The sequence below is a fragment of the Schistocerca americana genome, chromosome X, assembly GCF_021461395.2.
Source record: "Schistocerca americana isolate TAMUIC-IGC-003095 chromosome X, iqSchAmer2.1, whole genome shotgun sequence".
NCBI classification, from domain to species: domain Eukaryota; kingdom Metazoa; phylum Arthropoda; class Insecta; order Orthoptera; family Acrididae; genus Schistocerca; species Schistocerca americana.
Window position 1 is genome coordinate 275,636,872 of NC_060130.1, and position 72,089 is coordinate 275,708,960.

Consider the following 72,089-nt stretch of genomic DNA (forward strand, 5'->3'; position numbering starts at 1 on the left):
CGTGAACCTGGGACTCCCCACCGCTTCGTGGGGGATCTTGAAATATGCTGCCTAGAAAGTTCGCAAAGTGCGTTTTTTATTTGGAGTGGCGACGGATGATTTCTTGATATTCTAGTAGATAATGCCAATAATACATGCCCGATATCGACGTCCGCGAGAGCACATAGTGCGATGCGTGTCCTCCAATCCAGCGGATTGCCGACGTTTCCTGCGAGGGGAAGAAGACAGCGTCAGGGAAAAATAAAGCGTCCGTCGCGATCGTGAATTCGACGGTGCGTCGGAGGAGTTCCATGATGCGTTGCATCAGCCGCCAAAAATCCTTTGCCTCACCGCACTGCAGAGAATGTTCGTCGGTGTCCTGCATGCCACATAGCAGGCAGAGTGGGGAATCTACCATGCGAATGTCGTACAATCGTTGGCGGTTGACTGTCTTGCGGTTCATTAATGTATACCAAGACGATCTCGCTGCCGTGGTGTGGAGAGGCGTATGGACAGCTCGCCAAATCTGTCGCCAATCCCGCGTTGGGTATTTAAATTCGACAACATTGCTACCATGATGACGCCTCAAGTATCGATATATCTCATTGGTAGTGAGGATCCTTGTAGAAGGTATCTGTAACTGACCACAACTAAAATCGGCAAAAAATCGCGCGACGTGAGAGAAAGAAGGCGACATTGTGCCTACCGCCATCAGCAGTTCAAAGGACGGGGAAAGAAGCACGTCCAGGATCGCCGACGTGATGGTATGTTGCCGTTGGTTCCATGTTCGTAGCGTCGCTCTCAGGTATAGAGCTAGAGCCTTGTTCCGCACATTCGTGAGATTAAGTCCTCCAAAATGGTGTGGGAGAGTTAAAGCCTCGTATTTGACATTAAACAACATCCCTTGGCTGACACAGTATCCGAAGGCCGCCATTAACCTGTCAGCAATACCATGTGGCATTGGCGGTACCTGTGCCAGGTGCGGCAGTCGCGAGGCTAGATAAACATTAGTGTATTCTATCCTTTGGAGCAGGTCGTGGGTTTTGAGTGAATAGTTGCGTATGTGCAGTCGGACGTGCTGGAGCAGACGTCTGCAGCTCGCCGCCGCTGATTGCCGTAGCGATCGGGTGAACAATACTCCTACGCAAGATGTCCACCGTCGTAAACGGACTGTGCAGAGCGTCCAGCCCTCGACCGATGTGCATAATCTTCGATTTATTCATGTTGACCCTGCTTCCCGCAGCTACTCCGTACGTAGTAAGAAGGGCAACCTCCTTACGTACTTCGTTCTCCGACCGGACGAGTATCATCAAGCATATGCACGTGAAGGAACTCGCACGGAGTCGGACGCCTGTTAAGAGTCCGTCTAAGACGCTACCGGTTTTCGACGAGAAATAATTTTAATCATGTGCTAGCACTCGTTCCATCACGCAGATGCAGAATGTCCTACCGCTGCTTTAACATTGTTTCACGATAACTCTCCCATTCGCCTCATTCTCTAGTGATTATTTCTTGTGGTTTGCATTGATTTTAACAGGGAAACTAAAACAGTTTAAGTCTGACCCGCCAGCCGGCCGCGGTGGGCGTGCGGTTCAAGGCGCTACAGTTCGGAACCGCGGGATTGCTACGGTCGCAGGTTCGAATCCTGCCTCGGGCATGGATGTGTGTGATGTCCTTAGGTTAGTTAGGTTTAAGTAGTTCTAAGTTCTAGGGGGTTGATGACCTAAGATGTTAAGTTCCATAGTGCTCAGAGCCATTTGAACCATTTTCTTCTGACCCTCCACTGCCCGCACTGAAACTAGATTTATTGTGCGGTATCGCTCCGTGTATATCTAGTAAAGCCAACCAGTGCCCTTAAGTAGTGCAAGGAGTCCCTCTACCAGTTTTTTGTTAGTCACAATTTCTTCAGGTCTAGTTGTCCCGAAGATTCTGTACCGTTTACTCTCCAATGCCATGCATTTGAAGATTAGATGTGATGCAGGTACAATACCACTGGAACTCTGTTCATTATTGACAACCAACTGCCGCACAGAAATTGCCAAATCATCAACCGTCAAACCTGTTTGCTTAATCTCTTTCCTAATTTCAGATATCTCCTTCTCTGAACTGACTTTAAATTCCTGAAAATTCAGTTCTAAGCTCTGTAGTAATGTAGTATGATTATAACTTATTGTTAAACGTGAGTGATTACTTTTGGAGAAGGCACTACCTCAGTTCTCTGTGATACATCTGTCTTAATCTTCTCATGTTCCTACCTTACATCTTGAAAATTATTTTGCAACTGCTGATTTTGTTGATTAGTAACCTCCTGAAATTTACTTGTAACCTTCTTCAACTGTGATAAATTTACTTCAACATCAGAACTAATCCTATCAAAATCTGATTGTAATTTTTCCCTTTATTGCGTACTAAGTACATTAAATTTTCTTGCAACATCTTCAGTAATGGGTTCTCACTTTTGCTCTAAGTTATGAATCTGGCTCTGTAAAGTGGTAACATAAGCCTGCTGTCCCCTTGCATTTGCGTCTAACTTTACAGTTAACTCCTTAGCATTAATCTCTATTCTTTCCGTTAATTTTTCATCACGTCCATGCACACTAATCTCCAATTTCTCACTCTATCCAACCTTTAGAATTATTCTTCAAACCCCCTTTTAACTTCTCATTGTGCTCTCTTGCTTTAGCCGTATATTCTTTAAATTCTTTCACTGCCTCAGTGTTCTGATTACAGACATTGACTGGAGAAAACTTTGAATATGTCAAGCAGCCGAAGTTGCTGAAACACCTGCTTAAACAACACAACTATTAATATAATCTAGTGGCTTGTAAGGCATGGGTCTGGCCTGTGGGTCCCTGATTCTGATCGAGATTTCCAAGGAAATTCTGTATTGAAAATAAAGAATGACGTGTTTCGTCTTTTTGCTAGACACTCCCTAGTTATTGAAAAAAAATCGGGTCAATATTGATGACGGAAAATCGTATTTTCTATGCTATGTATCGAAAGATCATGTAAAAGCAAACGTTTTTTATTAATTAATATGTTCAAGTCATTAACATTTCCGCGTTTTCACACTGTAGCTTGGGTGTCCGTCATCCTACGCATCTATGAAAGCGAGGTCGGCGGTCGAGCGGTCGAGGTGTTAGACTACTGGTCCATGTTCGATTCTTGGTCGTGACTTTTGTTCTCTAGATGCTTTTTTCAATGTATCTGATAATGTTCTCATAATAGGAATACTTTTCTTTGTCTTTTATTAAGTACAACATCGGGTGGTGTGATAATAATCTAATAAGTACATATAATGTATTTGCACTTATTTTCATTGTGATATAGAATACTGAAATAAACCAAAAGTATATCATTACGTAATCCTAACTGATCGTTTATTCATGAGTATTCTTGCAATCAGTGAGGTGAAACTTACTATAGAATCAGGCAAAACATAAATATATCTCTCACCATTGCGCAACACACGAATGAAATCTCGCCACATTCAAATGTTTTCTGGCACACTATTCGTGGAAAACATATCTGATTCACGTTGTTAAACACAGATCTATCAGATATCAATGTGGATACGTACCAAGCCTGTAAAACCATATGTTGAAAGGCAGGTGCGGGTAACTGGTTATGGGCCAATGTATGTATTTTAATAGGATTCTCTCTATCTTGTAATTATCTGCTCTGCTGTGATGTTGCATGATTATGAAGTCATGCGATGAAATTCCTTACCTGTCGTAAAAGGTAAACGTTATGCGGTTAACAAAGAGAGGTTCATTTAGATGGTATCACTTTTACGGTGATTCTTATCATCCAAATATGATTGATACAGTTGGGAGGTCAACTTTCCGATTTTGAGCACGTAATATGAACGTTTCCAAATTCCTTCTGGAGAGCTTCAACTTCTTGAGAGACCGGTGGACCGAATTTTCCATTGTGTTTTTGCAAACGCAAGGTCACTGTCAGCATCAGTTTTCCGAACGCAGTGATGGAATATTGTGCAGGGTACGAGTGTGTAACTTCATTCAAGCTACCGACAGCAGCAAAAATTTTCTACTCGCCTCCATATTTCAACGTACGTCTCATATTGACACGATATTCACATCCTGTTTTGTCGGTTTTTAGAACAGAATCTCGGCCGCAGATTGCAATTAAGGCATTGGTCTGCTGTTGAAAGTATTCGGCAGCTTCAAGTGCCTTTTCAATCGATGTCACTTATTTCTTGGAAACGTATTTGATGACATGACGGTGGCGTATTTTATGTATCGCACTGGATCTCTTTGCCCACGAGGATGATGCAGTGAGCTGAAAATCACTCTCTTCTGATCCATACTGCATACTTGCTGCTGTCACTCATTGCTGAAAAACTGTTGTTGTTACGTGCTCTGAATGTTCTCTGTTATGAAACATGATCCATCCCATCACTGACCTCTTCAGCTACAACACTAGCATCACTGGTTCAAATACTATCTAACGCACTAACGATCGTATTAACTGAATCACTATTTGCCACTCTAACGTTTCCCTGAGTAGCAAGTCTGTACAATTTACCAGATTCAGAAGGTGTCGTTGTTTTGGAACAGTTTGCAGAGACTGGTCCGAAGTTACTGCTTGAGGAACGTCACAACTGAAAGTATTGAAAGGCGACAATTTGATCTTGGGTGGTAGACAAGGGGGACGAGCTTCGAAAAGAGAGGGAGTTTATTAGGTGATCTGCCCATGGGGACAGCGTTGCTATCCCATCAACCTACTGCGGGCTGCTTGTTGGCAGCTAATGATACGTGGTGCGCCGCACACACGAGAGACTACATGTATTTCCCCCAATGCAAGCCAATGCGTAGCCCACAGACTTCAGTGTTCCATCTAGTGCGACGAACATCATTTTCGCCAGCACATCAGTCCGTAGCACCCGGCTCTCACAAGGGAAGATCAGACACAACGGACCTCAGAGATTCGAGAAAATTTTTAGGCGTAACTCGAAAGCAGCTAGTATAAAACGATTTACGTCATCATGCTCCTGCTTAATAAAAAATCGAGGTGAAAAGCAATGACGCGGAGTCCGTTTTGGATAACGTGGAATCCATACAATTCTCAAAAATAATAAAATTTGACACATACATTTCAAGCCAGTAGCCTAAGACACTACAGGTAATCGGTGAATTAGATCATTCTGTCGGTCTCACATGTGCATGGCTGTTACGCCATCGTTAATCGGGCAGTGTTCGAGCGATCAGCGAACAAACCTACAAATGTCGACGAGATTGGTTAGATTCTTGGTTAGAATGTATTTTAGTGGTGCAAATGGTTCTGAGCACTATGGGACTCAACTGCTGAGGTCATTAGTCCCCTAGAACTTAGAACTAGTTAAACCTAACTAACCTAAGGACATCACAAACATCCATGCCCGAGGCAAGATTCGAACCTGCGACCGTAGCGGTCTTGCAGTTCCAGACTGCAGCGCCTTTAACCGCACGGCCACTTCGGCCGGCTGTATTTTAGTCCTCGGCTTTTTCTTTTTTCTTCCTCCAACACATAGTACCCCTTCAGGGAAAACACACAACACACACACACACACACACACACACACACACACACACACACACAGACGCGCGCGCGCGCTCACGCGCAGTCGTAATGCTAAGGCCAGCGTATTATGCCGCTAACTAAGTGAATTTTTCGTGGACAGGTATTATCGGTGTATGTATAAAACATACTCAGACTTCTTGCCGCGTCAGTTCAGGATAAAAGAAGTCTGAGAATGTTTTATACTACAGTGGTGTCACAAAAGGCTTCGTTCTCATTAGCAGTGCACGTTCTTCCTTTGTTTTAAAGGAATTCGTTTTGGTCCACTTGGTACATAGATACAGTAGAAGATATATACTGTATTTATAAAAGTCTGTCAACTGTCTGAATTTTATACATGTAATGTTTTCACAGTTGCGAATATGGACAACCTTCAGCTGTGTAATAGAATGAGAACAATGAAAATTTGTACCAGATCGGAACTCGAACCTGGATTTTCCGCTTATCGCGAGAAGTCGTCTTATCATTAAATTATCCGAGTATTGCAGCTGGATTTGCCACTAACTGTTTTCATGACACATTTTTCAAACAGTATTCACATATACTGCTGGATGTACCAGGAAAATTACATCATTGTACGGCACTTGTTTTAAGAGAAATGACGTCATAAAGACGGAGATGCGTGAAAAACTACTGCATCATGTAAGACGTTAAATTTATAACTTCGTTGCTACTAACTCTATGTGCAACAGTTTTCTCAGACAGTATCCTCTTTTGCCACTGAATGAAAATACAAAAATTTATCATTGTACAACACATAGTTCTGGTGATTTGACGTGATAAACAATGAGATGCGTGAGAGACTGTCCAGGCATGTGTGACATTTAAATGTATTACTTCTTTGCTACTAACTCTACCCAGAACACGTTTCGCAGACAGAAGCACGTATACCACTGTATGTAACTACAAAACTGTATCGTTGTACAGACCACATTTCACGAGATACGACATCATAAAAATTAAGCTGCGTGAAAATGAAACTGCAAGGTGAAATTCGCTAGACATACAGGTGAAATACATGTATAAATACACTTGAAGTGTGTCAAATGTAGCTGCACAGAAAGATTTCAGTCACATGTGGTACACATCTTAGTAACGATCAGGAGAGAAATACTGTAGGGGTAAGAATCACCAGCCTCTTACTGGAGTGAGTGTGATAACTTAGAGAGAGAAGGAATGAGAAGATGGACAGACAGGGGGGTAGAAAGAAGAGAAAGTCTCAAGTAAGTGGAGGAGGATGAGGAGGAGAAGGAGATGTGCAGAAATAGGGGAGGGGGAGATGGACAGAGACAGAGGAGGAAGAGAAAGGCAGAGAGATGGCGAAAGAGGAGACGAACAGACTGAGGGGGGAGGACGAAATGGATAGCAAAAGGGAAGAGGAGAAGATAGACAGAGAGAGGGGATAGGGGGAGAAAAGAAAGGTAAAGTGCAAGGAGGGAATGGACAGTGAGGTGGAGGAGGAGACTGACAAAGAGAGGGGGAGGGGGAGATGAACCGAGGCGGAAGGAGCAGAAATAGGGGAGGGGGAAGGAGAACATTGACAGAGAGGGAGGAGGAGGAAATGGACGGAGAGATGTGCAGGATGAGATGGTCAGAAAGGGGGATGGAGGAGGTGACAGAGTGAGGGGGTGGCGGAGATGGACAGAGAGGGGAAGAGGTGGAGACGATGGACAAGGACAGGGGGGAGTGGTAGAGAGAGGAGGAAGGATGATGAAGACGACGATGATGATGATGATGATGTTTGGTTTGTGGGGCTCTCAACTTTGCGGTTATCAGGGCCTATACAAATTCCCAACCTTTGCTCAGTCCAATTTGCCACTTTCATGAATGATGATGAAATGATGAGGACAACACAAACCCCCTTGTCATCTCGAGGCAGGTGAAAATAGGAGGAAGGAGATGTGGATAAAGAGAAAGGGGATGAGTAGAAAGAGGGAGGAGGAGGAGGAGTCAGTAAATAGAGAGAGGGGAAAGGACGAAATGGACAGAGAGGGAGGGGGGGGGGCAAGAGGACATGGACAGAGAGAGGGGGGTAGAGCAAGTAGACTAGTAGAAGACTGGAATAAATAAATACCCAAGTTATTCAGTTACTAATAAATAAACTGATAAAACATACAAATTGTAAAATAAAGTTAATGTAATTTGTCAGTGCATCAGACTTGTAGAGGACTCTATACTATAGACTGATATGACGTATACTTAAGCCATCTGAGTCATAACTGTGAGCAGCGGCCTCAGTGTGAATTCAGCCTTCGCCATGAATAGACCTACTGGGGATATGTGTGTATATAAGTGGTTATATTGTTTTAACTTACATTTGCTGATACACATATTGATTTATATGGAAAGCTTAAACAACTCTGCACATAGTAAGGTATGCATGTTACTTCATTGTAACTAGTTTCTTATATGTCTTTTAGGACTGAAAATGGCCACACAGCTACCAAAATCTACATTTGGAATAAACGGTATTTGCGAGGGATTGCTGTACTCTTTACCACTTGAAATAAATACAGTCTCTCGGCACATCTGTTTCTACACGGAATCAAACCTGGTCCTGGAAGTAGATGATATGGAACTTCAAGAAGTTGGCCGTGAGCACACTGTACAGAACAACTAAATTAAGCATAAAGTAGTTGGACCAAACAACTTTTCAAAATTAGCTCACCAGCGGCCCAACATTTAGATTTGTCGACCAAGAAGAGTACCTCAAAGACACCTCATTGGCTGCTCAAGCCAGGAGCAGGTACGAGTGACTATGCCTACCGAGGTTAAGAAACCCTTAAAGATGGAGAACGTCCACCACCACGAGCGATATCCTGTCGTCGTACAGGCCGAATTCGACTGGGTGCTGCCACCCGTGGCACGTTGTGAAGGCGATCCCATTGCCTTTCATACAAAATCACATTGCGGGATGTACCGTATGCGGTAGTATATCAGCCTGTATGCTCGTAGAATCTAATTGCAGCAAATTATAATTATACGTAATGGCTTCTGTCTGAGCTCGAAAACTTTTCCTGGGAAGTTGAGGGTATTTATTGAAACAACATTCCCACCATCGGCTTGCATGAGACTGATACATTATATGATCAGGCAATTGACAGTCATATTAGTGGGCTGCCACTTGATAGAAAAGCGTTAACTCCACGTAGAGGGATGTTCCGCAGAGCAACTAGTTACATGTCTACTGCGTACACAGGGTTCCATCTCATTATGTTGCCATGTGAACTGTGGACCGCGCTGGGTTATCGGTTAGTCCGATAATCGCGCCTCGACTCTCGCTATCGAAACTCGTGAACAGCGGACAATAATTTACTCACATTCGAAAAACGCCTCGGTCTGCTCATCCACTCAGTTTTATTCATTTCTGTTTAGTCACTACTTACTACCTAAGTGTATCAGGACCTGATGAAGAATAGTGATCGAAACTCTCATACAGGGAGACGAAAGCTGCATTCAGTACAACATACATTGTGCACGGTCTGCAGTCCACTCAAAATTACCCTGTATCAAACAGGAAACGCATATCAATATTAAGCTCCTCACACTGAAGCCGAGTCTTGACGAACAGTTCTTGATGACGAACGATGATGTGAACAACGTCATTATATTTTCAACACATACTAATTTGAAGGTACTGAGTGAGTGTCGCAAATGTGTGCAGATGATACGTTCAAGAGTGCTTCACGGTACTTCACAATTATTCACCATTCATGATCTGAAAGGTAGTGCCTACGTAACACCTGTATTCGTCCACCTGGTTGATAAACGTTCGTGTTCATACACAACAGCGTTATAGCATGTTGCGCAAAATTCTCATGCCCACGATATCCAACCGAAAGATGTTTTCATCTATTTTGAAATTGCCATTCATGAAGCACTGAACGCCACAAGAACTGAAGAAGAAGAAACCTAGCTACTTATCTGTGACGATTTGATGTTTGTCAATTATGTGTTTGTTGACTGACGGTTTGGTTGTAATTTCGGCGGCGAATATGGGAGACAATCAGTCACCCTCCTCCTGGTGTCTCCCGCGTAGCGCTGGCTGACTATTCCTCTGTCCTCAGTTCACATGTCCCCAGTTTACTCCTGTCCACAGTTCACATAATCAAGAGAGGGCTGTTTACAGTTCATAAGTTGTGGAGCAGCTCACAACGCATGCAACTTGAAGTACCAGCTATCGTAACACTTAAACGCCTTCTTCCACAATTTGAGCAAGTATGATGATCATCTTCTTGTTTTGAGCACTTGGGTAATTTCGGCTTGAAAGGGGATAAGGTTATTGTCATTCCTGATACCGTTGAATAGTACATTTCATTTTCTAAGCGAATGACGCAAAAAAATATAGCTCCGCTTCCTGGATGCGCTAGGCTTCATGCATGCTGAACCGTGAATTTACTTTCAAAATCTTTTCTTAAAGAATTTACTTTATTTACAGGAGATTCATCAAGAACATTGACACATTTAATCACACTAGGTGAGCGTGGAAGTAGTTGCCAGGAAGTAACTGAGGGAAAATTACCTTTAACAAATGTGAATTTATTCCTAAAAGCTTTTTCAAATCAGATTTAAAATTACAAGCAGAAAAGTATCCTCGAAATATCAAGTTACAGTTTTATTTAGAGGAAAGAACAATATTAACAGTCGGAGCCTTCGGACTGAGAAGCTTGCCTGCTCCCTTTCTACACGGCCGTAGTCATGACCGCTCACAACAACTTCTGAAAGAGTACACTGGTGCAAATCTGCAACACACCAGATTACCTTAAACAAAACAATTTTAACAACTTATACAAACATGTAAACTATGCATCCTGAATGAGATTGTCATTCTGCAGCGGAGTGTGGGCTGATATGAAACTTTCTGGCAGATGAAAATTGCTTGGGTAGCTCAGTTGGTGGAGCACTTGCCCGTGAAAGGCAAAGGTCGCGAGTTCGAGTCTCGGTCCGGCACACAGTTTTAATCTGCCAGAAAGTTTCATGTAAACTATGCACCCCGTAAGAGGAATGGAAATGGTACAACCCTCAAATTTTTTGCCACCGAAAGTGCAATTTTTTTTAAAGGACTCTTACGGTGGAAGGGTGGCAAGCTTATAACCTAAAATGACTATTTAAATAAAACCCATAAAATGCAGACTTACATAAAATGTACAACATGCTCTGCGTTACACATCTACCACCTCGCAAGATGATAAGCAAGATAGAAACATATTTCAAGAATTCGGCCTTTAAGCATCACAATAACCACCTTCCCACGGGTGGGCGAACGGAGAAAAATGGTGGGTCGACCCCAAAACAAAGCGGCTGGTGACCTCACCAAGAAAACAAGTAGAATTTAACAAGTAAATGAAACAACATATCTCCAATCACTTAACTTCTAATAAACTGCGATTTCTGGCGAAGACCTGGCGCAGCACCCCCAACGCTCTCCCGAAGCGTCCGCAGCCAGCCGCTTCAACGGACGCAGGAAGGCGCGCCGTTCTCCCGTCGCACGGCGTCGCAGCTCGCCCTGGCCAGCCCGATGTCGTGGTTTCGCTCCTGTTGCTCTCTTGTGAACCGCGAAGCCACTACCCCTTTCTATACGGCGCTGCCCACTGGACTCACGTGGGGACCTCACATGCGCCGACGCTCAAGACGGACAAGTCATCTCGTGTCTCAGTGCGCGACCAACCAACCGACCAATCCAACCGCCAATGACCGTTGCCCGAGCAACTCGAGCAGACTGGCGGCCTAACGCGCAGACAGATGCAGGAACTCAGCCCCGACCGGGCGACCACTAGCTGAGTTCTGTTACTGGCGGAGTGGCAAGACTCTCATTTTCTGGCTTAAAGTTTGATGCAAACGACAGACATACTCGCAATCCGACGACAGACAGACGCTGACTGCCCCACACTGAGCCCGCTGACCAACTGACTAGACTCGCCTCGACTGACCGACTCACATCTACCAACCTTTTTTTTTCTTTTCTTTACTGTATTTCAATTCACCATCGGGGCGGGCTGGCAGCATCATATGCGCTGCTCTTCAGAAGAAAGACATAGAACAAACAATAGAATACAGTGAAAAATATACGAAGAAGGGAATATGGTGAACATAGATATAAAAAAGGGGAACGTCATGGAAGGTCTCTGCCGACCTCATAGCGCCACTTAAATACACGTGAACAGGCAACCTTTCCGCTTCCCCACCAGAGGGATACACCAAAGCTGCGATGGAGTGCTTTCCGTACGAATATTTGGATTAGACGGAGAGACTCCTCGAAACCACACTGCCCAACGTAACTGCCTTCTCCAGTATACTATCAGACACTGCAATAACAGATGCAGAGTATTAACACGAGTTGAATATTTGACGGACTTCTATGTCTCTGGTCCAGGAGAACGTGCTGAATTATGCGTGAGTACCGATGTGCACAAGTTCGCAGAGAGCGAGGTGGCGCAGTGGTAGCACACTGGACTCGCATTCGGGAGGACGGCGGTTCAATCCCGCGTCCGGCCATCCTGATTTAGGTTTTCCGTGAATTCCCTAAATCGCTCCAGGCAAATGCAGGGATGGTTCCTTTGAAAGGGCACGGCTAACTTCCTTCCCCGTCCTTCCCTAATCCGATGAGACCGATGACCTCGCAGTTTGGTCTCTTCCCCCAAGCAATCCAAGTTCGCAGACATTTTCGAGATATTTCAGAGTGTGTGCCTGTGTATATACTCTCTGGAGTCTGCTTTCTTTTACACTACGCTACGACTTCCGTGGAACGCAATGTGAAGAAGAACACGTGTCAGCATCGAACTTTTGACCCATGTTGAGATGCTACTCTTCTATGATCGTAGGATTTGCGCAGGACTTCCCCAGTGCGTGCAGAGTTATGCCAAGCCGAATAACCCTCGAATGAGTGAGGAGGAGTACTGGTCTTCTGATGATTTAAGGTACATCCTTCACTTGCATGTAAACAACCTCTATGTGTAAGCCAAGCAACAAACTCTATCGTTTGGATGATTCCAATGGCTGCCTGAAGAATAAACCGCCAGAGTGATGGGAAAGACCAGTGTGCGGGTTTGATTCTGTCGAGGGATATGTTCTGGAGAAAGAAGTAACAATCCTACCCAATTGCATGACACGCTCAGCCTCTTGATGCTGTGTCCGTATTGCCTATTGACGTGAAATGTTCCCATCACGAAGCAGTTGACAATTCTCAGAACAAACAGCGAAATATTCTACAGTTTTACAGTACAGAAAACTCTTCAGTGTCTCAGGTTGTGGATGGAGCTTTTTAGAATCACTAGCGGCATCTGCTTCAAGCTGCGTTGCTGGTTGAAAGATTGTGTACGTAAAAACCGAAGAAAGGGCTCTTGCAACCTGTGACTTCGAAAAAGATTTTACAAATTAATGTAGAATTCAGTTTACGTAAAAACAATGGAAAATGTTAGAGAATATCGCAAAATTCATTTACTTTAGCGCTGTATTAGTCGTAATGCCACAAAATATTACATCGCAAGACCAAATTTCAAGCGAAACGTCACCTTCTTAAGGACTAGTCGCTGTGGAGATGGCGAAGGTTTCAGTGCGGTTCACGAAACCTGTCTATATCGGGATGGGTGTCCTGGATCTGTCCAAACTCCACATATACCGATTCTCATATGAGTTAGTGAGTCCATATATCACCGATCAGAAGTTACTTTATATGGATACAGACCGTTTCATATACTGGGTGAAAGGAAGCGATTTTATCTGACGATACTAGGCAGCGACTTTCAATTAAAATGTCCTCCACCGTAGGGAATTACATAATGTGTGAACGAGTACAGGTTGTGACGCAGGAACGACGATATAAGGTAGTTTGGGTTTGACCGTGAGTCGTGCTCTGAAATCTCGATTCGCTTAAATTGAATGTATAAATCGATTGGGATCATTGATATACGGGGTAAGAGAAAGACCTCTCCCGATCCTGAATTTATGATAGTGACTTCAGTGACATTACCTCGCCTAGTTTTTTAACCTGGGAACGGGTAGCATTACAAAGTTTCAGACCATTCAGATTGCATAGTACTATTTTAAAGATTAGCCAAGCCAACTTTCATAATAAACGGGTCTTCTGTTCAAAACAGCTGCGAGAAAGAAAACAAAGCTGCCCACTTTCACAGTACACCACAGCGTTTTCCTTTTCGCAATGAGTTGCAACAGAAAGGCTGTACATTTTTCCACAAAATATGTAGCCTATGTCCATGGGTATGTTCATAAGAGAATCGTGTAAAAATCTGAAGTAAAACGACCAAGAAGTTTTCGAGATTTTTGCTAACAACAATTCGCCTTTATATATTCGTCTAGATAATAGTTCTGTAAAAACTAAAGGACGGAATTGTTTACAGGGTATCAAATAGATTAGGTCTACAGTCGTTTGGCTTTAATTAGCGTATTACTCGTATAACCGTTGTGTCATAGCTATAAACTACTTATGGCAATGGTACAAAACACTTATAAGCATTTCCTGAAAAGGGATTACTTGCCCCCCTTCCCCCCGTGCACCCGTGCACCTACCTCCATCCCCCCCCCCTCTCTCTCTATCTATCTCTATCTGTCTATCTCTATTTCGAACATTCATACACTCCGTTTTTCCTAGTCTTAACTGAAGTACTTGAGAGACGAAATCTGCACGTTGGGCGCCCATTGAGCTCTAGGGCTTTTGACTTCACACTTGTTCCATTCGAGAGCAAAATGTGGCAAAATGCATGACTCAAAATACACGAATGCTGTATGAAAGAGTTGACCTTTCAAAGACAATATTGTATCTGTAACAAAGCGATGTTATATGAAATACATGAAATGTATACGTCGTTGCGAATACGAACAGCCATCAGTTGTAGAAGGTAACGACGACACTGAAAATGTATGTCGGTCGGAGATTCGAATCTGGATTTCCCTCTTTAAGCAAGCAGTCGCCTCATGCGCTTTGGCTATCCATTCACGACTCGCCGCCACACCCCAACTTTCATATACGTAAATAGTTCTGGCAATACCGGCCGTGAACTCCTCCTCCTGTGCGGATGCACACGTATTACCCGAACTCTTACGGGACTTGGTAAGAATGTCTTCCACGAGTAATGAGTGTGTTGGGGGGGACACTACGAATGTAGTGTGTGGACATATAAGGTGAGAATGTGGGTCTCGCGGGAGGCGAGCGCGAGATAATCCCTGCAGTCGCACTATCCTCTGTGCCATCGGTGGCTCCGATGGATAGAGCGTCTTCCATGTAAGCAGGAGATCCCGGGTTCGAGTCCCGGTCGGGCCACACATTTTCACCTGTCGTCGTCGATATATATCAACGCTCGTCAGCAGCTGAAGGTATTAATATATAATTCAAATTTCAAACTTTCATATGTCGTCGTTCCTCTGTCAAAACCCTTTCTCGCACGCACATAATGTTATTCGTATGTGCATGTTTGGAGCAACACTGAATCGTTCTTGTTAATAAAACTGGCAGTGCAATATCGTATTTATCCGACGATACCAGGTAGCGACTTTCAGTTAAATCTCCTCGCCTGTACTGGAATTACATAATGTGTTTACGGGTTTAGTTTGTGACTCAGGAACAACGACATATGGAAGTTTGCATCGCCTTGAGTCGTGCACATATAGCCAAATGGCCCATACGAATCGCAGCCTCGATGCATCACTGATGTGTGGCATTATCGCTGGCGTCTCGATGTAAACAGCGGCTGCGTCGCTGTTTATAAGGTCTGTTTTCAGCCGCTTATTTTTTATTGTGGCCTTGCTTGAACCGATTTTGAAGACAGGATGAATGCGATCAACCTCTTGAGGAAAGGTTAAGCAGTGTTTCATGGAGAAAGTACAGATTTCAGGCGATGATGTTGTTGGTGTTCACTCATTGTTTGTTTCTAATGCAGCATTTGTTAATTTGAAAAATCCAGACTTATATTCTTCTATTGTAGACGAATGTGGTAGTGTTATAAAGTTTAATAATTCAGATGCTTCTGTGAGTGACGTTATAGTTTCGCATTGCAGGGTTAGGTAGATGAACTGTTAGGGTGTTTGAGTTGTCCTCTGAAGTTCCAGCGAAAAAGATTACTGAAGTTCTTAGGTCCTATGGAAGATTTCTTTCGAATATTGCAGAGAAACGGTCAGAGGCATACATGTTCCCTCTATTGAATGGTATTCGTCAAATTAAGATTGAACTCCAGAGGAACATAATTTCATATACACGGTGTTACAAAAAGGTACGGCCAAACTTTCAGGAAACATTCCTCACACACAAAGAAAGAAAATCCGTTATGTACACATGTGCCCGGAAACGCTTACTTTCCATGTTAGAGCCCATTTTATTACTTCTCTTCAAATCACATTAATCATGGAATGGAAACACACAGCAACGGAACGTACCAGCGTGACTTCAAACACTTTGTTACAGGAAATGTTCAAAATGTCCTCCGTTAGCGAGGATACATGCATCCACCCTCCGTCGCATGGAATCCCTGATGCGCCGATGCAGCCCTGGAGAATGGCGTATTGTATCACAGCCGTCCACAATACGAGCATGAAGAGTCTCTACATTTGGTACCGGGGTTGCGTAGACAAAAGCTTTCAAATGCCCCCATAAATGAAAGTCAAGAGGGTTGAGGTCAGGAGAGCGTGGAGGCCATGGAATTGGTCCGCCTCTACCAACCCATCGGTCACCGAATCTGTTGTTGAGAAGCGTACAAACACTTCGACTGAAATGTGCAGGAGCTCCATCGTGCATGAACCACATGTTGTGTCGTACTTGTAAAGGCACATGTTCTAGCAGCACAGGTAGTGTATCCCGTATGAAATCATGATAACGTGCTCCATTGAGCGTAAGTGGAAGAAGATGGGGCCCAATCAAGACTTCAGCAACAATGCCTGCCCAAAAGTTCACAGAAAATCTGTGCTGATGACGTGATTGCACAATTGCGTGCGGATTCTCGTCAGCCCACACATGTTGATTGTGAAAATTTACAATTTGATCACGTTGGAATGAAGCCTCATCCGTAAAGAGAACATTTGCACTGAAATGAGGATTGACACATTGTTGGATGAACCACTCGTAGAAGTGTACCCGTGGAGGCCAATCAACTGCTGATAGTGCCTGCACACGCTGTACATGGTACGGAAACAACTGGCTCTCCCGTAGCACTCTCCATACAGTGACGTGGTCAACGTTACCTTGTACAGCAGCAACTTCTCTGACGCTGACATTAGGATTATCGTCAACTGCACGAAGAATTGCTTCATCCATTGCAGGTGTCCTTGTCCTTCTAGGTCTTCCCCATAGGCTGGAATGTTCCGTGCTCCCTAAGACGCCGATCAATTGCTTTGAACGTCTTCCTGTCGGGACACCTTCGTTCTGGAAATCTGTCTCGATACAAACGTACCGCGCCACGGCTATTGCCCCGTGCTAATCCATACATCAAGTGGGCATCTGACAACTCCGCATTTGTAAACATTGCACTGACTGCAAAACCACATTCGTGATGAACACTAACCTGTTGATGCTACGTACTGATATGCTCGATGCTAGTACTGTAAAGCAATGAGTCGCATGTCAACACAAGCACCGAAGTCAACATTACCTTCCTTCAATTGGGCCAACTGGCGGTGAATCGAGGAAGTACAGTATATACTGACGAAACTAAAATGAGCTCTAACATGGAAATTAAGCGTTTCCGGACACATGTCCACATAACATCTTTTGTTTATTTGTGAGTGAGGAATGTTTCCTGAAAGTTTGGCCGTACCTTTTTGTAACATCCTGTATGAGGGTGTGTGGCTATCGAGTTGTTATGTATGACGGACAACCTCAAACGTGCGCTCTATGTAACTGCCCTGAGCCCATACGGAATGAGTGCAGTAAAAGGCGCGTCCCGCTGATGCCGACTTCAGAGGTTACAATTCCTGGCCCGACGGGTAACCTCAAGTTAACTTACGCTGCCGCCGCATCGATCGCACGCCGCACTACCGTCAACAGCAGGGCTGGGAGAGGCTCCTGTGACACTGGCGGTGCCCAGAAACGACAGAGTTCCGAGTCCAGGTGAAACCGATCGAAAATCTGACAAGCGGCCTCCAAATGAGGAAACAAATGAATTATCCGGTATGACGAAGTCTGTCAACTATGCAGCAGACAATACTGAACACCACAGAAACTGAAAGCGCACTGCGCTTTTCGCTTTTGTAACTCGAAGAGCTGATGATTTCAGATAGGTCAGCAATGGATATTGAAGGTACGCCAGACCCACGTACAGAGTTAAATGAAGAACAAACGTAAAGGGGGCCAAAGAAAAAGAGAAGTGGAAAAAGCCAGTTGAGAAGGACACCAAAGTGTACAGAGTGAAGATACAGGCAAACAATCTAAAGTTACAAATGTAACTGTGAAAGAACCAGACATCGAACTTCAGAATGACACCACCAAAAGAAATTCTGATAAAAGGACGGAACACACGTCGACTGAGGATTCCCCCATCAACTCAACAGAAAAATCGTCTGACTTGTTTTCTACGGGATCCTCAAGGAGAAAAACGAACGCCAAAAAGCGGAGACTGGCACACGAAGCCGCAGAGAGTTTGGCCCCTTCTTTAAGAGTCAAACTCAGGTCCATACTGCAGCAAGACAAGAAAATGGAAGACTCTACAACAGAAAATGCCAATGAGTGTCCTGCAGGAAGCAAAAGTCTGATGAATTCTGAAAATGGACAACAATCGTCACATAACGAGATCGGAAACAAAACTGGAGAAACAGGAGACGAACCGCTACTTAGTCAAAGTACGTCAGAGACAAGATTAGACTGGGCAGACGATGGAGAGGAACGAACAGACGAAGATATAGACGACAACTCTATACAACACGAAGATATTTTTTATTAAAAGTGTGGCAAATGCTGTAGAAAGAAGGAAAACGGAAGAAGAAATGAAAGGAAAAATGCAGTGATCTTTATGAAAGCTTCGACTTCAGATGAATAACACATCTTGATGGAACAAACTTATAATGTGAGTACTTTGAATATAAATGAAATACAAAATGCAATTAAAGCAGCTCTCCTTAAAACTTCTTTTTTGTTAGTCAGACACCAATATAGTGTTTTTGAAAGAAGTCAATATTAGGGGTCTGTATGTAGCTGGCTACAATAAAATTTTAAACATAGCTTATGAGCACAACTCTGGGAAAGTTATCCTTGCCAGGGAAGGAATTGAAATGACAGATGTCTGTTTTTTAGAGTCGAGAAGCGCCACAGATGTAAAATTTTTAATACAACTTTTAGGAATATCTAAAGGGAGAGCGAGGTGGTTGAGAAACACAACCGAATTCCATTTTACTCTCGTATACGCAAACCTCTACGAGCAACCAATGTCACAAGATATTTTAATGGATATTAACAGACCAGAGCCAAGCTTATAAATATCAAGATATCAAAGTTAGAGGACTTAAAAATAAATTCACACACACAAAACCGTTATAGAAGACGAAAATATCTCAATATATCATCTCATACGATATGAACAACGAAGGAGAAGAAATTTTATTGAGAACCCCCAGCGGAGGACACGAGAGTTCTGACAGGTGAAAAAGCTATCATGAATGAGCCTTTTCGAATTTGTGATACACTCTACAGTCAAAAGCAGGTTGAGGACAATGTGGTGAGAGATTTTTTATCCATATCTGGAGCCGAAGACACAATAACAGAAGAGGGTAACCTAAATATGACGGCGGAAATAACCGCAGAAGAAGTTTTAGATATATAGAAGTCATCACCTTCTAAAAAGTCACCAGACCCTGATAGGTTGCCATTAGAATTTTATAGAACATATTGGCATACAACAGGAATAATATTTACTGGAATTATAAATGAACTCTTGAAAGGAGAAGCTGTCCCAATATAGGCTTTAAGCAGAGTGTCACTGTGCTTCTTCTAAAAAGAAGGAACACAGAAATAAAGGATATAACTAAAATGAGACCTATCACCCTAATGATCTCAGATCACAAAAAAAAAAAAAAAAAAAAAAACCAGCGAGGGTTGTCAAGGAGAGACTAAGTCCAGCCTTAGAAAAGATCATTGGATCCCATCAAACTTGTCTTTCAGGGTGTAGCATATTCAAGACGGTAAGTGAATACAGGGACATGGTCGTAATCTTCCCAAACGGAATATGGCGGTCTTGCTTTTACAGACTTTGCAAAGCCGTTCAACAGAGTAAACCACGGATACCTTTTCCAAACCTTGAAGTACATGGGATTAACTAATACTAAAGCGAATGTGTTAGCTAACAGTTTAACAGGTATCAAATCAAAGGTATCACTGAATGGACAGTATACTAAGGATATTCTGATTGGAAATAGAGTCTCGCAGGGGAGTGAGTTACCAGTGATGTTGAACGTTGTAGCACTGGAACCTCTTATGAGACCTTTAAATGACGCACTAGATGGCATATCAGTCTCAGATCCTAAGGAAGTTTTTAATGCGTACCCTGACGACGCTTGTTTGATAATAAGAAGCAACGATGACGCAGTGCGTATAATAGAAAATTTACTGCTATACTGCAACGCAATGCGTGCAAAAGTTAATGAGGCGAAGAGCGCATTTTTAAATCTTAACGGTCTCAAAAACGTTCAGATTGCTTGGGCCAAACGCGTAGAGCACCATTCTGCCTTGGGTGTAACTTTTTATGGCTGGCCCCTTCGAACAATAGCATCCAACTGAAAAGAGGTGTTAGACAGAATTTGTGGCACCCTCAAATTACATCATATGAGAGATCTCAACATAAAGAAAAAGTTAAAATCATCTGTTGTGCAGTTCTCTCAAAAGCGACGTGTGTGTGGCAAATTTTACCCAGCTTAAGAAGTAAAAAATAGTTAACTTGACAACTGTTTGTCGCTACATTGTGCAAGGAGAAATTTTTAGAGTTGCTACAGCAATAATAACCATAAAATGGAAGTGGGAGTACCTACAGAAATCCAGACACAAGCTACGACATTGTTTATAAAGAGATCCCGGAAGCTCATACATAAATCCAGACGAAAACTACTACTTTATGTATAAAGAGATCTCTGCAACTAATTGACAGCCATCCAACCAGCGTAAAAGCTAAGTTATTCCAGTTTTTAGACCTGAAAGCTTCCAGGCTTTGTCAACATAAGTACACACATCAAGAAAAATTTTGCATCACCTCGGGTCTGAGCGTTCCGGAACCTGTACAGAAAATTGGAATAGAGATCAACATAAAAATCATTTCCACCCTTTTTATTGCTCATGAAAACCACACATGGCATGTTGTACCACCATGCAGCGAGACCTTCAGAGGTGGTTGTCCAGATTGCTGTACACAGCGGTACCTCTAATACCCAGTAGCACGTCCTCCTGCATTGATGCATGCCTCTATTCGTCGTGGCGTACTATCCACAAGTTCATCAAGGCCCTGTTGGTCCAGATTGTCCCACTCCTAAACGGCGACTCGGCGTAGATCCTTCACAGTTGTTGGTGTGTCACATCGTCCATAATCAGCCCTTTTCATTCTATCCCAGGCATGTTCGATAGGGTTCATTTCTGGAGAACATGCTGGCCACATTAGTAGAGCGATGTTGTTATCCTGAAGGAAGTCATTCACAAGATGTACACGATGGGGGCGCGAATTGTCATCCATGAAGACGAATGCCTAGCCAATATGCTGCCGATATGGTTACACTGTCGTTCGGAGGATAGCATTCACGTATCGTACAGCCGTTTTGGCGCCTTCCATGACCACCAGCTGCCTACGTCTGCCACAAATAATGTCATCCCAAAACAGCAGGGAACCTCCACCTTGCTGCACTCGCTGGACAGTGTGTCTAAGGCGTTCAGCCTGATCGGGTTGCCTCCAAACAGGTCTCTGACGAACGTCTGGTTGCAGGCATATGCGACACTCATCGGTGAAGAGAACGTGATGATAATCCTGAGCGGTCCATTCGGCATGTTGTTGGGCCCATCTGTACCGCGCTGCATAGTGTCGTGGTAGCAGTGATGGACCTCGGATTGGACGTCGGGAGTGAAATTAAGCATCTTGAAGCCTATTGCGCACAGTTTGAGTCGTAACACGGCGTCCTGTGGCTGCACGAAAAGCATTATTCAACATGGTGGCGTTGCTGTCAGGGTTCCTCCGAGCAATAATCCGTATGTAGCGGTTCACTGCACAAGTAGCCCTTTGGCGGCCTGAGCGAGGAATGTCTCGACAGTTCCTGTCTCTCTGTATCTCCTCCATGTCCGAAAAACATCGCTTTGGTTCACTCTAAGACACCTGGACACTCCCCATGTTGAGAGCCCTTCCTGGCAGAAAGTAAAAATGTCTACGCGATCTAATCGCGGTATTGACCGTCTAGGCATGGTTGAATTACAGACAACACTACTAGCTGTGTACCTCCTTCCTGGTGGGATGAGTGGAACTGATTGACTGTCGGATCCCTCCGTCAAATAGGCGCTGCTCATGCATGGTTGTTTACATCTTTGGGCGGGTTTTTTGACATCTCTGAACAGTCAAAGGGGCTGTGTGTGTGATACAATATACACAGTCAACGTTTATCTTCAGGCGTACTGGGAATGGGGGTGATGCAAGACTTTGTGCAATAAATCCCAAAGTGAAACACATTAGATTTTTACTGCATGGAACTCAGCTACATGAGATGTATTTTGCAGGATAAAAACATGAGGAACTGTCGATATATGTTCGGTAGACTAAGGGCAAGGGCTAACTAAAAAAAGATGGAGACAAAGTTTCCAAACAGAAATTAAAAAATAATTTGGTGAAATTTGCGTATGTTGAAAAGAAAAAATAAATAAATCAGAAAGAAAAAAACGAAAAGAAAGAAATGGTAATACGACCGCTCGCTGTAAGCGGAAAATCCGGGCTCGAGTCCTGGTCGAGCACAAATTTCCACTGTCGTCATACCCTTCTGCCTTTGATGGTTGTCCATGTTCGCACTTTCGAATACATGTAAAATATTTCATGACGATTTGAAGCGACTGGGGGTACAAACATCTTAATGAAGATTTGGTGTTTCTAAATCAAATAGTGTGAGACGTATGAGCGTGTGAACTTTCTCGTCGTAGTAACAACTTCGCGTGGCCTGTTTCGAGCTCTGTACAGAACATTTTGGCAAGCACCTGTTATGAAGAAGACCACTGAAACGACCGAATGTTAAACTTGCGAATAGTTGTGGATCTGTGACTGGTAGAACGTGAAAATTAGTCGGTCGGACTTACTAAAATTCTGGCTGCTTTTGGAGTGAATATTTGTTATAGAGAGAGAGAACTTTGAATGATAACGTTTTACAATATTAAATTCTGGCTTGATAGCCATTTCATATGTTTCAATATGAATAAAAAGCATCGTTTATCTAATTTTAAACGCTTTTCACACTAAAGATCCAGAACGCCCGATTTTTTAATCATGAACTTTCAGGAACTCACTTTCAACTAGAGTTACACGGCCTCTGCGTGGTAGGTATTTGGTGGTGATTTCATCAACGCTGCTTTACTCTGCCTATCACGTATCTGATACCACAGAGTGAAGGGACATCGGCAAGAATCCCATCGAGGTAGGTGGACTGAACGATAGCCTTGACAAAAACGCAGACGACCGACCCCGTCCCGCCGAAGGGCGTATTCGCCGCAGTGCCTGTTACTTTGCACACGCATGGATGTCCAGAGGAACTTTGCATTGTAATTCAGAATAAAAAAGGCACTGCAATATCGGATTCAATTAAAATATCCTCCCCCAGTATCGGAATTACATGATGTGTGTACGAATGCAGGTTGTGACGCAAGATCGACGACATATGGAAGTTCGGGTTCGGCTATGAGTCGTGTCAAGAAACGCTCATTGTCTTAAACTGAATAGATAAATCGGTTTTAATCATTGGTATACCGGTTATGAGACAGACCACTCCCGATCATGGATCTATGAGGATCTACATCTACATCTACGTGATTACTCTGCTATTCACAATAAAGTGCCTGGTAGAGGGTTCAATGAACCATCTTCAAGCTGTCTCTACAATTCCACTCTCGAACGGCGCGCGGGAAAAACGAGCACTTAAATTTTTCTGTGCGAGCCCTAATTTATATTATTTTACCGTGATGATCATTTCTCCCTATTTAGGTGGGTGCCAACAGAATGTTTTCGCAACCGGAGGAGAAAACTGGTGATTGAAATTTCATAAGAAGATCCCGTTGCAACGAAAAACGCCTTTGTTTTAATGATTGCCACTCCAATTCACGTATCATGTCTGTCACACAATCTCCCCTATTTCGCGATAGTACAAAACGAGCTGCCCTTCTTTGTACTTTTTTGATGTCATCCGTCAGTCCCACCTGATGCGGATCCCACACCGCACAGCAATACTCCAGAATAGGGCTAACAAGCGTGGTGCAAGCAGTCTCTTTAGTAGACCTGTTGCACCTTCTAAGTGCTTTGTCAATGAATCGCAGTCTTTGGTTTGCTCTACCTTCCATATAATCTATGTGATCGTTCCAATTTAGGTTATTTGTAATTGTAAGCCCTAAGTTTTTAGTTGAATTTACAGCCTTCAGATCTATGTGACTTATCGTGTAATCGAAATTTAGCTGATTTCTTTTAGTACTTATGTGAATAACTTTACACTTTTCTTTAGTCAGGGTCAATTGCACCATACAGATATCTAAATCATTTTGCAAGTCGTGTCGATCATCTGATGGCTTTACAAGACGGTAAATGAGAGCATCATCTGCAAACAATCTAAGACGTCTACTCAGATTGTCTCCTATGTCGGTAATATAGATCAGGAACAATAGAGGGCCTATAACACTTCCTTGGGGAACGCCGGATATTACTTCTGTTTTACTCGATGACTTTCCGTCTGTTACTACGAACTGTGACCTTTCTGACAGGAAATCAAGAATCCAGTCGCGCAACTGAGGCGATACTCCGTAGGCACGCAGTTTGGTTAGAAGAGGCTTGTGAGGAACGGTGGCGAAAGCCTTCTGGAAATCTAAAAATATGGAATTAATTTGACATTCCCCGTCGATACCACTTATTACTTCATGAGCATAAAGAGCTAGTTGTGTTTCACAAGAACGATATTTTCTGAAACCGTACTGACTATGTGTCAATGAATCGTTTTCTTCGAGGTACTTCATAATGTTCGAATGCAGTATATGTTCCAAAACCCTACTGCAAATCGACGTTAGTGATATAGGCCTGTAATTCAGCGGATTACTCCTACACTTCCCTTTATTAGTATTGGTGTGACTTGAGCAATTTTCCAGTCTTTAGGTACGGATCTTTCTGTGAGCGAGTGGCTGTATATAATTGCTAAATATGGAGCTATTTTATCAGCATACTCTGAGAGGAACCTGACTGGTATACAATCTGGACCGGAGGCCTTGCCTTTATTAAGTGATTTAAGCTGCTTCGTTACTCCGAGGATATCTACGTCTATGTTTCTCATCATGGCAGTTGTTCTTGATTTGAATTCAGGAAGAGCTACTTCGTCTTCTTTGGCGAAGGAGTTTCGGAAAACCGTGTTTAATAAATGTGCTTTAGTGGCACTGTCATCAGTGACTTCACCGTGGTTATCGCGCAGTGAAGGTATTGATTGCGGCCTGCCACTGGTGTGCTTTATGTATGTCCAGAATCTCTTCGGGTTTTCTGCCAGATTTCGAGACAGAATTTTGTTGTGGAAATTATTAAAAGCATCTCGCATTGAAGTACGCGTCATATTTCGAACTTCTGTAAAACTTTGCCAATCTTGGGGATTTTGCGTTCTTTTAAATTTGTCATAGTTTTTTCGTTGCTTCTCCAACAACGATCTGATCCGTTTTGTGTACCATGTGGGATCAGTACCATAACTTATTAGCTTATGTGGTGTATATAGCTCAATTGTTGTCGATACTATCTCTCTGAAAACATTCCACAACTTTTCTACATTTACATGATCAGATCGGAAGGAGTGAAGGCTGTCTCTTAAAATGGCGTTAAGAGCATTTTTATCAGCTTTTTTTAAATAGATATACGTTGTGTTTCTTTTTGATGGTTGTAGATGTTACGGTATTCAGCCTAGCAGCAACTGCATTGTTGTCGCTAATCCCTGTATTCGTCACAATACTCACTATTTGTCCAGGATTATTTGTTGCTAATAGGTCAAGTATGCTTTCGCAACCATTTACGCTTCGAGTGGGCTCATGAACAAATTGTTCAAAATAATTTTCTGAGAAAGCATTGAGTACAGTTTCGGATGAAGTTTTATGCCTGCCGCCGGCTTTAAACGTATAATTTTTCCAGCATATCGAGGGTAGATTAAAGTCACCACCGACTATAATTGTATAAGCGGGGTACTTATTTGAAATGAGACTCAACTTTTCTTTGAACTGTTCAGCAACTAAATCTTCTGAGACGGGGGGTCGGTAAAACGATGCAATTAATAGTTTAGTCCGATTGTCAGGTATAACCTTTACCCATACTATTTCACACGAACTATCTACTTCAATTTCACTACAAGGCAAATTACCTCTGACAGCAATAAATACTCCTCCACCAACTGTATTTAATCTATCCTTTCTGAACACTGTTAGATCGTTTGAAAAAAATTCGGCTGAACTTATTTCCGGCTTTAGCAGCTCTCTGTACCTACAAATATTTGAGCTTTGGTGCTTTCTATTAGGGCTTGGAGCTCTGGTTCTTTCCCAACACAGCTACGACAATTTACAACTACAATACCGATCGTTTCTACAACTACCTTACAGTGTTTTACCTGCCCACTTTTAGACGGACTTCCCTTCTGTGGTTCCCTGAGACCTAAAAAACCGCCCTGTCCCATCCAGACAGCCCCTGCTACCCGCGTAGCCGCCTCCTGTGTGGACTCCTGACCTATTAAGCGGAACCCGGAAACCCACCTTCCGATGGCCAAGTCAAGGAATCTGCAGCCTACACGGTCACAGAACATCCTGAACCTCTTATTCAGACCCTCCATTCGGCTCTGCACCAAAGGACCGCAGTCGATTCTATCGACGATGCTGCAGATGGTGAGCTCCGCCTTAATCTCGCAAGCCAAGACTGGCAGTCTTTACCATTTCCGCTAGCCGCCCAAAACCAAAGAGAATCTCCTCCGATCCAAAACGACACACGTCATTGGTACCGACATTAGCCACCACCTGCAGTTGGCTGCACCCTGTACTATTCATGGCATCCGGAAGCACCCTTTCCATATCCGGAATGGCTCCCCCCGGAATGCACACGGAGTGCACACTGGCTTCCTTCCCCTGGAGAGGATAGTAATTTCAGTGACATTATCTCGCCTAGTTTTAATCTTTGAACGTGTAGCATCACAAAGTTTCGAACGATTCAGACGTAATGGCATTATAATAGTAAACTGATCCAATCTCCATTCCATACAAGTTTCTGTTAAAACCAACTACCAGAAAGAAAACGAAATCTCCCACTTTCACAACATAGGACAGCATTTTCTTCCGCGCAGTGAGTTTTAATAGAAAGCTTGCATTTTTTTTTAAGATGTAGTCTATGTTCATCGAATGTTTATTTGAGTATCGTATAAAATCGGAAGTAAATCGAAAGAAAACTTTTCGAGATTACTGCTAAGAACGTCCCCCCCCCTCCCCCCACCCTCACAGATAATGGTTCTGTAAAAACCAAAGTACAGGTTAAGTAGTGTGTAAGCTTAGGGACTGATGACCTTAGCTGTTAAGTCCCATTAGATTTCACACACATTTGAACATTTTTGTTTCAATTAGCAAAGTACTTGTACAACCGTTGTTTCCAAAATCAATGGTAATTTTTACGAAGAAATGGTCAATCTCTTTGTGGTAATGATCATATTGTAGAATAAAATGAGTTCCATAGCTATAAAGAACTTGTGGCAATCGTAAAAAACACCTACAAACATTTTCTGAAATGTGACCGACTTAGCTCCCCCCCACCCCCTCTGTCTCTCTGTCTATCTATCTGTCTATGTGTCTCTATTAGGAACATTCCGATACTCCATCGTTTACTACCCTTAACTGAAGTAGTTGTGTTACGAAATTTACACTTAGGGCCGCCTTTAAGCTTAAGGGCTTTTGACTTCACAATTGTTCCATTTAAGAACAAAATGTGGCAAACCTATGGGCCTGTACAACTCTGAAAATACACTAATGCTATATGAAAAACGTAGACCTTTCAAAGACAATAGTGTATGCGTAACAAGGCAATGTGATACGAAATACATGAAATACGTACGAACAATCATCAGTTGTATAAGGGAATGACGACAATGAAAATATGTCTCGGACGGGGACTCATAAACACGATTTCCCACTTAATGCTAGCTGACACCTGAGGCCGGCCGGAGTGGCCGTGCGGTTCTAGGCGCTACAGTCTGGAACCGAGCGACCGCTACGGTCGCAGGTTCGAATCCTGCATCGGGCATGGATGTGTGTGATGTCCTTACGTTAGTTAGGTTTAAGTAGTTCTAAGTTCTAGGCGACTGATGACCACAGAAGTTAAGTCGCATAGTGCTCAGAGCCATTTGAACCATTTCACACCTGAGACCACTTTGGCTATCCGTACATGACTCACAGCCTGACCCAAACTTCCATATTTTGTCGCCCTCCGTCACAACCTGCAGTCGGACACACATTATTTAATTCATGCAAGCATGTCCGAAGGAAAATTGCATCGTTCTTCTTAAGACGACACACAGTGCAGTGCAGTATTTATGCGATGGTACCAGGCAGCGACTTTCAATTTTTTTTTGTGTGTATGAAATCTTATGCGACTTAACTGCTAAGGTCATCGGTCCCTAAGCTTACACACTACTTAAACTAAATTATCCTAAGGACAAACACACACACACTCATGCTCGAGGGACGACTCGAACCTCCGCCGGGACCAGCCGCACAGTCCATGAGTGCAGCGCCTTAGACCTCTCGGCTAAGACTTTCAATTAAAATGTCCTCCCCCACACGGGAATTACATAATGTGTGTAAGAGTACAGTTTGTGACTCAAAAACGATCACATATGGAAGTGCACGGAGAGGCAAATGGTAAGGCGACCGAACGCGATAAGCAGGATATACGATTTCGAGTTCCGGTCCAGCACAAATTTTCATTGTCGTCGTTCCAGTCTGCAGGTGGCGGTTGTCCATATTCGCAATTGCGAATAAATGTAATGTACATTCATGTTCAGAACAAAAAGAACACGTTGAACCATTAGAGACACGATGTTCATATTCACAGGTCATGTCCATTAGTATGTCCTCCGAAATGATTAGTATTTCAGTCATCTCGGTTCAGCATGTGTCTGTCATCCTGTGACAGCAAGAAGGCACGTGTTCATGCAGGAAGATGTGGTTGCGAATTGTCTTGCTGAAAAATTGCGTCTTTCGTGTTGTGCAGAAAGGGTGTGGCTACGGGTCGCTGGATGGCATTCACGTAGGTCACACTGGTCGCAGTGTCCTGGACGCGCATCAAATGTGATTTGTCATTGAAGCCAATAGCAGCCCACACCATAAGGTCTTGAGCTGGCGCTGCATGTCATGTGCAAATACAGTCACTCTGATGCCGCTCCCCCTGCCTGCAGCGAACCAAATGTGATCATTTTCAAACAAACAGAACATGGTTTCGTCCGAAAACACTATCCGATGCCATTCCTGTCCCCAGTGACGTCGTTCTGCACAACATTGGCGTCTAAAGGTAGGCGGAGAAGTGGACGACGCGCACGTAACCCATACCGTTATAAACGGCGACGGACTGTCACCCTTGGTAGTGTAAGGTGTGTCACACAGCTACACTGTTGCGCCAGAGCTGAGAAGAATGCAGATGTGTCCTGACCCATCTTGCGTTGTTCTACGGCCTTCTGTGAACCATTCTGCACGCACCCAATGCACTGACGAAACACTGCGTACCTCACGAGTACCTCGAATGGATGCATCACATTCTCTCATGCCAATAACGCTCCCTCTTTCAGACTCTCTGATTTGAGATTAAGGTTTGCGCATACGTCTGCGAGACCCCCTGCACGTTTGCTCAAGTCACACTGACCCATTACCTTCTGTTTATAGCGACAACGAGAGCCGCAGGCACATTTTACCGACAGGTGGTGTTGCGCCGCGATATCGATGTTGACCTTGAACCCACAGTCTGACATGGTTCAAATGCTAACCATTTCTGCAGAGCATACTAATGCACATGTCCTGCGAATATGAACGTTCTGTCTCTGGTCGTTCATGGTATTCTGTTTTTTTTCTGAACATGTGTGTATATCATTACGGCTGAAGTCGCCGCGCTGCAGTGCACCGTAATTCAGAACAACAAGGCATTGCAATATCGTATTCGATGAAAATGTCCTCCCACGTACTGTAATGTGTGTACGAGTACAGATTGTGACACAGGAACGACGACATATTATAGCTTGGATTCGGAAATGAGTCTTTTTCTCTTAAATTGAATGGATAAATCAATTTTGATCATTGATACACGGAGTGTGAGAGAGACCTCTTCTGATCATGGATCTATGAGAATAGTAGCTTCAATGACATTATCGACCCTAGTTTTAAACTGTGAAGTGTAGCATTACAAAGTTTCACAAGATTCAGATTGCGTAATGGCATTATAATTGCAAACCAATCCAGCCTACATTAAATACAGGTTTCTATTAAAACCAACTGCGAGAAAGAAAACGAAACCACCCACTTTCACAGCATAGCACAGTATTTTCTTTCTCGTAGTGAATTTTAACGGAAAGCCCATACGTCTTTCTTTTTTAAACATACATGTAGTCTATGTCCATCCGAATGTTTATTTGAACACCGTGTAAAAAATCAAGTAAGTCAAACAAAACTTTTCGAGATTGTTGCTAACAAGGTTTCCCCTTTATATACCCGCGCAAATAACAGTTCTGTAAAAACCAAAGGACGGAACTCTTTACTTGGTATCAAATAGATGACACCTACAGTCGTTTGGCCTAAATTATCAGAGTACTCGTTCAACCGTTGTTTCCAATGGTAATTTTTACGAAGAAATGGTCAGTCTCTTTGGTAATCATTATAGTGGAGAATAAGATGGGTTTCATAGCGAAAAACAACTTATGGCCGTGATACAAAACACCTACAAACATTACCTGAATCATGATTGACTTGCCGGCCGTCTCGCTCCCTCTCTCTCTCTCTATTTGGAACACTCGGATACTCCATCATTTCCTTGCCTTAACTGAAGTAATTGTGTTACGAAATCTGCACGCTGTGCGGCATCTGAGGTCAAGGACTTGTCACTTCACATTTCCTTCATTGAAGAACTAAATGTGGCAAAACGATGGGTCTGCACGGCTCTCAATACACTAATACTATACGAAAAAGGTTGACCTTTCGAAGACAATACATTATCTGTAACAAAGCAACGTTATACGAAATAATGGAATGTATTCGCAGTTGCGAATGCGACCAAGCATATGCTGTATAAGGGGGTAATGACAATGAAAATTTGTGTCGGATCAGGATTAGAAACCGGATTTCGCACTTTACATGAGCGGTCGCCGTAACCCAGTGGTTCCCAATCTTTTTGAGACAACTACCCCTGAATAAGCTGATGTAGAAACCAATACCACCAACAGAGTGTAGTGTCTAACTAAATTTGAGAGAGGAAAAAAGATAGCAAGACGCAGTTATTCACAAACGAGCAGGAGAAAAGTCAGTCCATATACACGAAAACAATAAAACACGCTCAGAACAATCAAAATTCAGCAAAGATGACATGGTTTACTAATCTATACTTGTGGACGATTTCCATTGGCAGCCATAGGACTCAAGCAGTGTAATTTGCAAGAAAAAATGTAAGGAAAAAACTCACTGAGGCTGCCGCAATTGTGATGAAACATATCTGGGTAGTAAGACAAAATGGTTGTATGCTTGCAAAAAGGCAGATCCATCCTTAATTCATGCTTCTCCAAAAAAAAATTTGAACGTTCCAATTCTTAAAAAAAAAAACAAAAAAAAAACCAACTTAACTCCTCCCGAACGGGCCATGAAGGCCCTATGGTACCGACCATTGGAGGGGCATGTGGTTAGCACACTGCTCTCCTGGTCGTATGTCGGTTTTCGAGATAGGAGCTGCTACTTCTCAATGTAGTGGCTCCCTAGTTAGCCTCACAAGGGCTGAGTGGACCTCGTCTGCCAACGGAGTTCGGGAGACTGGATGGTCACCCATCCAAGTGCTAGCCCAGCCCATCGGCTTTTAACTACGGGGATCTGACGGTAACCATGTTACCACTGCGACGAGGCCGTTGGCTCTAATTCCTAAAATTACGAGTAAATACACAACATTTTATTAACGTTCAACAAAAAGTTGCCATGTTTTTGTAAGTGTTCTACTAAACCAAGGAAAAAAGAAAATCTATGAGACGGTTGGTATTGCATATTTTTAACAATCTTTTTTATATTCAGTTTGGCCTCAGCTAGTGCACATCGTAAATCGTGTTCCAAGTTCAATCGGTTCTTTGATTTTGTTTTCGTTGCCACCATAGCCACAAAACCAATTTCACACCTATTTTTCTGTTAATAATGGATACTAGTCACCCAGCTTTCTCCAAAACGTTGCCAGCTCCGTTTTGGAGAAACCTATTTTCAGTGTATTGTCTTCACGTAGTCTAAGAAATTTTGCTTTTGCTCGAATTTCACTGTCTGAAAATATACCTTCTTTCACTGAAAACGGTCTTAAAGGCCAGGCATTTACTTGTCGATTCTCCAGTGCAGGAAGTTAATTACTAATAGAATTTATTGCTGATGTTAAGTCCTGACTTATTTCATTTATGAATGAGCATTTTTCACTGTAGGCATCGAGTATTACTGTAAATTCTGAGAACATCGAAGTGTATTGAACTTCAACCCTGGGTTGGTGAAGCTCCAACCTCCGAAGAAAACTGGCAACTTTATCTTGTGCCGTTAAAATATTCGTCATATTTCCTTGGAAGCCGAGTTTAAGAGTATTGATTACCGCAAAGGAATCTGGAAGATATGCCACTTTGGAAATAAATATATTATCTGTTATTTTGGCATGTAAAGCTTTCTCTTTTTCCATCCTCGCCCTTTTCAATAACAAAGCAATTTGTGGTCGGAGCTCAAGTATTCTATGCAGCACCTTGCCACGTGACAGCCATCGAACTTCTGTGTGAAACAAGAGCGCATCGAATTTCACTCCAGTCTCTTTGCACAACCCTTTGAGAACTCTTGTCTTTGTTGAACTACCTCGGATGTGGTTTACAATCTTCTATTTGAGTGAGTACATTCAACAAATCAGGTGGAAATGTTTTCGCTGCCAAAGCATAGCGAAGTATACTGTAGTGGCTAAATGTTGCATTTGGAGCAACTTCTTTCAACAATCTGTGGAATGCAGAGCGAACACCCAAGATAGGAGGTGCTCCGTCTGTGCATACACTCATAAACTTCGACCACTGCAACTTATTTCCTTCAACAAAATTCTTTACTGATCAAAAGACATCCTCACGGCGTGTAATATGTCCAATGATTCCGAGTACAAGTATTCTTCTTTCAGGACATCATGTTTTATGCATTGAACATAGAAAAGCAGCTGCAAACAAGCTGCAATGTCAGTCGATTCATCTAATTGCAGTACAAAGAAATTACTTTATCTGATTTTGTTCTGTACTGTGTAAAAAATAACCAAATTCATGTCCTCGATACGACTTTTAGCCATGTTGTTAGAAGGAGATTGCTTGTTTATCTTTTCTACATGTTGCTCTACCAGAAATAACTTGACTGCATCTAGTAAGCAAGGCGTGATGAGATCCTCTTCTATTGTACGAGGTTTCTTGTTTTCAGTGATTCGAAGAGCGATTTGGTGTGATGCTTCAAGACATGCTTCTATCGACTGAAAAAAGTAGCCCTATTACTTCATGCATGCACTTTTCAGTGCAGCTTCTTTGCGTTTGAAGGATTCAATGTCTTTTCCGACGAATTCTGTATGACTTCTTTCAAAGTGATCTTTTAATTTGCATGATTTCATGCTCTCTACTGTTAGCACTATACTGCGCAGAACTCACAGGGACTTTTCGGTACTTCTGTCAATTGTGGTAAAACCCAACTGCAGAAAAGCTTCTTTGTACGATTTTTTTCCAGGTGTCATGGATCCTGGAAGAAAGAAAAGTTGTCTTAAGTGCGGGTACTTAAGAGAAAGAAACACAACATAATGCATTTTTGGAAAAAAAAGATCACGAGAATGTAGCATTAATAGCAAAAGACATAATGCAACTGATGTTGATGATTTCCGGTTTACGTCTATGTGCAAATGAATGAATTTAATTTATATTTTGCCGTAAACGTTTCGTCTCAATTTATTGGTTGGTTGGTTTGTGGGAGTAAAGGGACCAGACTGCTACGGTCATCGGTCCCCGTCTCAATTTATTATGAAGCACTTTAAGTAGCCTGAAGTGTAAACATATTTTGGTACTGCCCCTGCCATTTATTCAGCTGCACTTGGATGTAATCTCAGAACCGTCAATATAGTGTTGCTATATTTTGTTCATCGTAAGCTTAACACGGGTGTCAGCATTGCTTTTGCTGTACTTTATTCATTGTAAGTTTAACACGAATGTTAAAATTTCTCTATGTAAGTTACGTAAACCTTCATCAGTCCGAAGACTGTTTTCAACACCACAGTGGTTTGTTACGCGTGGTCCTATTGGAGGTAGTATATCCATGCTTCCTCCGTCTTTTGAACTGACTTACCCAGCCGGCTATAGACGAAACTACTGTCTATCGTGGATTCCGAACAACGGTGTAACTCTGCATTTTTCACATAAACAAACATTGTCAGAAGGGAAAGAAGTAATAAGTGAGAGATAAAAATCCCAGGACTGACCGGGGATCGAACCCGAGACTTCTAGATTTGTAGTTTACCACTGAGCTCTCTACATTAACTGGTAAAGGGAAGCGAAGATGTGGCCAGACTAACAGCACCATGTTTACGTCTGAGAAAGAGACGGAGAAAATAAAAGCGTACGCTGCAGTAATCTAAAGCCTAGTACGCTCTGAGACGCAAAGGTGCGACTCATTGTCGCAAGGCTATTTCTGTACGGCAACTCATATGAGTTCGTGGCATTGCATCTTGAATCCATTGCTTGCAGGGCAGTATTTCCCAGGCATTTTAATTCTACACGAAATGGGATTCTCAGACTCGGTATTCAGGATGACTTACAGTGTGGACACGACTCAGAGAAAATCGACAAGTGACTATCGCTCTGTGACACCAAGCAATGTACAGTCTGACAAGTTACAGCATACCACATACTGCATATATGGCTTAATGTTCGCAGGTGCAGTTACCCAGTGAGTGTTTATATACGCAATGCTTCAGTGTGTTCTCACTAATTATGGCGTGTAACAGTAAAGAAACTGAATAACTTATAGCTCTTTGTAGAGGAAATCAGGAATTTTGGGATCCTAAGGGCAATAAATATCACATAAAAACAAAACTAAGTGATGAATCGGAGTGGGTCACCAGTGGTGTCACATTCGAATCCGATGAGTCGAAGAACAATATGCATACTTCGATGACAATAGCTGATATACACTACTGGCCATTAAAATTGCTACACCTCGAAGATGACGTGCTACAGACGCGAAATTTAACCGACAGGAAAAAGATGCTGTGATATGCAAATGATTAGCTTTTCAGAGCATTCACACAAGGTTGGCGCCAGTGGCGATACCTACAACGTGCTGACATTAGGAAAGTTTCCAACCGATTTCTCATACACAAACAGCAGTTGACCGGCGTTGCCTGGTGAAACGTTGTTGTGATGCCTCGTGTAAGGAGGAGAAATGCGTACCATCACGTATCCGACTTTGATAAAGGTCGGATTGTAGCCTATCGCGATTGCGGTTTATCGTATCGCGACATTGTTGCTCGCGTTGGTCGAAATCCAATGACTGTTAGCAGAATATGGAATCGGTGGGTTCAGGAGGGTAATACGGAACGCCGTGCTGGATCCCAACGACCTCGTATCACTAGCAGTCGAGATGACAGGCATCTTATCCGCATGGCTGTAACGGATCGTGCAGCCACGTCTCGATCCCCGAGTCAACAGATGGGGACATTTGCAAGACAATAACCATCTGCACGAACAGTTCGACGACGTTTGCAGCAGCATGCACTATCAGCTCGGAGACCATGGCTGCGGTTACCCTTGACGCTGCATCACAGACAGGAGCGCCTGCTATGGTGTACTCAACGACGAACCTGGGTGCACGAATGGCAAAACGCACATTGGAAGCGTCTATTCGTCATCGCCATACTGGCGTATCACCCGGCGTGATGGTATGGGGTGCCATTGGTTACACGTCTCGGTCACCTCTTGTTCGCATTGACGGCACTTTGAGCAGTGGACGTTACATTTCAGATGTTACGACCCGTGGCTCCACCCTTCATTCGATCCCTGCGAAACCCTACATTTCAGCAGGATATTGCACGACCGCATATTGCAAGTCCTGTACGGGCCTTTCTGGATACAGAAAATGTTCGACTGCTGCCCTGGCTAGCACATTCTCCATATCTCTCACCAATTGAAAACGTCTGGTCAATGGTGGCCAAGCAACTGGCTCGTCACAATACGCCAGTCACTACTCTTGATGAACTGTGGTATCGTGTTGAAGCTGCATGGGCAGCTGTACCTGCACACGTCATCCAAGCTCTGTTTGACTTAAAGCCCAGGCGTATGAAGGCCGTTATTACGGCCAGAAGTGGTTGTTCTGGGTACTGATTTCTCAGGGTCTATGCACCCAAATTGCGTGAAAATGCAATCACATGCCAGTTCTAGTGAAATATATTTGTCCAATGAATGCCCGTTTATCGTCTGCATTTCTCCTTGGTGTAGCAATTTTAATGGCCAGTAGTGTATTTTGGATAGCTTGAATAGGTACATGAAACTTATAAAAGAATCTGCTGTTGCCAAAAAGATTGCTGGACACTGCTGTTGTGCAACCTGTGTCCATAATTCGTGGTTCATATACAACAGATGTTAAGTCTTTGAACGACATTTGACAAAAAAATCAAACTGTTGTGTCTTGCCAAGATGTAGTACAACGAAATGATTATTTCCACCGCACATTTCCATACTTATAACACTGGTCTTAACCACTGACAACATCTCTTTTTTAGATGACGGTACAGCACGATAAATGCGGCACTTGTAATCTTAACTCAAGACTGCAGCGCCCCAACTTGAACCACTATACACGGCGCCGCGCAGCTCAACTCAGACTGAGTGAGCGTGAACTGTCATACACTATGTGATCAAAAGTATTCGGACGCCCCCAAAAACATACGTTTTTCATATTAGGTACATTATGCTGCCACATACTGCCAGGTACTTCGTATCACTTCATATCACTTCACATCAGCGTAAGAGAGCGGAATGGGCCGCTCCGCGGAACTCACGGACTTCGGACGTAGGTAGGTGATTGGCTGTCACTTGTGTCATACGTCTGTACGCGAGATTTCCACAGTCCTAAACATCCCTAGGTCCACTGTTTCCGATGTGATAGCGAAGTGCAAACGTGAAGGGACACATACAGCACAAAAGCGTACACGCCGATGTCGTCTGTTGACTGACAGTCACCGCCGAAAGTTGAAGAGGGTCGTAATGTGTAATAGGTAGACATCTGTCAAGCAGGAATTCCAAACTGCATCAGGATACACTGGAAGTACTATGACAGTCAGGCGGGAGGTAAGAAAACTTGGATTTCATGGTAGAGCGGCTGCCCATAAGCCACGCATCACACCGGTAAATGCCAAACTACGCCTCGCTTGTTGTAAGGAGCGTAAACATTGGACGATTGATCAGTGGAAAAACGTTGTGTGGAGTGACGAATCACGGTACACAATGTGGCGATCCAATGGCAGGGTGTGGGTATGGCGAATGCCCAGTGAACGTCATCTGCCAACGTGTGTACTGCCAAACAGTAAAATTCGGAGGCGGCGGTGTTGTGGTGTGGTCGTGTTTTTCATGGAGGAGGTTTGCACCCCTTGTTGTTTTGCGTGGCACTACCACAACACAGGCTTACATTGATGCTTTGAGCACCTTCTTGCTTCCCACTGTTGAAGAGCAATTCGGGGATGGCGATTGCATCTTTCAACACGATCGACCACCTGCTCATAATGCACGACCTGTGGCGGAATGGTTACAGGACAATAACATCCCTGTAATGGACTGGCCTGCTCAGAGTCCTGGCCTGAATCCTATAGAAACCTTTGGGATGTTGTGGATCGCCGACTTCGTGCCAGGCCTCACCGACCGACATCGACATCTCTCCTCAGTGCAGCACTCCGTGGAGAATGAGCTGCCGTTCCCCAAGAAACCTTCCAGCACCTGACTGAACGTATGCCTGCGAGAGTGGAAGCTGTCATCAAGGCTAAGGGTGGGCCAACACCACACTGAATTCTAGCATTACCGATGGAGGGCGCCACGAACTTGCAAGTCATTTTCAGCCAAGTGTCCGGATACTTTTGATCACATAGTTTATTCCTTTGACGTACCGACAACATGCGGAACGTGTTCAACGCGGAGCGCTCGGTGTAGACGCGCTTTAACGTATTCAGACATTTTTAAGGAAACGTTTGAGTTATACACACGACTGGTAAACGAATCTCCACTGCCGAGAAATAGATATTGGTCTGATATGAACATAAACAATTATTTCGATATGTTAGCTGCTTTCGTTTGCAGAAATATATGACCTAAAGTTCAACAACCAAAAAGTAGAAGCATTGCTTATAAACGTTGGTGGATACATTGTATTCTTTAAGTAAGAAACACACATGGGTACAACCTTCTAGATACCTAAGAAAGGAGGATGGAATGGGATTCAGAAATTACTTGCGGATGACTACAAAAGTTTTCGAAAGGTTTGTAGAGATGGTTGGGCGACGCGTTTCGAAAAAAAATTCGACTTTTTCAGACTTCCAATTTCTGCCTCTCTCGCGTCAGCAGTCGCACTTTGCACTCATAATTCACTGCATATTCTTCGAACAACAGGAAGCGTGATACTTAACTTCGAAGAAATGTAATTAATATGACCAATAATGAAAACATAGCCACCTCATCATCAGACTGCGATATGAGACTGAGGTTCAAAAGAATCAAATATTTATACCGAATAATTTCCCTGCAATAGTTTGAGAATAACTGCATAGCGAAAAACATGCGAATCCAAAATCTGTTCTTTTTAATTTTTTATGCAAAAAGTAGATCATTTTCGGAAAGAAAACTACTTCGCCGAGTAATGCAGCATTTGTTCTTTTATACAAAGTTATTTTTTTTTTTTTTTTTTTTTTTTTTTTTTTTTTTTTTTTTTTTTGCGGCGCAGCAGGTGACTCAACTTTCAGCTTTCTGCTTCCCTTGAATGAAATCTACAAGCGTACACGATTCTTTGCGTGACAGGGCGGAAATGTTAGCCACAAAGAACACTGAAAATGAGTTTGAACAGTAAGTAATTGCGTACTGCGATTTACAGTAGCAGTGCTGTCATTTTTTAAATACATGCATTGATCAGGCGTTTACAGGAGACAGCTTGGCGAGCACAAGCTCTATGATAAAATAGGGATGGCAGACAGCGGTATGTAGCGCAAAGTGTGCGCTTCCTTTCAAAGCATCACCAGATGTTAAATCTGTGGTGGCCTTTATCACAAGCAGGGCCATTCACTACGCTATGATGAGAGTAAATGCTTTCTCTTTTAATGGGAATACTGCAACAAAATACGTCTCATAGCCTTCTATAAGGATTTTTCTCGCCCTGTGTTTCCTCGGCTTACAAGCTTGTGATCAGGATTATGCCCGTGTTTGAAATCACACCTGTGTTTCCAACGCCTATTTTGCAGCGAAAAAGTCGGCTTGAAGCACATGCTGAATCTACTTCTGTCCTTACTGTGAAGTAACTTTAAATTGTAGCTGTGTACGTCATTTATAGTGATCTTCTTAGGATCATTTTTCAGTGGCAACAGAAGTAGGATAAAAAGAATCTTACACACCTATTTATATCTTGACATTACAATTAAATCCAGATCATTACCTGCTATCAGGCGTTGATAAATATGAAAGGGAACAGTTGAAAGCCGGCCGGTGTGGCCGAGCGGTTCTAGGCGCTTCAGTCTGGAACCGCGCGACCGCTACGGTCGCAGGTTCGAATCCTGCCTCGGTCATGGATGTGTGTGATGTTCTTAGGTTAGTTAGGTTTAAGTAGTTCTGAGTTCTAGAGAACTCATGTCCTCAGATGTTAAGTCCCATAGTGATCAGCGCCATTTGAACCATTTATTTGAACAGTTGAAAATGTGTGCCCTAATCAGGACACGAACCCAGGATCTCCTGCTTACACGACAGACGCTCTATCCGACCTCTTTTTTTCTGTAAGGTATCGTAGGTCAAGGGGCAGAGCGGGCAGGGGTCGTGCTTGGAGGTCTGGCCACGGTGTCCCCGTCTCCTGACGTGATAAAAGAGAGGCAGCGGGAAGGAAACATTGTACATGTACTTAATTTTTTTACTTATTTATTTAATTGAAATGTCCCAGAAGAAAACTCAATTATGAAAAAGAAAGGAAAGAAATGTAGGGCCGAAGTGACATCCTCGCCTTTTCACTGGGAGTAATATCCTATCCCGCGAAACTACGTGAACCTGGGACTCCCCACCGCTTCGTGGGGGATCTTGAAATATGCTGCCTAGAAAGTTCGCAAAGTGCGTTTTTTATTTGGAGTGGCGACGGATGATTTCTTGATATTCTAGTAGATAATGCCAATAATACATGCCCGATATCGACGTCCGCGAGAGCACATAGTGCGATGCGTGTCCTCCAATCCAGCGGATTGCCGTGCGTGTCCTCCAATCCAGCGGATTGCCGACGTTTCCTGCGACGGGAAGAAGACAGCGTCAGGGAAAAATAAAGCGTCCGTCGCGATCGTGAATTCGACGGTGCGTCGGAGGAGTTCCATGATGCGTTGCATCAGCCGCCAAAAATCCTTTGCCTCACCGCACTGCAGAGAATGTTCGTCGGTGTTCTGCATGCCACATAGCAGGCAGAGTGGGGAATCTACCATGCGAATGTCGTACAATCGTTGGCGGTTGACTGTCTTGCGGTTCATTAATGTATACCAAGACGATCTCGCTGTAGTGGTGAGGAGAGGCGTATGGACAGCTCACCAAATCTGTCGCCAATCCCTCGTTGGGTATTTAAGTTCGACAACATTGCTACCATGATGACGCCTCAAGTATCGATATATCTCATTGGTAGTGAGGATCCTTGTAGAAGGTATCTGTAACTGACCACAACTAAAATCGGCATAAAATCGCGCGACGTGAGAGAAAGAAGGCGACATTGTGCCTACCGCCATCAGCAGTTCAAAGGACGGGGAAAGAAGCACGTCCAGGATCGCCGACGTGATGGTATGTTGCCGTTGGTTCCATGTTCGTAGCGTCGCTCTCAGGCATAGAGCTAGAGCCTTGTTCCGCACATTCGTGAGATTAAGTCCTCCAAAATGGTGTGGGAGAGTTAAAGCCTCGTATTTGACATTAAACAACATCCCTTGGCTGACACAGTATCCGAAGGCCGCCATTAACCTGTCAGCAATACCATGTGGCATTGGCGGTACCTGTGCCAGGTGCGGCAGTCGCGAGGCTAGATAAACATTAGTGTATTCTATCCTTTGGAGCAGGTCGTAGGTTCTGAGTGAATAGTTGCGTATGTGCAGTCGGACGTGCTGGAGCAGACGTCTGCAGCTCGCCGCCGCTGATTGCCGTAGCGATCGGGTGAACAATACTCCTACGCAAGATGTCCACCGTCGTAAACGGACTATGCAGAGCGTCCAGCCCTCGATCGATGTGCATAATCTTCGTTTTATTCATGTTGACCCTGCTTCCCGCAGCTACTCCGTACGTAGTAAGAAAGGCAACCTCCTTACGTACTTCGTTCTCCGACCGGACGAGTATCATCAAGCATATGCACGGCACGTGAAGGAACTCGCACGGAGTCGGACGCCTGTTAAGAGTCCGTCTGTATCAATGGTTAGAGCGCTATTGCAAACAGCTTTATCGACAACAGACATCCTTGCCCAACCAAGATGCAAACAGGAATCGTTCATACCTCCTTGCCATTGACTCTCACCTTCGAAGGAGCGCCGCGAAGGAGGGTGTTTCAAGCGTCAACTTCGCGTCTCAATATCTCGGGATGTAATGGGAATATTGCGATGCAATCAACGGCATTGTGTTTGTGCTTTGTCATGCTATGGATTGCTGAAGAAAAAATACAGGAGGTCCATTTAAAAAAAACATTAGTCTGTGTTAAAAAACACATGTGCTTTCGTTTTAGGATGTTTCCAAATATGTACATTCATGGGCCCCAGCCCTACATTGATACCGGTGAAAGTCGTTTTCCAATAGCTGTTATTGTTCCAGAGATATTTTGGGTGGAGAAGATAGCTGGGACACCCTGTATGTACTTACCCACCTACCTCTTTCTATTTGGAACACTCCGATACTCCGTCGTTACTAACCTTCACTGATTATGTTTCGAAGTCTATACGTTGGGCGGTAAAACGATGGGTCTGTGCGAATCAGAAAATACACTAATGCCATAGAAAAAAGTTTGACATTTCGAACACAATATTGTATCTCTAACAGAGCAATGTTGTATTACATACATTGCTTTGGGAGAGGTATATTTGAGTTTTGAACTTCACATACTATAAATACAATGAGGTGATGAAAGTCATGGAATAACCATATACACATATACAGATGGCGGTAGTATCGCGTACACAAGGTATAACAGTACAGTACATTGGTGGAGCTGTCATTTATACTCAGGTGATGTACGTGAAAAGTTTTCCATCGTTATTATGGCCGCAGGACGGGAAATAACAGACGTTGAACGCAGAATGATAGTTTGAGCTAGAGGCATTCCGGAAATCGTTGGGGAATTAAATATTCCGCGATCCGCAGTGTCAAGAATGTGACGAGAACATCACATATCAGGCAATGCTTCTCACCACCAACTAGGTAATGGCCGACGATCTTCACGTAAAGACCGAGAGCTGGGGCGCTTGCGTAGAGTTCCAGTGATAACAAAAAAGCAGTACAGCGTGAAATAACCGCAGAATCCAATGTGGGACTTACGGTGAAAGTAAACGTCAGGACAGTTTGGGGCCGGCCGCTGTGGCCGAGCGGTTCTGGGCGCTTCAGTCTTGTACCGCGTTGCTGCTACGGTCGCAAGTTAATCCTGCCTCGGGAATGTATGTGTGGCATGTTCTTAGGTTAGTTAGGTTAAAGTAGTTCTAAGTCTAGGGGACTGATGACCTTAGATGTTAAGTCCCATAGTGCTTAGAGCCATTTGAACCATTTTTGACAGTGTGGGGAAATTTGACGTTAATGGGCTATAGCAGCAGACGACCGACACAAGTGCCTTTGCCAACACCACGACATCGTCTGTAGTGACTCTTCGTCTCTCGACCTTATCGGTTGAACCCTACATGACTGCAAAACTGTGACTTGGTCAGATGAGTCCAGATTTCAGTTGCTAAGATCAAATGGTAGGGTTCGAGTGTGACTCAGACCCGTCGAAGTCAAACTTAAGTTCAGTAAGGCACTGTACAAGCTAGTGGTGATCCAATAACCGTGTGGGCTTCGTTTACAGGGAATGATTTGGGTCCTCTCGATGTTCGGCTACTTGGAGACCATATGCAGCCATTAATGATCGGAAAAGTCCCAAACAACGATGGACTTCTTATGGATGACAATGCGCCATGTCACTGGGCACCACTCATTTGTTATTGGTTTGAGGAACATGCTGGACAATTCGAGAGAAATGCTTGGCCACCGAAATCACTCTACACGATTCCCACCGCAGATTTACGGCACACAACCGAGCGGTCAGTTCGTAAAGAAAATCCTGCTCCGGCAACACTTTCGCAGTTATGAACGGTTATAGAGGCAGCATGGCTCAATATTTATGCAAGGGAGTTCCAGCGAGCTGTTGAGTCCATGCCACGTCGAGTTGCTGCAATACGTCAAGCAAAAGGAGATCTGATATGATATTACGAGGTATCCCATGACTTGTCACCTCAGTGTGTAAAAAATTACAAAAATCTGATTGCCGTGTGGTCCCCTTATTAGAGAAAAACAGGCAAAGTCGTCACATATGGAGGCACAATTTAATTCTGCTCCTGTAAGTATGATTCATAAATTAACAAATTTTTCATGTTCGTCCTAATTATAAGGTTCGGTATATAGTGGCTTGAGTCTGTCTCAGTAAATCGAAATACGCTGTCATCTTAATACCGAACACTTGTAAAACCAGTCGTGATCCATGGTCAAATTTAATCGCAGTCAACTCTCCCATTTAACTTTGATCTTGGTCGATGCAGACGACTTTTGCGCTGAACAGAGTTAAATACAGACTTAACCACGGTTGACATTTAATCGAGGTTGCTGCAATCAGCCGTAAGTCTTTTAACTGATCTGATCGCCTCACAGTTCAGTCCAGATATAGAACAATGTCCACTGGTGGTAAGAAGTAGAGATAGGGAGTATGTCACCCAGTTTTGTGGGATATTGTTTCTTTTTATTAGCAACAGAAGGTTCTACGTAAATGTAAATGTTGCTGTTGTGGTCTTCAGTCCTGAGACTGGTGTGATCCAGCTTCCCATGCTACTCTATCCCGTGCAAGCTTCTTCATCTCCCAGTACCTACTGCAACCTACATCCTTCTGAATCTGTTTAGTGTATTCATCTCTTGGTCTCCCTCTACGATTTTTACCCTCCACGCTGCCTTCCAATACTAAATTGCTGACCCCTTGATGCCTCAGAATATGCCCTACCAACCGATCCCTTCTTCTAGTCGAGTTGTGCCACAAACTCCTCTTCTCCCCAATTCTATTCAATACCTCCTCATTAGTTATGTGATCTACCCATCTAATCTTTAGCATTCTTCTGTAGCACCACATTTCCAAAGCTTCTATTCTCTTCCTGCCCAAACTATTTATCGTCCATGTTTCACTTCCATACATGGCTACACTCCATACAAATACTTTCAGAAACGACTTCCTGACATTTAAATCTATACTCGATGTTAACAAATTTCTCTTCTTCAGAAATGCTTTCCTTGCCATTGCCAGTCTACATTTTATATCCTCTCTTCTTCGACCATCATCAGTTATTTAGCTCCCCAAATAGCAAAACTCCTTTACTACTTTAAGTGTCTCATTTCCTAATCTAATTCCGTCAGCATCACCCGTCTTAATTCGACTACATTCCATTATCCTTGTTTTGCTTTTGTTGATGTTCATCTTATATCCTCCTTTCAAGACACTGTCCATTCCGTTCAGCTTCTCTTGCAGGTCCTTTGCTGTCTCTGACAGAATTACAATGTCATCGGCGTACCTCAAAGTTTTTATTTCTTCTCCATGGATTTTAATACCTCTTCCCAATTTTTCTTTTGTTTCCTTTACTGCTTGCTCAATATACAGATTGAATAACATCGGGGAGAGGCTACAACCCTGTCTCACTCCCTTCCCAATCACTGTTTCCCTTTCATGCCCCTCGATTCTTATATCTGCCATCTGATTTCTTTACAAATTTTAAATAGCCTTTTGCTCCCTGTATTTCACCCCAGCCACCTTCAGAATTTGAAAGAGAGTATTCCAGTCAACATTGTCAAACGCTTTCTCTAAGTCTACAAATGCTAAAAACGTAGGTTTGCCTTTCCTTAATCTTCCTTCTAAGATAAGTCGTAGGGTTAGTATTGCCTCAAGTGTTCCAATATTTCTACAGAATCCAAACTGATCGTCCCCGAGGTCGGTTTGTACCAGTTTTTCCATTCGCGTTAGTATTTTGCAGTTGTGACTTATTAAACTGATAGTTCGGCAATTTTCACATCTGTGAACACCTGCTTTCTTTGTGATTGAAATTATTATATTCTTCTTGAAGTCTGAGGGTATTCCGCCTGTCTCATACATCTTGCTCACCAGATGGTAGAGTTTTGTCAGGACTGGCTCTCCCAAGGCTGTCAGCAGTTCTAATTCCCACTATATCTAACTTTAACCTATCCATTTCCTTTTTTAAATTTTCTAACCTACCTGCCCGATTAAGGGATCTGACATTCCACGCTCCGATCCGTAGAATGCCAGTTTTCTTTCTCCTGATCACGACGTCCTCTTGAGTAGTCCCCGCCCGGAGATCCCAATGGGGGACTATTTTACCTCCGGAATATTTTACCCAAGAGGACGCCATCATCATTTAATCATACAGTAAAGCTGCACGCCATCGGGAAAAATTACGGCTGTAGTTTCCCCTTGCTTTCAGCCGTTCGCAGTACCAGCACAGCAAGGCCATTTTGGTTAGTGTTACAAGGCCAGATCAGTCAATCATCCAGACTGTTGCCCCTGCAAATACTGAAAAGACTGCTGCCCCTCTTCAGGAACCACACGTTTGTCTGGCCTCTCAACAGATACCCCTCCGTTGTGGTTGCACCCACGGTACGGCTATGCGTATCGCTGAGGCACGCAAGCCTCCCCGCCAACGGCAAGGTCCATGGTTCATGGAGGAGGGGGGGAGGGGGGGGGTAATAAACTACCGAATCTTGATAAAATTTACTCATAAATATCGGAGTAACTCTACATCAACACTTATCTACATGAATACTCGGAAGTCACCCTACCGTGTGTGGCGGAGGGTACCTCTCGTACCAGTATCGTTTTCCCCTTCTCCGTTTCATTCGCGAATAGCGTGGTAACAACTATTGTCGATAAAATTTCGTATGAAGCCTAATTTTTCTGCTTTTCTCGTCGTGGTCATTTCGCGAGACGTAGGTGAGCGTAAGTACTATGCTGCTCACATCTTCTTCAAATGTACGCTTCGCTTCAACAGTAACATTTTCCGTGAGACACAACGCCTCTCTCATAACTAATACCACTAGAGTAACGCTCTCACGTTTATTAAATGATCCCGTGACGAAAGTTGCCACGGTTCGTTGGATAGTCTGTATCTGTTCTATCAATCTTACTTGGGAAGAGTCCCAAACTAATGAATAATACTCAATAATCGGACCATTACCATGAGTAATGGTTGAACTGTGTAAGCATTCACTTGAGCACGAACGACTGCTACAATTCCGCACTGCATTGATAATGACCTGGCACAGGTCGGAATCTGATCTGCGGTGTGACGATAAATTTCATATTAAAGCAACTTAATTCTACGACTGATTGCTGCTCTATCTAACCCAATATAACCAAAGTCGTTGCGTCCACCCACCCCATGGAGGGCAACCTGACTTTTGTAACGGTCTTCTTTTGTCATTGCTGTAGTGACCACCGTAAACAGACTCATATCGCCTGCCATCAGAGTCGCGTGATCAATTTAGGATCGTACATTCGATGTTTATCGTTTGGACCCCGCAACTTCGATAGGCAGTCATTTTTGGATATTAGCGATTTGTGTAACGACGAAGACAAATTTTACACGTTTTGATTTGTCCATTCGTTCCTTAGACAAGTAGAATACATGGTAATGTAACAACTGCTGTACTGCAGACCCGTATTACCGTGCTAGTGGAATGCTTCGGGTAAAATGAAGATATTCTGCTTCGTCTACACGCAGTATCCGGAGGACCGTGCACGCGACAAAGTGCTTCTGTGTATTTAACCTAAGCGGACCGTCTGTGGAGCGTGCAGATCATCGGTGCACATGTGTAACGCCCTATACGAATACTTGACTACCGACAGCGCCCAAACGCGGTGCGCGGACCATCCGCATAAGTGTGCGACAGGCCGTAGTGTTATTGGTAGCTGGTAACTGTATTCCATGCAGCGTTAACGCAAATAGACACGCCCCTGACACGTCTGCACACTGTTTCGCTATTGATTCTTAAGGCACGCTGTGGAGGACCCGTACAGCTTTGTGAAATAAAGTAGTGGAGTGGATAAGAGTACAGAATCACCTGATCGGCCTTCAGTTTGCGGACCTATGAAGGAGGGAACTGTACAACACAATCCAGCCTTCACTCGCGATACTACACCGCACATCTCGCCCCCCCCCCCCCCCCCCTCCAATTGATACATTCACAGAACACAATTTATTCGTAGAGACGGCTCTACTGTAGTCAGATGTGCTACACAAATTTAACATTAGCTTTTTACTCTCTTCATTTATCGATAAACATAGATTTTTTACCGTTAGAACAATAATTTTAATAGTATACAATTTTTCCATCGCCTGAACGTGGAAACTGCTAGACCTAAAGAAAAAGTGAATACGGCCTTTTTTGTAGGACATTTAATGTAGTTTAACTCCGAACTGGAAAACATTTTCTCCAGAAGCAGCGATTTTTGATTTATTCGAGGATAACATAAAAAGTGACGTTTAAACCGACCCCCAGCCCAAAGCTCACACCCCACCGGTCAGGATTTTTGGTGTGTTGCTTATAACAATCCAGTAATGCAGTACAAATATTTGCGACTACATGCCTTTTTCCCCTGATTTTCCTTCGTTGACTGGACTATATAGGAAGTACCATCCGTAAACGTTACAGAGGGCCTTAGTTCCGACTGGCAAACGTTTTAGAGCGCCTAGGCACCATAGTTCCGTTTAGTAAATATTTCAGCAGATTGTTTGTGTGCCTAATGTCAGCTAGGGCAAACATTTGTAATAAAAATCAATGAATGCCAATGAATTGCACCAATTATATTTTTCTTGTAATACATGGTCTTGTTCCCTCCTAAACTGGTGTTAGCATAGATGAAAAATTATTGAAAAGCTTGTGAAAAGGTTATGTGGACACAGTACGCTCTTTGAACCACCTGTAACATTTCCTCAGATTGAAATATCAGTACACTTCATGTATTTCAGACGTGGAGATAGTATCAAAGAATAATTTAGATGTGGAAATATTCAATTTGAGGGTGCACTGTTCCTTACATAGGGAGTAGGATTTAATTACATTTTTCCAGTAGCTGAAAGTAATTCACACTGGCTATTTGTCTGTGCAGTTTCCTGCTTAGTATAGTGTTTTAGCTAACAGGTATCTACTGCGATTAATAAGCCTGGTCAGATTAGTTTTACGACGTTGGTCTTTTAGGCCTAATGTGTAATGTCAGCTGTCTGTACAGCATGATATTTGTTACGATTTAGGCATAGAAATAGTGTTGGAGTACTTACTTTAGAGTTCACAGTCATGTTTTAGGCACCAGTTTGACGCATATGTGTGTGCGTGGAAAATAACATTGTGATACTTGACATAAATTGTAGTGGCGTGGCAAGACAGCCAAGCCACTCGGATGTAGCCGAAAGCCACGCGTTAAGCTCACGCTGACTGGCGTGAGGTCTGGAACATTATAAGGACATGAGAACTTAGAAAAACGGACGCAGTTGCTGTAATACTTAGCTTTAATCCATAATTGTAGAACATCGCTCTTGATTGTACATGCTTCTTAAGATAAATATCAAATGCTATGGCGCCTTGCTAGGTCGTAGCAAATGACGTAGCTGAAGGCTATGCTAACTACCGTCTCGGCAAATGAGAGCGTATTTGTCAGTGTAGCTTCGCTAGCAAAGTCTGCTGTACACCTGGGGCGAGTGCTAGTCAGTCTCTCTAGACCTGCCGTGTGGTGGCGCTCGGTCTGCAATGACTGACAGTGGCGACACGCGGGTCCGACGTATACTAACGGACCGCGGCCGATTTAAAGGCTACCACCTAGCAAGTGTCGTGTCTGGCGGTGACACCACATAAATATTGCCCTTTTTTACGTTTCAGAAGCATTTTTGGAAACATTTTAGACTTGGAAAGAACGTTGTGACTCTTGAGAATTGTCATAGGTGTGGACAATAATTAATTTGAGGGGGTCATTATAATGTTTCACTGACTTTGTTATCAGACGACTTTCTGCCATAGAAATAAAACTGTTTACTCTCTTTGACAAGTTCTCTTTAAGCCGTAGTGCCCATTTGTGTTTTACAATGTGACATTCGTGTCATATTACGCCGATTGGATGTGAGACTTCTCAGAACAGCAAGTTCGCACTAACATGTCAGCGTTGTGGCAGTTGACATCAACTTAGATGTTGAGAATAATTACTCTGGGGCTCCGTTGGAACTTTGTGTGTACGCAAGTGTTGCTTTCGTAGTTGTTTGACAAATATAGCACAAAAAATCAGAGCTTTTAGATACCTTCGAACATCCTGTAAAGTACTGTTTAATATTGAAATTTACACCCTTTACGCAATTTTTTGTTGAATAATGCGGAGAAAAGGAATTCAGGGTGTTCGGATACTTTAGAGCACAGCCAAAAATACTACAGGTTACGCGCTTTACATACTTTTTTGACTGATCATGGCTCATGGCTTTTAGCACGACCAGATATACTCCTACTGAAACCCTTTATATAATTATTCTGCTAAATACTTTTGAACACGGCACAAATCTTTTCGGAGCGTACGGACACGTTTAAGCATGACAGATTTCATTTTAATGGGGCGCACGCGCGCGCTTTTGTGTGTGTGTGTGTGTGTGTGTGTGTGTGTGTGTGTGTGTGTGTGTGTTTGTTCGTGTGTGCTCGCAAATCAGAGGCAAATACATTTGACGTTAATGTCTGTGGAGGTTACATTTTTTATGCATACCTTTGAACCTGAAGTCATTCTACACATCGTTTTAATACTCCACTGTGATTGTCAGGAGAGGAGGGAAGGGATGTAGAGTGAAAAGGACAACTAGGGAAGCTGTATTTAATTTTTTTTTTGTTTATTGAAGCTATGTTGCAATAGGACTGCTTCATTTAAATACTGCGCTGATATTGGCTGAAGATTGACATGGGGTAAGTGGTACTATGCACAACTGGGCTAGTCCTGCTGTCTTGAATTTTAGTTGGATAGAGATAGAGGGTGGGTGAGGAGGGGGGGGGGGTGGATGGAAATGATAAAGTATTGAAAAGCGCAACTGGGCTAGTCCCACCACCTTGGAAGTTTTTAAATGTATTTAATTTTCGTTTCATTTCTTGAAGTTTTGAAATTCCCACTAGTGCCACCTTCCATTTTTAAATTTCCCACCAACCCTATCTTGGATTTTTTAATTATCCGCCATCTTGACGTCATTGCGCCTGGTATGTACGCAGGACCCTGCCCTGCATGAAGTTAATCCAATGGTCAAAGGTAAAGGTTCTACAGATAGGAGGTACCCCTACAACTAGTGTGTACACATGCTTCTAAATCTGCGTTCAAAACAATACAGAACTAAAATCTTAGAAACTGTAGTTTGGTAACCCTTTGTCCACATCCATAAATTTAAGAACTCGTCTTCTTTTCTTCGTATTTGCCCATTCGTCGATTACACACAATTCAAAGCTTCCACACAGTTCTCTCTCTACAGTCAGCAGTCCGAGGTCGATGAACGTGTCTTCAGTCACTGATGTTCTTTAATATATCTTCATAAGTCTGAGTATGAAAACAAAATTAGTCACCTGTCGCGAAGCGTACATTTAACGCCAGAGTAATTCTAAGTGCAATAATTAGACTAGGAATAGATATCACTCATTACTTTTTGTTATATGGAATATGTTATTTTAATGAGTCTGACCCTTCAGCGGTTCCATTGTTAAATTTCCACTCGTTTTTATCTCATTAAAAATTTTGAAATTGTAATTGTACTGGTACTTAAAAGTCTTGGCCTTCTTTTATCCTACACTCAGGTGACAAGTCATGAGGATGCCTACCTCCTAAAATCGTGTCGGACCTCCTTTTGCCCGGCGTAGTACAGTAGCTCAACGTGGCATGGGCTCAAAAAGTCATAGGAATTCATCTTCAGAAATACTGTGCCATGCTGCCTCTATAGCCGTCCACAATCGCAAAATTGTTGCCGGTGCAGGATTTTGTTCACGGACTGACGTGTCGCTTATGTCCCATACATGTTCGATGGAAATCTTGTCGGGCGATACGGGTGGCCAGATTATTCGCGCGAATTGTCTAGAACGTTCTTCAAACCAATGACAAATAATTGTGGCCCGGTAACATGGTGTATTGTCAGCCATAAAAACTCTGTCGTTGTTTGGGAGCATGAAACCCATGAGTGGCTACAAATGGTCTCGAAGTACCCGAACATAACCATTTCCAGTCAATTATTGGTTAATTTGGACCAGAGGACCCCTCCATTTCATGTAAACACAGCAAATACCGTGATGGAGTCACCACTAGCTTGCACGTTGCCTTGTTGCTTCGCCACACTCGAACCCTACCATCAGCTCTTACCAACTGAAATCAGGCCACGGTTTTCCAGTTGTGTAGGGTGCAACCGATATGGTCACGAATGCAGGAGAGGCACTGTAGTCTGTGTCGTCCAGATAGCAAAGGCACTCGCGTCGGCCATCAACTACCATAGCCCACTAAGGCCATATTTGGCCGCTCTGTCCTAATGGATACTTTCGTCGCACGTCTCACATTGATTTCTGTGGTTATTTCAAGCAGTGTTGCTTGTCTGATTAGCATTAACACCTTTACGCAAACACCGCTGCTCTTGGTCGTCAAGTGAAGCCCGTTGGCCACTCCGTTGTCGATAGTGACAGGTAATGCCTGAAATTTGATACTCTTGGCACACTCTTGACATCGTGAATCTCGAAATATTGAATTCTCTAACGACTTCCGAAATCGAATGTCTTTATGTGTTTAGCTCCAACTACCATTCCGCATTCAAACTCTGGTAATTCCAGTCGTGCGACCGTGACCTTTTCACACGAATCAAAAAACTAAACTCAACTTCTCCCGAGCAGGCCATGAAGGGCCAAAGGTACCGACCGGCCGCCGTGTCATCCTCAGCCCACAGGCGTCACTGGATGCGGATATGGAGGGGCATGTGGTCAGCACACCGCTCTCCCGACCGTATGTCAGTTTCCGAGACCGGAGCTGCAATTTCTCAATCAAGTAGCTCCTCAGTTTGCCTCACAAGGGCTGAGTGCACCCCGCTTGAAAACAGCGCTCGGCAGATGGTCACCCATCCAAGTGCTAGCCCAGTCCGACAGCGCTTAACTTCGGTGATATGACGGGAACCGGTGTTACCACTGCGCCAAGGCCGTTGGCACACACGAATCAGCTTAGTACAAATGACAGCTTCACAGATGCACTGTCCTTTTATACCTTGTGTACGCGATACTACCGCTATCTACACTCCTGGAAATGGAAAAAAGAACACATTGACACCGGTGTGTCAGACCCACCATACTTGCTCCGGACACTGCGAGAGGGCTGTACAAGCAATGATCACACGCACGGCACAGCGGACAGACCAGGAACCGCGGTGTTGGCCGTCGAATGGCGCTACCTGCGCAGCATTTATGCACCGCCGCCGTCAGTGTCAGCCAGTTTGCCGTGGCATACGGAGCTGCATCGCAGTCTTTAACACTGGTAGCATGCCGCGACAGCGTGGACGTGAACCGTATGTGCAGTTGACAGACTTTGAGCGAGGGCGTATAGTGGGCATGCGGGAGGCCGGGTGGACGTACCGCCGAATTGCTAAACACGTGGGGCGTGAAGTCACCACAGTACATCGATGTTGTCGCCAGTGGTCGGCGGAAGGTGCACGTGCCCGTCGACCTGGGACCGGACCGCAGCGACGCACGGATGCACGCCAAGACCGTAGGATCCTACGCAGTGCCGTAGGGGACCGCACCGCCACTTCCCAGCAAGTTAGGGACACTGTTGCTCCTGGGGTATCGGCGAGGACCATTCGCAACCGTCTCCATGAAGCTGGGCTACGGTCCCGCACACCGTACGGTCCCGCACACCGTTAGGCCGTCTTCCGCTCACGCCCCAACATCGTGCAGCCCGCCTCCAGTGGTGTCGCGACAGGCGTGAATGGAGGGACGAATGGAGACGTGTCGTCTTCAGCGATGAGAGTCGCTTCTGCCTTGGTGCCAATGATGGTCGTATGCGTGTTTGGCGCCGTGCAGGTGAGCGCCACAATCAGGACTGCATACGACCGAGGCACACAGGGCCAACACCCGGCATCATGGTGTGGGGAGCGATCTCCTACACTGGCCGTACACCACTGGTGATCGCCGAGGGGACACTGAATAGTGCACGGCACATCCAAACCGTCATCGAACCCATCGTTCTACCATTCCTAGACCGGCAAAGGAACTTGCTGTTCCAACAGGACAATGCACGTCCGCATGTATCCCGTGCCACCCAACGTGCTCTAGAAGGTGTAAGTCAACTACCCTGGCCAGCAAGATCTCCGGATCTGTCCCCCATTGAGCATGTTTGGGACTGGATGAAGCGTCGTCTCACGCGGTCTGCACATCCAGCACGAACGCTGGTCCAACTGAGGCGCCAGGTGGAAATGGCATGGCAAGCCGTTCCACAGGACTACATCCAGCATCTCTACGATCGTCTCCATGGGAGAATAGCAGCCTGCATTGCTGCGAAAGGTGGATATACACTGTACTAGTGCCGACATTGTGCATGCTCTGTTGCCTGTGTCTATGTGCCTGTGGTTCTGTCAGTGTGATCATGTGATGTATCTGACCCCAGGAATGTGTCAATAAAGTTTCCCCTTCCTGGGACAATGAATTCACGGTGTTCTTATTTCAATTTCCAGGAGTGTATATATGACTATATCGGTATCCCATGACTTTCGTGACCTCCGTGTATAAATATCTAGGTATAAAAATCTGTAGGGAACTGAGATGATCACATAGGTTGAGCCGTAGGAAAAGCAGGTGGAACAATTCTATTGATTTACAGGATACTAGGAAAATGCAATGAGTTTACCAAGTAAACTGCTTGCAAAATACTCGTGAGACCCGTCTTAGTATATTGTCCAAGCATGTGGAACCCATACCAGACTGGTCCAACGGGGGACATTGAACGTATAGAAATTGGGGCAGCATAAATGCTCAAAGGATTGTTTTCTCACTGAAGAGCAATGCGGAAATGTTGAAAAACTAGAATTGGTAGACTCTTGAAGATGGACGTCTTCCATCCACGAAATCCTAAAAACAATATTTCAGGAACCAGTATTTAATCGAAACGTTGCATACCACTGGAAATTAAGACACAGTTTTGGCTGTGGTGGAGGGATTTTTACATAGGAAGGAATGGGCCGCTGGTACATCTGTGACTGTCCCTATCAGCGCGCCGTAGGTAAATGAAAGGTGAAGAAATCCTGGCCGGTTTTTCTGTAGGAAGTATCCTCTGGCATGCACTTCAAATGTTATTTTGCGCAGTTTACGTTGGTTTGCAACTGCAGACACATGTTGTTTAGAATTATTGAGACTGATATCGATGGTACTGCAATAGCTCACACTGCTAGATGTGGTGTCTATCACACGGATCGGAAATGTAATTTAAATGTATTTAAAAAAAAATTTTGGAACCACTTATTCATACTTACAGGTTGTTTTTTGCCCTCTTCCATGATCAACGATCCAGTTCAAATGGTTCAAATGGCTCTGAGCACTATGGGACTCAACTGCTGTGGTCATAAGTCCCCTAGAACTTAGAACTACTTAAACCTAACTAACCTAAGGACAGCACACAACACCCAGCCATCACGAGGTAGAGAAAATCCCTGACCCCGCCGGGAATCGAACCCGGGAACCCGGGCGTGGGAAGCGAGAACGCTACCGCACGACCACGAGATGCGGGCAACGATCCAGTTCTCGGACAATTTATTTCGCCCTCTATCGGTCTTCATAGACTGATGCTTTGCCACAAGTCTTTCACGTCTTCATCGCCTTGGATACAGTTGCCCTCGACACACTTAACACACTGGAAACCTTCGATAAATGTAATCCAGCTGACTTCACCCAGTTAACTTGACATAGGCCTACCTTTGCGAAACACGTGTATCAGCTGCGACTGTGTGTGAGACTTATGTTCACCATTTCACGCCAGAAACGAAACAGTATTGAAAACATTGGGCGATCCACCAATAAAGATGAAACAGTTTGCAGTACAAGAAAGGCTATGGCCAGTGTTTTCTGGGATGCAAAAGTGAAGTCTTGTTGTTGATTATCTTACTACCAATAAAAAAAATTCTGACGAATAACAAGCAAGCCTACTGGACCAACTGGGTGAAAACAGAACGAAATATATGCTAACAGTGCACCAGCGTACGGAACTGCTTTGGCAACGGGAAAGCAGACTAATTTATAGTAATAATTGCCAGAGTATCCTTCCGTTCACTACTTACGACACTCTCTGACTATCACATATTTCTACGAGGGGCGTTTGTAAAGTCCGTGCAAAAATAAAAACTACTTACGTGTTTGGGGTAAAACTTTATTTTTCAACATAGTGTCCTTTTAGACTTATACATTTCGCCCAACGCTGTTCTAATTCGTTGATCCCTTCCGAATAATAGGAATTGTCGAAGTCTGCAAAATAGCTATTAGTTGCTGCAATCACCTCCTCGTTTGAATAAAATCTTTGTCCCGCCAGCCATTTCTTCAAATTGGGGAACAAATAGTAGTCCGAGGGAGCCAAGTCTGGAGAATTGGAGGGATGTGAAACGAGTTGGAATCCTATTTCCATTAATTTTACGACCACAACTGCTGAGGTGTGTTCTGGTGCATTGTCGCGATGGAAAAGAACTTTTTTGCGGTCCAAGCGCCGGCGTTTTTCTTGCAGCTCGGTTTTCAGACGGTCCAATAACGATGAATAATATTCACCTATAATAGTTTTATCCTTTTCCAGACAGTCGATGAGGGTTATCCCTTACGAATCTCAAAAGCCAGTCGCCATAACGTTTCCGGCCGAAGGAATGGTCTTCACCTTTTTTGGTGCAGATTCTCCCTTGGTAACCCATTGTTTAGACTGTTGTTTGGTCTCAGGTTCAAAAATAGTTCAAATGGCTCTGAGCACTATGGGACTTAACTTCTGAGGTCGTCAGTCCCCTAGAACTTAGAACTACTTAAACCTAACTAACCTAAGGACATCGCACACATCCATGCCCGAAGCAGGATTCGAACCTGCGACCGTAGCGGTCGCGCGGTTCCAGACTGTAGCGCCTAGAACCGCTCGGCCATTGGTCTCAGGAGTATAGTAATGTATCCATGTTTCATCCACAGTGACGAAACGACGCTTTAAGTCCTGTGGATCTTCCTGAACAGCTGCAAACCATCCTTGCAACACTTCACACGAGCCGGCCGAAGTGGCCGAGCGGTTCTGGCGCTGCAGTCTGGAGCCGCGAGACCGCTACGGTCGCAGGTTCGAATCCTGCCTCGGGCATGGATGTGTGTGATGTCCTTAGGTTAGTTAGGTTTAACTAGTTCTAAGTTCTAGGGGACTAATGACCTCAGCAGTTGAGTCCCATAGTGCTCAGAGCCATTTTTTGAACTTCACACGATTCCGCGTTTGGTCAAGCGTGAGCAGTCGTGGAACCCATCTTGCGGATAGCTTTCTCATGTCCAAATGTTTATGCAAAATCATATGTACCCGTTGATTCGAGATACTCACAGCACTAGCAATCTCACGCACCTTAACTTTTCTGTCATCTATCACCATATCAAGGATTTTATCAATGATTTCTGGAGTCGTAACCTCCACAGGGCGTCCAGAGCGTTCAGCATCACTTGTGCTCCGAAAATTTTGAAACCACATGTAAACTGTTCTAATAGAAAGTGCAGAGTCGCGTAATGTTTATCAAGCTTCTCTTTAGTCTCCTGAGGCGTTTTTCCTTTTATAAAGTAATGTTTAATCACCACACGAAATTCTTTTTCGTCCATTTTTTGACAATCACTCGACTTCCTTGATTCACACGAATGCCAAACACAAAGAAATAGACTAATATGGCTGAAACTTGGTGTGCGTTCTTTCCAAAGATGCTACTAACTAAAAACGACCTCGATACCTGCCGGTGGAGCCATCTCTCGGACTTTGCACGGACTTTTCAAACGTCCCTCTTATATGTGAAGAACTTCGCAGATGTTAAACATAGACATAGAAAGGGACATAGACGTAGAAAGGGACTTCAGAATGTAAATTACATTTTATTGTGGAAGGCGAAATAATATTTACTGAACTGCACTACACTTCAAAGTGAAACTGTTTCTCAGCATAGTCACCAAGTCTCTGTTAACAACGGTCGGGTCGGCCGGGGTGGCTGAGCGGTTCTAGGAGCTACAGTCTGGAACCGCGCGACCGCTCCGGTCGCCGGTTCGAATCCGGCCTCGGGCATGTATGTGTGTGATGTCCTTAGGTTAGTTCGGTTTAAGTAGTTCTAAGTTCCAGGGGACTAATGACCTCAGAAGTTAAGTCCCATATTGCTCAGACCCATTTGAACCCATTTTGAACAACGGTCGGAACGTTCTGTAAATCTTTCACCTCGTCGAAGATAGATATCCGCTCTTTCGTCACAGAGCCATCTGGACGCGACAGCACATTTGGTCCATATACCGACAGAATTTCAAGCTGAATCTGTGTGAAATTTAGACGTTTTTCTCACAAGAATCATACAGCCCCGTGTACTTCATCTTTGGTGTACATTTCCATTTGCCGCACTATTTCAATCGTCCACTGATGCACCTGTTATCCGTACAGCAACAGAACTGTGTCTACAGGAAACCAGGAACACGTACTCCCGTGTAACAATGCGCCACTCTTTTCTCGCAATGGTCTTTGCATGGGACGACACATGTAACTTAGTTTCTGAACTCCCTACGTAGATTGGCAGTTTTCCGACCTTCCAGAATCGCACGTCAGGAATGTAATCTACTAGCTGGGAAAAAATTGGACAAAGTGATTGAACTGAAAGGGGACCACGTGAAAGAGGTGTCTTTTCGACCTTTAAAGAACCACACATTATCACCACCAGGCCAAGTTCTCTCCATTAACTACTTATACCCTACGTGCGGCTTATAAGGAAAACGTATAATAACGTTCATCGACGACACGAAGTGATAGCAGCGGATATACAAAAAAACGTTTACCATTTTCCAGTTCTTGATTTCTGAATGAAGTTTCTCACGGTTAAAAGCTACTTCACTGGCATTAAAATCGCGCCGTCGAAACATCATTCGGTTACAGCACAGCCTGTAATGAATTTATTTGACTAAATGTGAACAACGTTTTCCTCCAAGGTCTCCTGTTAACAGTTATCCGCTGTTTGTGTCTTTCGCCACCGCAATCTTCCCCTCGTGTAATTTATGAGGAGTTTTAGTGAAGTAATGAAGTCTTTTTTTGGCAACCGCAGACAGTGAAGGACGAAACGTCAGAGTGAAGAACACAGCCAGCTGTGTACGCAAATGGCAGTTTCTTTTTAGTGGTGTTGCAATGCAGTTGCTTTGTCGTCGGCGCTGGCACTTCTTTTCCTAATGGTGACTCACTGCAGCGTTAATGTGCAACAGCGCGCAGCGGGAACCTCAGCCTGCCTGGGAAAATGATATGCATTACCGCGGCTCGGGCCTAGAATTAACGCGTAAACACAGCTCCAGGTTTCCAGATAAAAATAACCTACGCAGGGAAGTTACAACACGGTAATGGTCCCAGACACTGTTTAATTTTCATAACGTCTTATAATTTGAAATCAAAATTTTGCCGAGTGTACTTCTACACAACAAAATGAAATAATTCTGTAGCTTCCTTCCCGAAGCCATGGTGCTATCTCAGAAAAAGAATTGTACAGGGAAATATGCGTTTGCCCTCCCTGTCTCTCTCTCTCTCTCTCACCCCCCCCCCCCCCCCCCCCCCAGGACACACACACAAACAAATAATCAATAATCAGAGAAATACCACCAACGCAAGTGCTGATTTTATTATTTGATCTTTTCCATTGTACTGATAAAATAGTTTTGTAATTACCTTACTATTTCAGTAAAAGACACCATCACACTGGTGGTGATGCCCCTGTGAGTTACGGATTGTGTTCGAATGTCAGATGGATTACAGGGTAGGGAATGGCAAGCATTCTTGATAGTAATTTGTTCCCTATTGGTGAATGGTCAAAACAGAGCACAATATGCATAAATCTCTCTCGACGTCATCCCAGTTATACTTGGTAAGACTGAGAGCCAGCCAAGTATGTTCCTGACAGTGGGGTGCTTGTCCAACCACTGGCAATTCAGGAGCTCAATGCATCGCATCAAATGTATTTGCAACTGCCAATATGGACAACCATCAGCTGTGTAACGAAATGACGAAGTGAAAATTTGTGGCGTACTGGGACTCGAACCCGGATTTCCCGTTTATTGAGCGTGGTCGCTTTAACATTAGGCTATCCTAGCCTCACAGCCAGACCCAAACTTCCATATGTCATCAACCATGTGCCAACAACATGTACTCGTACATACGTTATGTATGTTCCCGTACAGGGAAGACATTTTACTTGAAAGTCGAGGCAGATAAATACGGTATTGTAGTGCCTGTGCTACTCCGAATTACAATGCAATATTTCTTCGGACATGCATGGATGTCCGAAGGAACAGATAACGCGGCGACCACGTGACATGTATTCGCAGTTGCGACTATGGGCAACCATCAGCTGTATAATGGAACGAAGATAATGAAAATTTGTGTCGCACCGAGACTCGAATCCGGATCTCCAGCTTATCGCGGAGGGTCGCCCTACCATAAGGCTATCCGAGCACAACTCATGGCCCGACAAAATCTCCCATGTGTCGTCACCCATTGGCCTGGCCGTAGATCGTCTTCAGATAGCCAAATGGTAACGAAATCGCTCCCGATAAGCGGGAAATCCTGGTTCGAGTCCCGGAAGGTACAAATTTTCATTGTTGTCATTTCATTATACAGCTGATGATTGTCCACATTCGCAACTGCGAGTAAATTTCATGTATGTGTGACAGATTGCAATATCGTACTTAATGCATTGTGTTGCTGAATACACGTATCTTCAGTGGAGCGCTGTAGGCGATCAAATGAATGTACATGATCTTACAACAGATTTCTACAGTACTCATTCGTGTGAGGCGATGGTGGACATACACAATGTCCCATTTCATCTCAAATGAACTCTCTCCACAGTAGGATACTTTCACTGCCATAAAATTATGATTAAAAGTAGTCTTCACCACCATACTCGTTTTTTACGCATTTATATAACACATCTGATGGGTACGTAGTTAGCGTGCACCTCTAATAATGCTACGAACACATGTAGTTTTAACAGTATTTATGCATGAGTGCAAAATGCATGATTCATCTTGTCTATTGTGGGCGCTTTTGAACACTGTTTCTGCGATGTATCTAGGGTGTTTCGAAGTCTATGGATCAAATGTCTAGCGGTTATAGATCACCTCATGGGGACAACTTTTATTAGAGGCGAAGAGTTCGCTAGCGCTTCCCAGCAACGTTAGGCATCGTTTTGCATTTGTTATGCTCCTTAGGCGGCAGGGCAAAGCACTCTGCAGTGTGCGTATGCCTTGTGTTTGCCTACAATCCACTCATCTGCTTCATATAGAAGGGTGTATGTCCACCAAAATTAAAACGCTTGATTCGCTTCTAAATTATCTTTCTCAGTTTAGAAATACTCAGTCGTAAGTATTTCTTGTTGAAAATCACTTTGTCAATTTACTGGGGCAGGTAGTTTGCCGCACACCTGATTACTGGACTCGCCTAGTTCGATGAAATCTCGTCTCCCCAGGCGTGGTGAATACTAAGTGATGCCGGCCGCTGTGGCCGAGTGGTTCTAGGCGCTTCAGTCCGGAACCGCGCTGCTGCTACGGTCGCAGGTTCGAATCCTGCCTCGGGCATGGATGTGTGTGATGTCCTTGGGTTAGTTAGGTTTACGTAGTTGTAAGTCTAGGGGACTGATGACCTCAGATGTTAAGCGCCATAGTGCTTAGAGCCATTTGAGCCATTTTCTTCCGTTCAGTGCGACGGCCTTACGCCTCCTTACAGGAGGACCTGTATGGTAATATGGTACCACTCTACTGGTCGACATCGGAGCCAACGTCTCGCTGTATCAGAAACCTCCCCATTATCCAGGTGCTGATTCTCGCGCAGTGTATCCGTCATTGGGTCAAACAGGTGGAAGGTGAAAGATCCAGGTGCTGATTCGCGCGCAGTGTAGCCGTCATTGGGTCAAACAGGTGGAAGGTGAAAGATCCAGGTGCTGATTCTCGCGCAGTGTATCCGTCATTGGATCAAACAGGTGGAAGGTGAAAGATCCAGGTGCTGATCCTCGCGCAGTGTATCCGTCATTGGGTCAAACAGGTGGAAGGTGAAAGATCCAGGTGCTGGTTCTCGCGCAGTGTATCCGTCATTGGGTCAAACAGGTGGAAGGTGAAAGACCCAGGTGCTGATTCTCGCGCAGTGTATCCGTCATTGGATCAAATAGGTGGAAGGTGAAAGATCCAGGTGCTGATTCTCGCGCAGTGTATCCGTCATTGGGTCAAACAGGTGGAAGGTGAAAGATCCGGGTTGTAGTGTGAATGAGAAAGAACAGTCTGGCAAAGTTTTGTGAGCTGCTCTGGGGTACGCAGACTCGTAGGCCTGGCGTTGTCACTCAGAAGGAGAAGCTTGTTTTCATTTTTGTGGCGACGAACACACTGAAGCTATTTCTTCAATTTTCTGAGGGTAGCGCAGTACACTTCAAAGTTAATCATTGCACAAAGAGAGAGGACATCAAACAGAAAAACCCTTTCAGAGTCCCAGAAGATGGTTCAAAATGGTTCAAATGGCTCTGAGCACTATGGGACTCAACTGCTGTAGTCATAAGTCCCCTAGAACTTAGAACTACTTAAACCTAACTAACCTAAGGACATCACACACATCCATGCCCGAGGCAGGATTCGAACCTGCGACCGTAGCGGTCGTGCGGTTCCAGACTGTAGCGCCTTTAACCGCTCGGCCACTCTGGCCGGCTAGTCCCAGAAGACCATCGCCGTATCTGTACTGACAGAGTGCGGCATTGAACTTTTTCTTCGGAGGAGAGGTGGTGTGCCGTCACTGTGAGGATTGTCGTTTTGTTTTCGTTTCGAAGTGATGAACCCATTTTCTATCGCCTGTGACGATGTTCGACAAGGAATTGTCACGAGCAACCTCGTCACCTCAAACAGTTCTGCACAGATGGTCCATCATTGCAGTTTATTGTCTTCTGTTAGGGGGCAAGGAACTCATCGGGCAGACATCTTTAAGTATCCCAAGTGGTGGACGAGTGTGTTAGCACTACCAACAGAGACATCGAGTTTAGCAGCGAGTGTTTCATTGTGGTCCGTCGATGGCCTCGAATGAGAGTGTCCGTATATTGCAGGAGAGACGGCGGTGTGCGGCCAACCTACACGCGGGAGATCGGACAGGTTTGTGCGACCTTGTTGTGATGACAGACACCTTGCCCAACGAGCCATCGTGCTTTTGTTCACTGCCTGGTCTCCATAGATGTTATGGAAGTGCCTGTGAATGTCTTCGATGCTTTGGTTCTCCGTCAAAAGAAACTTAATGACAACTCTCTGGTTGGAACGTCCCTCCGCCGGCCGTTGTGACCGAGCGGTTCTAGGCACTTCAGTCGGGAACCGCGCGACTGCTATGGTTGCAGGTTCGAATCCTGCCTCGGGCATGGATGTGTGTGATGTCCTTAGGTTAGTTAGGTTTAAGTAGTTCTAAGTTCTAGGGGACTGATGACCTCAGATGTTAAGTCCCATAGTGCTCAGAGCCATTTGAATCGCTTTTGGAACGTCCCTCCGTTACAGACGCCATTTTGACGGCTATATATAATGCCACTGTCTGCCGGATCTTCGTGAATCTATAGGGGCTGAAACGGGAAAGTTTCACGATGTCCCACCAACAAATTACACATTTTTTCAACCAAAGTCGTCCGAGAAAAAAAGTTTTGTATTCATTACTTACTGAACGCCCCTCATATAAGGCGTTACTCATACTTACTTTGTTGCGGTTACACTGAAACCATTATCGTTTGCATATCCAAGCATGAAGTACACTTCAAGCCAGTTTGACCTTTGTTGCACATGGCTAACGTCGTGCTGAAATTTAAATGACCAGTACTTTAGCAAATGATGGTAGAGCGACCCGTCGACAGCCAATATGGTTTCATGGAGTTGCTGCTACTCAGAAGGCATCCTTAACTGGAATGAATACGTTACATATATTATTTTGCTGCAAGCAACGCAGTAGTTGGTGGAAGGTGTTATTATGTGATGAGTCACGAGTCGTGGTATACATGTCATTATGAGATGGCCGTTTGTGAACTTGGTGCATGCCCAGATAAAGATATTATCATTTTTGTATAAATCCTTCCCCATGATTAACAGCAGCAAATGAAGGGCCCACTTGCTGTTAGCTACACCTTCCTCGGAACGGACAGTAATGGGTATATGGGTGACGTTTGGTCACATAATATAGTTTTCATGCATCAGTATACAAGTCGCTGTACTGTCATAAACTCACCAGACAAGACATTAGTCACCTCTAGAGAAAACTTTACGAGCATAATTTAATACCGTGCAATTCCGCCATGGACTTGACAACTACCTACATTCGCTTAGGAAGTGAGTTCACAAGGTTGTGCACATACGTCGCATCCAGGTTAAGCCAAGCGCTGAGGATTTGCTCTAGCAATTCCTTCAAATTGCGGGGACGCTGATGCCTTCGTCTTACCCGCTTTTCCAACATGTCCCACAGATTTTCTTTGAGGTTCGAGTATGGTGATTTTGCAGCTAAGTCAAGTTATAAAAGCGTCGGGAAAGAATGGTTCACCTCCAAGCGAGACCACATACAGGACGCTGGTGTGACTTATTCTTGAGTACTGCTCGAGTGTTTGGGATCCGTACCAGGTCGGTTTTAATGAAGACAACGAAGCAATTCAGAGGGGACTGCTAGACTTGTTACGGGAAGGTTCGAACAACACGTAAGTGTTATGTAGATGATTCAAGATTTCAAATGGGAATTCCTGGAGGGAAGGCAACGTTCTTTTCCAGAAACACTATTGAGAAACTTTAGAGAACCTTCATTTGAAGCGGACTGCCGAACGATTCTACTGCCGCCAACATACATTGCGCCTAAGGACCACAAAGATAGTATACGAGAAATTAGGGCTTATACGGAGGTATATAGAGAGTCAATTTTCCCTCGCTCTATTTGCTAATGGAACAGGAAAGGAAATGACTAGTAGCGGTACATCGCAGCGCACCGTATGGTGGCTTGCGGAGTATCTCTGTAGATGTAGATGGGGAAGTGTTCGGGAAACTGGTCACATATTTTTTGTCCTAGGAACTCTTCAAAAATGGTTCAAATGGCTCTGAGCACTATGCGACTTAACTTCTGAGGTCATCAGCCGCCTAGAACTTAGAACTAATTAAACCTAACTAACCTAGGGACATCACACACATCCATGCCCGTGGCAGGATTCGAACCTGCGACCGTAGCGGTCGCTCGGCTCCAGACTGTAGGGCCTAGAACCGCAAGGCCACTCCGGCCGGCCCCTAGGAACTCTGATGTTGTCGTCTTGGAAATGTAGGTATCAGTAGAATACTCGTCATGGAGATGTTGACTGAGAGGCAATATGTGACCATTCACAATGTTTAAATAAACATGCCAGCTTATGTTAGTTGTCATCTCGGAGAGGGGGCCCGATTCATGATAAGAAAAATATCACCAAAACATCACAGATCCACCCTCGGCTTCAACCTGAACTCGGACATGTTCCGGATGAAATGCTTTATTTCGCCTTCGGTGCATTCGACGACGTGCGTCAGTTGAATAGAGGCAAAAACGTGATTCTTGCGTTCCACCAGTCAATTATTGCCCTCCTTCGTTGATTTATAGCCCACTGAAGAAGCGCAGCATTATGTGCCTGTGTGGGCAATGGACTCTTGCTAGGCGATCGACTCCAAATGTTCGTTGCATGTAGTTTCCGTCGCAATGTTCTCTCGCTAACAGGTGGGGCTGGACTTTCATTGTCTCCCTGCAAAAATTCCTGTCGGGTTTGGAAGGGAATTTGATTCACAAGCCACTCTCTCGCTTTTTGTCACTCTATACTGTCTTTAATTTACCCATGTTTACATACAATGTCACTTTGAAACATAAATGTCTCACTGATCGCAACTTCCCTATGTTTATGCTTAGGCAGTGTTGGGTTGGGTTGTTGTGAAGGAGCAGACCAGACAGCGAGGTCATAGGTCTCATCGGATTAGGGAAGGACGGGCAAGGAAGTTAGCCGCGCCCTTTCAAAGGAACCATCCCTGCATTTACCTGGAGCGATTTAGGGAAATCACGGAAAACCTAAATCAGGATGGCCGGGCGCCTGATTGAACCGTCGTCCTCCCGAATGCGAGTCCAGTGTGCGCCACCTCGCTCGGTTTAGGCAGTGTGCTCGCGGTTGAGAGCATGACTCAATCACTACACCGTCTGTAATGGCTTATCGATTCATCTGTGCGTACGCACTTGGGTGACTAATCTTTTTATGCGATGAGCTTGTATGCAGCACGTACAGTACTCCGAAATCAATTTGTATATTAAAGCTATTATTGCAGACGTGTAAAAGTAAGAAGTATTTGTGATATTTTCTGACTAATAAACTATTGTATCACTTGTAAGGGCCCTAGAAAAACACCTAATATACAACGGCGTGTAAAAACAGTGTCCGGAAAGTGCGTGACTCATACAACCCCAATATGCAAGTCCTACAATTTGGTGATGGTCTTGGAAACTGCTTTACGGAAAAATAATTTCAGAGGAATGAATCCTGACTGGTTACTGTTTCTGCCACAATTCTCCTCTCTGTATAGAGAAAATAAATAAACTATTCTATCTATATGGCCGGCTGCTGTGGCCGAGCGGTTCAGTCCAGAACCACGCGGATGCCACGGCCGCAGGGTCGAGTCCTGCCTCTGGCATGGATGTCTGTAGTTCCTTAGGGTAGTTAGGTTTAAGTAGTTCTAAGTCTAGGGGACTGATGACCTCAGATGTTAAGTCCCATAGTGCTTAGAGCCATTTGAACCATTCCTGTCTGTATTGGGCTAACATATTGACAGCTTAAGTGTTACAGCAATAAGTTTGTTACTTGTTAAAAGATAGGTCGCGACGTACTCGCAACACCAGCCCAATCTTCTTATTTATTAACTTTCCGAGAAAGGTGACAACTAGAAATAAAATTTAACTTTTACAAAAGCTGTTTGCTTTAAGATCATGACAGCTACACAGACTTATTTCATATTACTGGACGATTTCATAAGTCTATATTTTTTAGCACTTAAAATAAATGCAGTGTTCTTTTGAATAGTGGACAAAAACTACGGGAGACGATCCCCGAGAGGATAAAAACTAAGTAAACTACAAAGAATGTATGTCCGGAAATACATGGTTATCCTCCTCTCAGATGAAGCTACGTTTACGAGAGATGGCGTGATGTATCATCAACCTCCACAACACTCAACTGTGTACTGCGTCCAAATTACTATTTCAGTGACCATTAAACCACGACACCTGTTTGTGTTCCAGCTTACTCAAACACACCACAGTTACTATCCGTCAGTAATGCTACCACGACCAGCGTCAGCACATGTATAATTAAAGTTTCTTGCCCCGTGGCGTATGGATTCGTATTCCGAAGTCCGAACTTCAAAGTTAACATACTGAGGCTGCGATGAAGTCATATATTCCTGATCAGCATTGGGGAAAATATAGCCTAAAGAATTACAATAATTTATAATTACTATTTATGCTACGCCCCGTGCTCTGCGAAAAGCGAGGTATATGCGGTTAGAATCGTGAATATCTACAGTCCTGTAATACTGCCTTGTGGTATGCCCAAAGCAGCTATCACACCTGTCAAATACTTCCCGTTAAGAACAATGCTCTGAGTGCTATAATTACGAGTTTTAAAGACTATAGTTACTTTACCGTTACTGGCACGAAATGAAACGTGTGTCTTTTTAACACTGCAACGGAGTGCACTTAACAGGTGAAGTATTACTGTTGAGTATGAGGCTGACTGAACTACAAAATATTAGAATATCTTAACAAAAATGATTGTCATATATGGAATGACACTAGCGTCAGAAAGCAAAGTTGCTTGAAAATATTAATCATTCCATTTTGTACTACACTACGAGGCAACACTGTCTCCTTGGCTGTGAATACCAAACGTCTGTAACGCTGCTATTCTCGAACCTGCCGCAACTTGTCTACATGTGCAGGCGGAAAAAGTACTCACGACCATAAATTTGCTGACTGGGAAGGTTTTACACTTTAGTTCTTTTAACTGAGTTTCAGTGTCTTTGACATAACTCCAAATCTTTCTGTAAATGTTTATGGAGTTATTGTACTATCCGGTATTCACAGTGCTCTCTTCATGGGACGTGGCATCGAACTGAATTTCCTCACCTTCTTTCGTTTCATGCCTACCCAAAACAAAAACACAGAATTACACTGTGTTGGCACTCATCAAAATACTCAACATTGTAGAGTAACATTTGACTACTCATACGGAGGACGGAAGAATGAAGCAACAAACTAACTCGAATCTGTAGAAGCGCAGGAGAACGAACGGCGGAATACACACGCTGCCCGTTTTTCTTTTCTTTTTTTCTTTTTTTTTTCTTTTTTCTTTTTCAGTTTCGATACATCTACTGATGTGTATTTTCGGACTACCTTTGGTGTAAAAATTCGTTATAAACATGGTATCTATATCTACGTAAATTTGTTTAGAATTCAACGCCACGTCGATGGCGATCTCATTAGAGACAGATTACTAACTCGACTGGAGGAGGGTTAGTGAAAGAATATGCCGTAGACGAATCCAAGGAGCCGTTCTAGTATCTTCCTGAAGCGATTTAAAGAAACCCATTGTAAATGTGAACGGCCAGAGGTAGAATTGGAATCTCGCTCCTCCCGAACACGACACACCTCTCCCAATGATATCATTGAGCATTACCCACACGTAATCTATGCTTGCACAGAAATAACACTTTCGCACTAGGTCATAATTCTGCACTTTCTTGTACCGTAAAACGTTGTGAAGAGACGCTCAAAAGCATTAAACATATTCAATATGCATACATTAAAACATGTCATATTAATTCTGGTGACAGTTCATTTTGTTATTTTTATGTGTTTACTTATTTATTTTATTTGTATGAACAACAGATAATTACATTAGCACTAAAAACGAAAGTCTTATGTTGCATTTGCAAAAGGAAATAATGGTAGGAAAAATGTATGGTTGGTTCTCCAAAGTAACGAACGCAATTGTGAGGTTAGCGTGCACCGAAATGCGACACTTACCTAATATCTAGGTAACCACGAATAATTTCAAATATAGTGAGGTGTAGCTTGGTTTATTGAAGAATAATCGGCTTCTGATTTCTATCTGATCATCCTCGTTGAGATTTTTTGTTGTCTCCCAAAATCCTCTCAAGTAAATGTTGGATCCTTCCCAATCTTTGGATAACTCTGTTGTTATTCTGTCATCACAGATTTGCACCTGACGAGACGGTAAACCGAGATTTTTATTCCTTTCACCACTACCAGGAATTGTTTTGATTGCTTGGTAAGTTTTACATTTCAGGATGCACCATTCATAATTAGAATATATTTAGAATTTTCAGCTTTACTACGTTGTGTTGGAAGCTGTGCACGAGGAGAGACAAGTATGTGACAAATGTGAAGTACGTTATGACATGTTTTCATGATGTTACATCTCTCTATGGAAAACGAAGCAAGTCCTCGTACCTTAGAGGCTCTGTAAATGAGCTTGCTTTTATTAATGAGATACAGCTTTCACCGGTTGGTAAGCGAGAACACTGGGCCATTAACGCCCCTTCTTTCCTTATGGCACTCACGTGCAACACACGTCCCGTTCGACGACCCTGCCCACTGGATCCAGAGAACTAAAGAATACTGAATGAACACTTGAGAGCGCAGAGGTATTGTGGGAAATTCTCTTGTTTGCCTTGATAATTGCTCGAACACGACTCAATACTTTCGCTTTCGAAACAACTCCAGTGTCCTTTCTCACGCTTGGCGAATCGTCTACTTGGCATTGAGGCTGGATCAATCATCTCTAGATTACGGGTCGAAGGATTTACGAATTTACATGGATGCTGAGATTTTTCTCCTTGTCTTCTACGACACTACGGTGTAAACGACAAGTTTGTAAGTTGCAACGTGTAAATTCTTATTCGACTTCATGCGAAGCTTATACGGCTCTAGGCGATAGATTTACTGCTTAAAGGTGGAGGCATGCGAGTGAGTAAGGGTTAAGGCTTCCCCGAAGGCCTTTGCAGGATGCTACTGGATTCCTCCTGCACGAGACGGCGCGAAAGGTCAGTCGGTACCTCGCGGTGCGTGAAGCACACGGCTTTCCAAGGCCGACACGCTGCTGGCAAGTGTGTCAGCTTTCTACGTGCACTGCTCACTCATTTTATCACATCATCCATTTGGTATCGTCGTCTTGTCGCTGTCATTTCGAATAATTTTTCAGTCCGAGTGTTGGACTCAGCTATCGTTCTAATTATTATTTGGGAATGGTAGGAAACCTGATTTTATATAGAAATATACGGTCTAGTCACATTAATGTGACCACCTTCTATGTTCGATGTCAATGTGAAATAACCACTCACAGATGCAAGATGGCAGCGCTAGCAGTGGAGGGTATGTAAACAGTGCTGTCGTAACTTCCTGGGAGATTTAAACTGTGTGCCGGACCGAGACTCGAACTCGTGACCTTTGCCTTTCGCGGGCAAGTGCTCTACCGACTGAGTTACCCAAACACGATTCACGCCCCCTCCTCACAGCTTTACTTTTGCCAGTACCTCGTCTCCTACCTTCCAAACTTTACAGAAGCTCTCCTGCGAACGGTGCAGAACTATCACTCCTGAAACAAAGGATACTGCGGAGACATGGCTTAGCCACAGCCTGGGGGATGTTTCAAGAATGAGATTTTCACTCTGCAGCGGAGTGTGCGCTGATATGAAACTTCCTGGCAGATTAAAACTGTGTGCCGGACCTAGACTGGTAGAGCACTTGTCCATGAAAGGCAAAGGTCACGAGTTCGAGTCTCGGTCCGGCACACAGTTTTAATCTGCCAGGAAGTTTCATATCAGCGCACACTCCGCTGGAGGGTGAAAATCTCATTCTAGAGTGCTGTCGTAGTCGTCATGCGAAAATGGAGCGAATTATCCGGCGAGCAAACGGCATGGTCATTGGCTTTAGGGCCAAGAGTGGAAGCATTTCCGAAACGGCTGAATTTTAAAATTGTTCACGTGCCGCTGTGGTTAAACTACACCGTGTATGGCAAAATGGCGCTATCCAAAACCGGCCCCGAGGCAACTGTGATGCACCATGGGCCATAGATGACAGGGGTGAACTCCGGTGCGGAGATGTGTACGGGCGAATAGACGTGCAACTGTTGAAACAGTGGACTACCAACAGTGTCTCCTCAACAACCGTTGAGCGAACGTTGCTGTGTACGGGCCTCTGCAGAGTCGTTTGATTTATGCAGCAATGCTGACTGCTGTTCATTGGAGACGAAGGCTGAAATTTGCACGCCAGTATCGCAACTGCACGTCCACTAAACGGCGACAGGTGGCCTTTTCAGATGAACGACGTTTTATGCTCCATCGGAAAGGTGGCTGCTCGCCTCTACGACGTGAAACCTGTGAAAGCAAATACCCTGCAACAATTATCGGTAGGGTCCAGGCCGGAGGAGGGAGAGCAATGGTCTGGAGGGTGTTTTAATGAGCCGGCCGGGGTGGCCGAGCGGTTCTAGGCGCTACAGTCTGGAACCGCGCGACCACTACGGTCGGAGGTTCAAATCCTGCCTCGGGCATGGATGTGTGTGATGTCCTTAGGTTAGTTAAGTTTAAGTAGTTCTAAGTCTAGGAGACTGATGACCTCAGAAGTTAAGTACCATAGTGCTCAGAGCCATTTGAACCATTTTTTGTTTTAATGGCAGTCTCTGGGTGATCATTCTGGAAGGCACACTAGAGCAACACAAGTACCCATCTATCCTTAGGGGACCAAGTCGACCCTTACATGCAGTTCGTTTTACCTCGTCACGATGACATTTACACCACAATGCAACGTATCAGACAGTTCGCAATGTACGGATATAAATCCAGTGGAATATCTGTGGGATTGCCGGCCGCTGTGGCCGAGCGTTTCTAGGCGCTTCAGTCCGGAACGGTACTGCTGCTACGGTCGCAGGTTCGAATCCTGCCTCGGGCATGGATGTGTGTGATGTCCTTAGGTTAGTTAGGTTCAAGTAGTTCTAAGTCTAGGGGACTGATGACCTCAGATGTTAAGTCCCATAGTGCTTAGAGCCATTTGAATCATTTTTATCTGTGGCATTACCTCGATGGGGCTGTACGCGGAATGGTTCCTCAACCGAGGAGCCTAGAGCAGCTGGCAGCGGCGCTGGGGTCGGCATGGCTCCATATTCCTGCCTGTACACAAAAAAAAGTGGTTCAAATGGCTCTGAGCACTATGGGACTTAACATCGGAGGTCATCAGTCCCGAGAACTTAGAACTGCGTAAACCTAACTAACCTAAGGACATCACACACATCCATGCCCGA